Source organism: Pholis gunnellus, assembly GCF_910591455.1.
Source record: "Pholis gunnellus genome assembly, chromosome: 3".
NCBI lineage: Eukaryota > Metazoa > Chordata > Actinopteri > Perciformes > Pholidae > Pholis > Pholis gunnellus.
The window spans coordinates 26,867,644-26,936,268 of record NC_136529.1 but is presented as its reverse complement, the minus strand read 5'-3'; the positions used below and the strand labels follow the sequence as shown (position 1 = coordinate 26,936,268).

At 41.4% G+C, this 68,625-nt stretch overlaps 5 protein-coding genes across 13 annotated transcripts; 4 read left to right on the top strand and 1 right to left on the bottom strand.

Moving 5' to 3' along the window:
* Positions 1–8,877: 8,877 nt before the first annotated feature.
* On the top strand, positions 8,878–17,291 carry LOC306694260 (gamma-glutamyl hydrolase; the record flags this gene model as incomplete). Its single annotated transcript, XM_079157034.1, has 9 exons — positions 8,878–8,986; positions 9,890–10,004; positions 11,467–11,517; positions 12,038–12,122; positions 13,233–13,371; positions 14,748–14,854; positions 15,471–15,561; positions 15,803–15,940; positions 17,170–17,291. 9 exons carry the CDS (start codon positions 8,878–8,880, stop codon positions 17,289–17,291), a joined length of 957 nt encoding a protein of 318 aa, XP_079013160.1.
* A 3,725-nt stretch (positions 17,292–21,016) lies between these two features.
* khk (ketohexokinase) lies at positions 21,017–29,115 on the top strand. Of its 6 annotated transcripts, none has more exons than XM_079156845.1 (9): positions 21,017–21,194; positions 21,729–21,845; positions 22,509–22,643; positions 22,912–23,046; positions 25,304–25,376; positions 25,864–26,010; positions 26,329–26,417; positions 27,445–27,602; positions 28,087–29,115. In XM_079156845.1, exons 1-9 carry the CDS (start codon positions 21,094–21,096, stop codon positions 28,185–28,187), a joined length of 1,056 nt encoding a protein of 351 aa, XP_079012971.1. In that variant the 5' UTR covers positions 21,017–21,093; the 3' UTR covers positions 28,188–29,115. The 6 variants fall into 6 exon arrangements, with proteins under 6 accessions (XP_079012971.1, XP_079012970.1, XP_079012974.1 ...); XM_079156844.1 differs by having other exon boundaries at positions 25,864–26,113; positions 26,297–26,417; XM_079156848.1 differs by lacking the exon at positions 22,509–22,643.
* A 2,100-nt stretch (positions 29,116–31,215) lies between these two features.
* Positions 31,216–43,425, top strand: LOC306693835 (protein NLRC3-like). Its single transcript, XM_079156479.1, has 11 exons — positions 31,216–31,363; positions 33,683–33,738; positions 33,970–33,999; positions 35,307–35,507; positions 37,059–37,137; positions 37,293–37,524; positions 37,667–39,464; positions 39,562–39,735; positions 39,873–40,046; positions 41,304–41,350; positions 41,483–43,425. Exons 3-11 carry the CDS (start codon positions 33,992–33,994, stop codon positions 42,058–42,060), a joined length of 3,291 nt encoding a protein of 1,096 aa, XP_079012605.1. The 5' UTR covers positions 31,216–31,363; positions 33,683–33,738; positions 33,970–33,991; the 3' UTR covers positions 42,061–43,425.
* Positions 43,426–43,578: 153 nt separating this feature from the next.
* pltp (phospholipid transfer protein) lies at positions 43,579–53,801 on the bottom strand. Of its 3 annotated transcripts, none has more exons than XM_079156488.1 (15): positions 53,732–53,801; positions 49,904–50,033; positions 49,527–49,626; positions 49,315–49,443; positions 48,572–48,727; positions 48,273–48,336; positions 47,959–48,114; positions 47,697–47,873; positions 47,514–47,573; positions 46,827–46,991; positions 46,617–46,684; positions 45,939–45,981; positions 45,771–45,834; positions 45,596–45,672; positions 43,579–45,014 (listed from the first exon to the last, which is right to left on the bottom strand). In XM_079156488.1, exons 2-15 carry the CDS (start codon positions 50,025–50,027, stop codon positions 44,919–44,921), a joined length of 1,479 nt encoding a protein of 492 aa, XP_079012614.1. In that variant the 5' UTR covers positions 50,028–50,033; positions 53,732–53,801; the 3' UTR covers positions 43,579–44,918. The 3 variants fall into 3 exon arrangements, with proteins under 3 accessions (XP_079012614.1, XP_079012615.1, XP_079012616.1); XM_079156489.1 differs by lacking the exon at positions 53,732–53,801 and adding an exon at positions 53,451–53,538; XM_079156490.1 differs by lacking the exon at positions 53,732–53,801 and adding an exon at positions 50,882–50,922.
* A 1,954-nt stretch (positions 53,802–55,755) lies between these two features.
* On the top strand, positions 55,756–64,075 carry ddx27 (DEAD (Asp-Glu-Ala-Asp) box polypeptide 27). Of its 2 annotated transcripts, none has more exons than XM_079156481.1 (21): positions 55,756–55,967; positions 56,568–56,717; positions 56,817–56,876; positions 56,961–57,168; positions 57,417–57,472; positions 57,562–57,648; positions 58,054–58,159; positions 58,252–58,425; positions 58,693–58,843; positions 58,953–59,052; positions 59,435–59,576; positions 59,672–59,825; positions 59,947–60,028; positions 60,428–60,605; positions 60,740–60,846; positions 61,212–61,308; positions 61,410–61,501; positions 62,330–62,450; positions 62,540–62,642; positions 63,244–63,519; positions 63,936–64,075. In XM_079156481.1, the coding sequence occupies exons 1-21, from the start codon at positions 55,884–55,886 to the stop codon at positions 63,952–63,954; spliced, it is 2,547 nt and encodes an 848-aa protein (XP_079012607.1). In that variant the 5' UTR covers positions 55,756–55,883; the 3' UTR covers positions 63,955–64,075. The 2 variants fall into 2 exon arrangements, with proteins under 2 accessions (XP_079012607.1, XP_079012606.1); XM_079156480.1 differs by having other exon boundaries at positions 62,537–62,642.
* Positions 64,076–68,625: the final 4,550 nt, after the last annotated feature.

Sequence of the window (68,625 nt, the reverse complement as noted above, 5' to 3'; positions counted from 1 at the left end):
TCTCTCTCTCTCTCTCTCTCTCTCTCTCTCTCTCTCTCTCTCTCTCTCTCTCTCTCTCTCTCTCTCTCTCTCTCTTTCTCTCTCTCTCTCTCTCTCTCTCTCTCTCTCTCTCTCTCTCTCTCTCTCTCTCTCTCTCTCTCTCTCTCTCTCTCACAAACACACATCATGAACAAACATTCTTGCTCTGTCGCCCCGTCGATCTCTCTCCATTTCACACGTACTCATCTTGAGCAAACACCTTTTACTCTTTATGCTGAACACACACAAACTCATCTCGACATCTATTCTCTCTTCTCCCTTTCTCACATGCACACAGACGGACAAAGTAAACCTGTGGTGGATTTTCAATCATCCTCCCGGGGTCAGAGGGCACATGGTCTGCTAGTACACATGATGGAATGAATCTATTATTTGTTATCGGTGATACAGAATACATCGGGTAAACACTGACTGAGAACACAAAACAGAGCGTATATACGTCGACAGAAGAGATGCGTCACATCACTGAGAAACTACAATATGAGGTTGAGAGTAACGACAACAAACAGTAGACACGTGTTTGGAATTTTGGCCGTCGCCATCTTGTTATTTTGCAACCAGAAGTGACACGAGAGGGTGGAGCTAAGTGCAACTGAACGTTGCATACGACATTTTTTAGGCGACCAAAAATGTAACACTTTCATGAAGTAAAAAAAAGCACTAGACACTAAATGGACCATCATTTACTAAATGAACATCATGCTGTATTGAAGAAGACTTGAAACTAGAGATTGAGACCATAAACTCATGTTTACAATGTTTACTGAGCAGCAGCTTCTGTCATTCACACAACAATGAAACGTTTCCACCTCATTTAATGCCACAGTGCCATGAACACACTGTCAATGTGGCTTCAGTCGTCTGTTTTAGACCATTGAAGTGTTATACACACTGTGTGTACACAACCAATCAGTGCATCTGTATGCGATTGTTGTGCCTCTCATTCCAAAACGATTAATCTGCTGCTATAAGAGCCTCCCCTCCTCATCCTAAAGGTTTTGGACATGGGGTTGAGGTGGGAGCTCTTTGCAGGCCAGTCCTCCCACATTAAGCTCAGGAAGAAAAACATTTCTTTATGGGCTTGGCTTTGTGCCCGGAGGCATTATCACGTTGTAAGGGCAAAGGGCTTTCCACATACTGTTGTCACAAAGTTGCGACATTAAGAGTCCCCTTCATTGGAAACCTTGAAAAACAGTCGCAGATTAAAAGAACACAATGTGCAAAGTCGTGGTACACGTATGAACGCCCTGTTGTTATGTATACGTGTACATAGCAGGTAATAATGTACTTCTTTTGATTGCAAAGGGGTCCGTGGGTTTTAAGGAGGAAACCTCCGGTTCTGCCGAGTGAAGTCGATGCGGAAGTGTCTTAAAGCTGCATTCTCTCTAGTGTCCACCAGGGGGCGACTCCTCTGGTTGTATAGAAGTCTATGAGAAAATGACTCTACTTCTCTCTTGATTTATTACCTCAGTAAACACTGTAAACATGAGTTTATGGTCTCAATCTCTAGTTTCAAGTCTTCTTCAATACAGCATGATGTTCATTTAGTAAATGATGGTCCATTTAGAGTCAAACAGACCATAAAGCAGGGTAGGGCGGGGCTACTGTGATTGACAGGTCGCTGCCACTACCAGAGACTATATGGTGTCTCTACGTCTCTACTCCACAGTCCAAATATGGTCACTTCAGTTCATCCTTTGCGAAAAAAACAACATGTCAAAAGCCGTTATCCAAGATGTCGACCCATGTGTTTACAGTTATGCACACTTTTCTGGATTTTTATTTATAAATATTGAAAATAAAGATAATTTATGGATTATTTCTCACAAAACAGAAACTAGTAATAATTCAGACACAAAGTCAATTCATATGTTTTTTTGCTGTGATCTTCTGCTCACTTTCAACTTCACACGTGACCTTAACCTTCAGAAAGGAGTCCAGAATAAGGTTTTAATGTAGAGACATCTTTCTCTCTCTGTCTCATCCAAACCGTTGTCCCCACCGGTCTGTCTCTGTTTCACACGCCACACTTTCTCAGCGCTGCAAACATCCACATACGCGCACCGTCGCGCACGCACGTGCACAATGTAGCTGACCAACAGCATCACTGTCTGCCTCCTCCTGTGTTCATGCTGCAGGACCAACACGCAGTCTCCCAACCTCGTTCTCTTTCACTAACACACAAACACGCACGCACACACACACACACACACACACACACACACACACACACGTACCCTGACCTGCCAGCATCAGTAGCCTCGCGCAAATCTCTGCTGAAACGGCGGAACAAACCGGTGGTGACACGAGTGCGCACCACAGCGCGCGGCTCCAACAGACCAAGCGTGTCCACACACACACACACACACACGCGCACGCAAACACACGCACGCACTCACAATCAATTACCACAGCTGCAGGTGCTTCTCAATCAGCCCACAGAACACATGCGCAAAAGACGCGCGCGCTCACACACACACATCCAGTGATCCAGAAAACTCTCAACACATGAAGCAGAAACCGGAAAGATATAAAGTGTCTCCAGACAACAAACTGCACACATTTAAGCATCTACAAATCCACATCCGCGTGCGACACAGACACACGCACATGCGCGCGCGCACACGTGCCAGCGCCAAACACAAACGCACTTTCATTTGTTTTGCCTCCTTACCTTCCTCGTGCATCCGCTGCAGGCAGAAAGTGAGGTTCCTCCGCCAGCCCGGCATGTTCATGAGGAAGCGGAGGAAGAGGAGGAGAGGTCTAGGGAGATGAGGGTGATGAGGATGAGGGTGATGATGAGGAGTGGTGGTGGTGGTGATGATGATGAGGGCAGTAGATCCTGTCCGGGTTTAGGTGATGGCAGGCGACAGCAAATATAACGATCCCCCCTCCGGTTTGTTGTTCTTGTTCTGTTCTTCCTTCCTTCCTCCGGTGTTCCTCCCCCCGGTGCGTCTATCGATAAACGGCGAGCAGCGGCTTCTCTCTCCGGTGGCGACCCCGCTGACAGTCCGTGTGACAGTCGGTCCCGCTGCGGCACCAATGGTCTCTCTCCTTCTCTTACTCTCTTACTCTCTTACTCTCTCACTCTCTGCTAACAGAGTCCAGTCACCTCTCTCTCTCTCTCTCTCTCTCTCTCTCTTTCCCCCTCTCGCTCCGTGTCTCCCCCGCTGTCCCTCCATCCCTCTCTTCTGATTGTCTGCACTTTATTGTCCTTCATTTACTCCATGTTGTCCTATTTGCTCTACTCTCTGTATCCAACTGTCTCTCCCTCTCTTCAGTTCATGATCTGTTCAAAACGTTTTTAGTTTTTTTTTGCTTTTTAAGACAAAACATTTCATTTCCACCAATGTTCACATACTTTTGGATGCTTTGATCAATATTTAACGAGTGATTTCTGCATTTAATCAGAATCAGAAACTGTTTTATTGACAAGTTACACATACAAGGAATTTGGCTTGGAGATGAATGCGTGATGATAAACACAGTGCAATAGTAAAACACATCATTTAAAAATAGAACATGTGAAAATGTACAATCAAATATGACAAACAAACAAATTAAGAGTATGTTTAAAATAAGTATGTTAGTGTAAGAGACAAATTAGGCCTGCATGGAGCCAATATGTGCATGGATACATTAACGCTTTAACATCAGCTGATGGTGCATCCATGAACTCATTCTGTGCTGCAGTATATATACTGTATATATACATATACAGTATATATACACATATATATAGGTATATATACATATACCTATATATATATACATATATATACATATATATATGATAGATGTAAAAAGGATAAATATGCGATTTGCAATTTCTGGCAAGAATATTGATTTTGCATTCCTGAAAACAATATACATTTATTCAAAACATGTGGACCAGTTAAAAAATGAATTTAATTAAAGGGATTTTTACTATTAAGATTTCTAAACGTAGAAAACATACAATTGATCTCTCAGAGCCACCAGACTCCATTGAAAAACAGCAATTTTACCTCGGCGATTGTAAAACACCTGAACACCTGTGAGGGTCGACCATGACTGTGTTATTAGTTTGTTTTCATTACAGTGCCGGTGTATCAAATACTCTGGAAACTCTGTATATTTTTTGGCATTTAGACAGAAAGTGTAATTGACCCTTCGCTAAGTCCCGCCCCTCAAACGCAGACTGGCCAATCACAGCGTAGCATCAGACAGCTCTGACCAAGAGGTTAAAAGGAGACTAATGGCTTACATTTCTAACTACAGACCTGTTTAACATTAGCAGAGTACGTTAGCACATCATTAACTAGCGTTAGCACTTCTATGCTACGCTAGCTACTTAAGGTAAACTGAATGTAAACACTGCTTTTGCTTTTTAATGATTGTAGCAGTGAATAAAGCCAAGGGTCAGTTTGGTCTTACAGCCATACTCCCTTTCATAACTGCATGCTGTGAATATTTCTTCTGTTGTTATTCAAGAACTTAAAGTTGTTTAATGTATATGAAAACTATATACAAAGGTCATTAATGACAGGTCACCTGGTCCTTAGAGGCTCGCTTGTTTAGAATACGTATCAAATAAAACCAACAAATAAGTAAATGTTCTTCTGTCCAATTTATCATCTTTTTGTAAATATCTTTCTGTGGTTTTTCATACCTTTCCACAGCACAGACTGTCATTTAATCTTTAATTATTGACACTTTAACCTTTCCATCCCATTTAGTATTCAAAAGCAGAACTGTGTGCCCACGTCCTCAGTAATAAAATATCCTCCCCGAGCTCCACCGTCACACTCAGCTCCTGCATGTTCCCTCGTTCAGTCTCTGTGGAGCTTCAGCGGTGCGACGCCACAGACGAGGAGGTGGAACCCGCTCGTCTTCATTTGGTGACGACTGAGTGTTCACCGCCGGTACAAACTGAAGCGCCCTGAGGCGTAGGAAGAGCAAGTGGCTTCAGCTGTGGGCTCATAGACTGTGATCACAGATGGATGCAAACGCACACATTACCTCATATTGTAGTCGTCCTTGTAAATGTGTTCTCTCTCTTTCTCTGTAGCGCACACACTCAGGTTTTACACACATGATGAGCAGCGGGTTGGCTCAGAGTCGAGAGCTTCAGAGACGTCATCGTGTCATTTTTTTAAACAATAACTGTTATGTTAAGTGTAAAGGTGAACTCTTGACCTTGGAAACGGCGGATGACAGACTGCACTCCTCATCCCATGATTCACTTACTTTATGTTTCCAAGAAATAGGACTTCATGACATGAACACAAACACAGCAGGGACTTAAACTGCACACTTGAACTAGTTGTTTTAAGCTACAAACTGATAAAACCATAGACTGTATATGAGAGGTGGACGTAGTCATCATGACGTCAATCATTGGTTTGTGGACTGACATTTTTGAAGCCTCGAGTTTGGTGCCATCTTGGATTACGGCCGTCGCCATCTTGTTTTTTTCGCAACTAATGAACGGAACTTATATTTGGAATGTGGAGGAGTGACGTAGAGACGCCGTATACGTCTCTGGTATCGGCAGCGACCCGTCAATCACAGTAGCCCTGCCCTAAAGCATCCCCTGCTTTATGGTCTGTTTGACTCTAAATGGACCATCATTTACTAAATGAACATCATGCTGTATTGAAGAAGACTTGAAACTAGAGATTGAGACCATAAACTCATGTTTACAATGTTTACTGAGGTAATAAATCAAGAGAGAAGTAGAGTCATTTTCTCATAGACTTCTATACAACCAGAGGAGTCGCCCCCTGGTGGCCACTAGAGAGAATGCAGCTTTAAGACACTTCTACATTAGCCCGAATCTTTCAAGGCCAGTGTTGAGATAGAGTCAACTGTTTGGGACTAATCTATGTCAATAAGAGAATGATAATAATGGAGCCAAATCCATCACTTGAAAAAAAAATGTTGGACTTGAACTTTGGAAGATACAACACTGTATTCAAACTAAAAATAAGTCAAGGAAAAGTGTTTGGCGTTAAATATAACCCTTTGATTCAGTTCTGGAATTGTTTTGAATAAAATAGTTATTTTCATTTTTCACTTTCATATATATTTTTGATATTTGAGGTCTTATATTTTTCAGATTAATTTTTAGAATTTTTTGGTTTCAAATCTTTTTATCAGTTTCAAATCTTGTTTTCACTGTAACACTTTTGGCCTTGATCTGGGGGGGGCATCAACTGAGAGGGGCTTGTGATCATGAGTGACAGCATAACGAAGAAGGCTGAGGACCTTCCTCAACCAAGGTACTGCGAGAACTGTGACTCAACACTTTCTATGCACCGTATTCAGGTTATTGAATGTAAAAAGATTGACGCGAGTGACAAAGTTCTGTTTAGTTAGCTGTTTTAGACCCCACTTGGCACGAATCGCAGTGTAAGAGCAATAAACTATCAGATCTGATTAAACTACTTCTTAATAGTGACCGACTAATGGGGAAGTGGGGAGGAGGTCTAACGAGAAACAGGGGAAACCAATCAGAGCGAGGCAGACAATCAAATCTGGCAGGAAATGAAGTGATGAAACTTGGAGGGCTGTTTGGTGGAAGAGGGTGACGTCTTGTGGCTCTTCAGTGGAGGTGCAGCGCTGTTTGTCCCTCTGCAATGTGCTGCAACTAAAGTCACTGATCCGTGGGGCTACCTGCATTACAAACTGCTGACTCCATCAAATTTACACACATACACCTTATCCTTACTGCAGTGTTCACTCTAAAGACATCATGTCATACTCACTAATCTACTCTCTCTCTCTCTCTCTCTCTCTCTCTCTCTCTCTCTCTCTCTCTCTCTCTCTCTCTCTCTCTCTCTCTCTCTCTTACAAACCAAAATGGAAACATTGATCTGGGATGAGACGAGAGAAGAACATGTCACACCACACAACATGTAATTACAGTGAATGGACTCAATGCAACGCACACGGTAAACGAATGTGCAGCTCAGCAGAAACTCTGAAGTTTGCAGAGCCTGCAGCCGAGATGCAGTGTAGGCAAAAAAAAAAGAAAAAAAAGAAAAACCTCACATGGATGCATGCCACATTGTGAACCAAATAACTGAATAAATAAAAGAAAAAAAGCTTAGGATTGTTTCTACTCACAGCAGCTGCAGCTCGGTGATAAGCTGGAGTCCAATGACGCCAAATGAGAAGAGCGTGTTTGGCTGTTATTTAATATTTTACAACCGAGTGGCTTTATGAACCATGACGCTCAGATAAAGAGTACCTCAACATTCAGAGGGTTAGTAACGGTTCTATCATTCTATCATTCTATCTATCCATCTAAAGTTTAAGTTTTATCTATCTATCCGTCTGTCTTTCTGTCTGTCTAACGATTCAACTATCCATCTATTTGTCTGTCTGTCTATCTATTTATCTATTTATCTATACAATATGATAACGTAGGATAATAATCTATATATATTTCACATAAATGTGGAAATTTGTTGCAGTTTTTTGTTTTTAAATTAAATAAAATCTGTTGTTCGCCTCAGATCTCTCAAACGTTGATACATGGTTCCCATTTATGTCTACAACAAATGAAACTTACTTGGACGTCCACGACACAATCACAGATTATTTGAGTTGATTTCAAATGCAAAGAGTTACATTATAATGAGCTACTCCAGTACTGAGGTGAGTTGTATCCATAGTCTGTATATAAGAGGTGGCCTGGTCAGAAGTTACGATATTTGGAATGTGGAGGAATGACTTAGAGAAAGCAGCCCCGCCCTAAAGCATCCCCTGCTTTATGGTCTGTTTGACTCTAAATGGACCATCATTTACTAACTGAACATCATGCTGTATTGAAGAAGACTTGAAACTAGAGATTGAGACCATAAACTCATGTTTACAATGTTTACTGAAGTAATAAATCAAGAGAGAAGTAGAGTCATTTTCTCATAGACTTCTATACAACCAGAGGAGTCGCCCCCTGGTGGACATTAGAGAGAATGCAGGTTAAGACGCTTCTGCATCGGCTTCACTCAGCAGAACCCAGCCTCGTTGTATCACCAGCTAGTGACAGATGGAAATAGACTACCTACCTGTCTGTCAGTCTCCCTCAAGGTGTTAGCTTAGCAGCTTAAGGTACTAGTATTTGCCATGTTAGTTAATAACATTCATAATCATGTGACTACCAGCATAACCTGAAATACAGCTCTCGAAACAATAGATAATGCACAGAAAACATACAGATTGTCTACATACATGAGTCGTGTTATTACCCTAAATTGAACTATTTGATCAGGATAATTTTTCACCACTGCAGACATTATACAACACCTCTATGTCCCACAGCCATGCCTCAATCTATAATATGCATGTGACTCAGCAGTTTCAGTCACGGTGTTTAAAGTGGGCGGGGCCTATGCACGTCACTATATCAGTACCTAATAATACGATTCATAAAACAAGGAGTTCTATATCATCACCTCAGCCTTCTTCCCTCTTCGTTATTGTCATCATAAGGTGTATTGATAAGAGAAGGTACTACATTCTACCTGAGCTGCACCACGTGGACGAGTCTGTGTAGACTGGGGGGGGGATCTGGTAGATCTATTTCTACGAGGACGGAACAGGAGGTCCCACGTGTGACTGCCTTGATGCTCCTCTTCAGGAGGTAAAAGCAGGAGATCAGAGGAGAACATCCCCCGGAAGGAACCATCGTAGCTCGGATCATTTCACATTTTGTGCCTTTTATGTCATCTTTTTTTTAATAGACATAAAACATTTTTTTGCCAGGTTTCATCCTCACCGTGTAAACCCAGCCTCTGCATCCCCTCGTCTGCAGCGGTTTTGTTTTTTTGTATTCCCGCACCGGTGTTTTGGATGTGTCGGCCGACCGCAGCGCTGTGCGCGGTGCTGAGCGCCTGTCTCTGCGCGGCGCATCTGTGCGCGGCGGGGAGAAGCCAGCAGCTCAATCACCGACCGGTCATCGGTAAGATTCAGCCCCGTGAACGGGCTTCTGTGTGTCCGTCCGTCTACGTACAGAGATAGAGAGAGACTGTCGGATTCTGACAGCGGTTATGTAACTCTAACCGAGAACGTTCGAGAAAAGGTGTGCGTGTGTTGAAAGAGAGAGAGAGAGAGTTTGGGCAGGTTATTAGAATATCATAATATTTCAAAATCAGCCAATCCTGTCTGTCTTAGCTGCTTCTATGAATGCACAATTAAAAAAATACCGGCATCACAAACCAGCTCCCTCCGATGTTGTAGTTATTATCGCCATTAAATGAAATCACACACGCCAGGTGTCCACATCTGTATTTTCAATGTTGTGTTTCAACACGAAAAAAAATGAACAAAAAATATGTGACCTGCAAATACCGGAAGTATTTCTTACACTTTTTCATGTTAGAATTTTTTTTCTTTTTCATGCTTTATTTGTCTTAGTGTCTGTCTCATAATTGTTAGGGTGACGTGTGCAAATGTGTGCTATTACAAAGTGTGCATGGCAACATTCATCATCACACACAGTTAATAAACCGTTAACAGCTGTCGATGAGGTGACCTGTTCAGTCTCTGCAGAGGTTAAAAGAAAACTATCCTGAACCTTGTTTTTGATCTACGGAAGCAAGAAGCTGTGATCACCGATAATAATCTGTGTATTAACGTATTGAAGAATACACACACACTGAAGAAGTGATGGGTATTAAGGAGAGACACGAGGTGAATCGGGTAAAATAATGAAACTAATAGATAACGCCATGAAACTTCCAGTTGATGATCTACAATGAAACAATCATTTTTTTGTATTACAGGTTTTCTGAAATGACATGTTTGAGTATGAAAATGAGGCATTATTCAAATGTAACTTGTGTTGGTCTCTTTTCCTCTCTAGGTGTGTTGGCGCAGGAAAATCTTCCAGGAGACCAGTTTGCTCGTGGCTCGTCATACATTGCGGCGTCCTATGTGAAATACCTGGAGGGAGCCGGAGCGAGGGTTGTACCCATCAGGTACAACATTCAGATGTGAAATCTCTCTCATGGCTGTCTGGTGTAGCAGCCAGACTGCATTCAGCTGTAATATCGGGCTCTGGGGCCACTTTTAGCTGCAGGGTGTTAACCAATGTATCTTTAAAACACATGTGTGCCGTCATCTTTAAGATCCCATTAAGTCCAGTGCATGCAATCAGGTGCAACTAGTTTCAACATATAGTTAGGACCTGCTTCATGTCTTCAACTATAGTTATTTAAAGTTTGAATCCTTAAGATTTAGGGTCCATGATTGATGTGATTACTGTGGCACGTGTAATTCAATCCTCCAGGAAACACTCTTGTCCTGTAGACAACTTTAACTGATTACATCCAGCTTACCCCCAGAGACAAATACAACGCATTCCCTGTGGCTGCTTCACAATATCACTCACCTCGGTGGGGGGGGGGGGCTTCTCCTGGCTGGTTTCTGGGCTCAAACACTTTGCATTGTGATGTGACACTTTGTGTCTCCTTTAATGGGCCATTTCCTTCAACAAAACGTTACAAAACAAAGAAGAAACCCCCCGTGTGGTTCTCAGCGGGAATAGAAGGGCTCAGATTACAAAGTTGGTGAGTTCTCCGCGAATAAGAAGAAAGTCGGAATAACTCAATTTTAAGGCTTTTTTGATCTCATGCTTCAAAGAAATATATGGCATGATCATTTATTTGATATCAAGGGTATTGGTTCATTAGATAAATCATTAATAACATCCTTGTTGTATATTATGATACAATGACAAAACAAAGGCCACTTTAGCGACAGCAAACAGTCAAATCGTCGTTATTGTTGTTATCATATCTGTTATTATATCATATCTTGTTGAAATACTTTGTCATCAATATTACGTAGTCATATCTTATGTATATTAATGAAGTTTTCTCTATAATATTGGGACATTTTTATATTATTTTGGTGGAGCCTTCAAATAAGCCCAGTGGGTTTTCTGCCTCTTCCTGCTCTGTGATATTATTTATCTCTGTTATGTTTGTGTATTTTTTAAATAAACTCAACTAAAACTAAACTTGGGATGCAGATGATGAAATAGGAACCACTTCTGCTGATGCTGGAAGCGTGATGGCGAGATGAAGCTTCTGAAGTGGGTCCAAGATCGTCAAAAAATGTTTTAAAACGTGTCAAACTGTCCCATAATGTTGGCTGCTCATCGGTCATGTTATCGGTTATGTACAGTATATCTTCTCATGAGGAGAACCTGCCTTCTCCAGAGGGATTCATAATGTATTCGACTGTCTTGGACAGTTCGTGGATTTAACTATTTTTATGCCTCCGTCCCATTCCTGTGAACTCGATTTCTCAGGAAACACCTGAAAAACCAATAAAGGATGAAACGATGGACAGACGTGGACGCAAACTGCAACTGGATTTGTACTTCTACTTGTAATTCTAGTTTTAATCCATTTTTGTGCTTTTTTCGGTCACCAGAATCAATCGCACAGAAGAAGAATATGCGAACACCTTCAACTCGATAAACGGGTGAGTACACTGGAGTTCTCTTGTTGTCATCGCAACAGTTTGTATTGGTAAGTTTAGCAATTTCTTGGTCTATTACGGCACAGTCGTCGATCTTTAATCTGGTCAAAAGCTTCAAACAGCAGGTTTTGGAATACTGTGCAAAGTGTAAATTTAGATAAACAGCAGATTTCCAGCCACTATACCTCTCTGCTGAGAGAAGTTATGCATTTCACAACAGATTATTGTTCAAAGCTGTTAATGCACTTCAGTAAAGTCCCATTAGTTCAGCTAGTTGCTGTATAAGTCAACTGAGAGTTATTTGCGATACATAAATAAGGAATATCAATGGTCTATGGCTTCACTCTTTTAGTTACTTATGATTTCATCACGTTCTGTAAAATGTAAGCGCATATGTTGCACTCATCACGAGTCATGTTTCGACACATGAAAACTGTCTAAACGTGAAGTCAGTGATGCTTTAGGCAAGATTTCCAATCCTGTAGGCTACAGCCTAAACGTAAACAGTGTGTGTGTTCCTCAGGTTGCTGCTGCCGGGAGGAGACATAGATCTTCAAACGTCGCAGTTCAGTCGAGCAGCCAGGATCTTCTACAGACTGTCTCTGAAGGTAAGATAGAAAACATCTGACTCGTTCCACAGACTGCCGAGTAGGGACGTAGGGACGGGCATCGTTAGGATTTAATCGATACTGGTACTCTCGTTGATACTCTTATCGGTTCTTATTGATTATTTTGTGAGAAGAAAAACACTGTTAATAAAGAAAAGTTGTTTTTTTATTCTTGTATGTAAAGATGAAGTCAGCGTGATGACGTTTAGTCGTCTTATTTAGACACTTGTACCGCCTTTTTAAAGACATGAAGAAGCTTCAAAATTTACAAGAAGGGGAATTTATTGACGTGTTTATATCACAACAAGACATTATAGATATTATTTCAGGCAAAAAAAACAATTTGAAAAACCATTGACTTTGAGACATAGTTGAACAATTCTGTCTCATTTCTGGGTTCAGGACTCATTCCTGCAGCGTTCTATGCTGATGTAAGTGCTGGGGAAGAGAATCTGGCTTTAACAAATCAAGTGGAAATTTGATTTTTTTGCTTTAGTTTATTTTGTACTTTTTAGTAATTCTCTTTTTTGTGACATGATACTTGCTGAGCTGTAGTGGCCAGAAAATGGCGTAATCACGGCCGGCAGGTGGTGGTTTACTACATTTTAGTAAATATTTTGCAGCCAAATCAAATCGTTTTCAGAATATTTAACCTTTATTTCTTTATGCTGCTTTTAATACTTGACTTGTATAAAGGCACTAAAGTAGTCCACGAATACGATTTATGAGTTTACAGATAATTAAAATGCCTCCTCGTGGAGGTTAGTTTCTGGCTTTTACCGGTTACACTTACAGTCTATGGGCAGATCTATGAGTTACACTCGTCTTCTTCATTCTTCGCAGGCCTTTCGGAGAAAAATGCAACACATATAATAAATAAAATATAATCGCGTCCGTTCATACTCTGAGCTTGCGCGCCGTCTGCGGAGGCTCGCGCTGAGTATAAACTAAGCTTAACACCGGAAGATTTGTCTCATGCAGACTGTTGAAGCCACATTGAGCCTCAGCTGTACTTGGTGTGTATGAGATGGAAGCACTTGGATCGTAGGTGTAAGTAGAGCTCCTCCCTCGTTGATAGATTCTCATTCCTCACTCTCCTGTCCTCTGCAGGCCAACGATGCCAGGGACTACTTCCCTATCTGGGGAACTTGTCAGGGCTTTCAGCAGCTGACTGTCCTCACAGCAAACAAAAACCTGCTCACCCTCACCGACACCAAGGCTGTGGCTCTACCTCTCACTCTGACACCAGGTGTTCTTCTCTTCTTGTCCTCTGCTCCATTTCTTAGTTATTCTTCTTCAGTGAACCCCTTTCTTTCTGATGCTTACCTCTTTTTTTGAGAGACTAAATATATGCTTCACTTACATTTCATAATAGGCTGTTGATGGTAGACGATGTCTTTTTGAGGCGAATTTAATACATCAACTAGTTTGAGAATATATTCAGCAGAACCAGATAGTTGTCTGTTGCGGTTTGGAGCTGGCCGATGCTACGATATCATTGGCCAGTCTGCATTTGAGGGGCGGGACTCAGCAAAGGGTGACCTGAGACATTGTGGTACATTGTAGCTTCTTACTGAACTAAAGACTCTTTATGAAATCTTTGACTGAATCAAGGAAGTCTTTGTTAGTTTTTGAGATTGTATGAGATCTTAAGAAATGTTACTCCTCATTAGTTAGTCCAGCAACGCTTTACGCAGTCTTTTCAAAACAAACTTCCGTCTTCACAGGAACCTACTCAGTTAGGTTAAGGCAACAAAAATACTTAGTTAGGTTTAGGAAAAGATTGTAGTTTGGGTTAAAATAACTATGGAAGTGCCGTCACTGAAGTACGAAAGTTACGTGACAAAATACATCAACTTCTCTTTTTCCATGGGGAACAAACAGCGGCCTCCTGGCTGAAGGATCGCTGGTTGTTGCTCCCTGAATATATAGGAATCCTTTTATTTATGACATTTTAATGTTGGATTCTCTTTATAGGAATCCTCCATCTATAAGAAAGTATATCTGTAATATCACCTGTTGTGTTTAATGTGGGAGAATGTGACGCCTTTTTCTCTTTACTGAATTGATACAATAAGATTATTGTACACAGTCACTAGTTATCTCAAATATTTCTCACATAAATTAGCTATCTACTTAAAATACATAAATCGTAATATTATATGACTTATCTTTCAAGATGAACAAGATATTTTGATGCCCAAATTATTGCTTGTAGTATTTTAGATATTTTGATTTTCACATTAGAGGGGGGATTTCAATTACTGAAATCCTTCTAGAAAATAATAAAAGAGTAGGTAATCCTGTCAAAATGAAGTTATCAAACTGTATAGGTATTCGACCCACAGCGGTATCACTCATGGTGCTCAATGTGGTTAGTTGTGGGCGGATCCCATGCAAATGAGCCTGAGCATCGCTCTCCTCACCCTGATTCCACATGTGGCTGCATGGTCTTTATCTCTGACCCTGCTGACAGTCAAATGACTTATTCCAATTGTAAAGCTTTATTAAACAACCCTTTCTAATTATCATTAAATGTAACTTACCTTCTCCTGTGTTGTGTGAACTGCTTCTCCGGACCTCCTGCCTCCTGCCTCGCCACAATCCGGTGTCCGTCCTCTTTAGCGGCCCAGTCCAGCCGTCTCTTCCAAAGTTTCCCGAAGGACCTGCTGCAGTCTCTGGCCGAGGAAAACATCACCTCCAACTTCCACAGCTGGAGTCTGTCTATGCAGGTATTTTCTGCTCCCCTTCTCTCATTTCCCTTCTTGTTTCTGCCCACTTCTTCGGTTTCTTCTTCTTCTTCTTCTTTTAAAAGAAGAGGAGGTCTGAAGGCATGGTGGCCAAGTGGTAAGGCGTATTCCAAAGATCATAACCCCAAAATACTTTCTTGTTATCCACGTAATCATGAACGAGGAAGTAAAAGTGAGGCACAAGCACACACAGGGCCAGGTCACAACAAACAGTGATCCATCAGCCAGAGGACCGCTGTTCATTCTCTGATTGTTTTCAGAACGTCAAACAGCATGAAAAATCTGCTTTTACAGCACAGAGAGGAGGTGTGAGGGCGTGGTGGCCAAGTGGTAAGGCGTTGGTCTCGTAAACCAAAGATCATGGGTTCGACCCCCATCCACGCCTTTGTTGTTATAAGTAGCAAAGGACTACAACTAACTGCGATACATAAGTTGAATATTGTAAATGTCTCAAGTAGGAGTACTGTTTCATTGCACCACACACCACTGAATTTGACAATATTGATTTTCCATGCAGAAGGAGCAAAGTCACTTCAGGGCTTCAATAAACTATATTAATATAAGTCAAGACCTAAAATCTCTGCCTTTGAACCAACAGAACTACAGCCGAAATAACAAGCTGAAGAGGTTTTACAAGATCCTGTCCACTAACAATGATGGGAAGAAAGAATTCATCTCCACCATGGAAGGTACCATTACTCCCTGACTACTTTAAATGTTGTATTATTTCATGTTGTTCACTAGTGAACTGTGATTTCAGCTACATGGCACCATCACCTCATAACTGAGCTGGTGTTTTGAATAATAATAATAATGAGGGTGATGCTCATTATTCCGATTCAGACGACATCGGGAATTGTAGAGATGATGAAATAGAGGTATTGATTATTGTAATGATCATCTGCCGACAATGTTTCTGGTTCTCCTCAGCCTACCGCTACCCATTTTATGCAGTGCAGTGGCATCCAGAGAAAAGCTCCTTTGAGTGGGTAGATAAGCCGGGCATGATTCACTCCACCGCTGCTGTAGAAGCCTGCTTCTACACTGGCAGCTTCTTTGTCTCTGAAGGTAACGTGTGGTACCTCTACATGCTTTTATTACCCCAGCTTATCAGGTTGTTACTATTTATTTCATAGCAGAATATATCCAAAATACTAGGTCACTGATTTCACAGGAATTTGATGGAAATGAGGCCCCACAAAGACAAACAAAATAACTATTTACAAATCTAACTATGTGTTAAGACAAATCCATCATTGAATGATTTCTGCTTATACAGTTATTGTTGTTACACTGTCTGTTTTTACAACGTGAAGTGTCTTTTAGTACCTTTTAAAGTACAAATTTAATTTATTATTATTATCTTCATCAGCAGATGGAGTTTGACGAGTTCTATTTGAATTTCAGAAGGAAATTCTCGCCCATGTTGGCTTAAAATCAATCAGAGACATTAATAATATCATTGATGATTTGCCATTTTCTTGTGAAAAGTTAGTAAATTGTCGCAGATGTGCAGTCATTAGCATTTCCATTCAGTGTTGTTTTTCCCATTCATCCAAAGATGCATTTATGGTTTCCTCTATAGATCAGCATTTAATAAATATCTTTCAAACAAGCTTATTAATAGTGTTTGCTTTCAATTCAAACCAGATTTCCTTTTAGTTTAGATTGTAGGATTTACATTTTGTTTCATATTTAATCTCATTATCTATCCGAGATCGTCCTCATTTTGTCATTCTTTGGTTCATTTTGTAAAAAGAAAAAAGTAAGTTTAGTGAAATCTTAAGTAATGAGGTGAACATGAAACACCATGGGTTACATTTTGTCTACGTTGTTATTTTCAACTACCTTCATCATTTCAAGTGTTATTGTAAAAATAAGTGTTTCTGTGTTCTAAACCGCCATAACTCTTGAATTGTTCAAGCGCAACTGACACACAAATCAACTCAGAGTGACCCTGCAAAAGATAACTGTATTGTACCAATAAGCAATTTATCACCAACACGAAAGCAACACAGTGATACGAAATTGTTATGGAAAATCTTTATTAGGAATAACCACTTGAGGTGTACCATCTCGTTTTCAAGAACGTATCCTTGAACAAATCCAAAGCTATTCGCAGATAAGACGTATATATATTATCCACAAATAATTGCCAATCAGAAGGATTGTCTGGAAACAAGTGGAATGCTTAGAGCTCATTGAATTATCTTGCTATGAAGGAAATAGCAGCTGTACGTTTCTTAACGCTTCTTTTTTTTCTCCTCTCTTTCTTCTTTCCTCTTTCTCCCCTTCAGCCATGAAGAACCAGCACCACTTCTCCAGCCCCGAGGAGGAAGAGCGAGCTCTCATCTATAACTTCTCTCCCGTCTACAGAGGCGCTCACACCATCTTTGTGCAGAACTATTACTTTGATTGATTGACAGCAGCGAAGACGAAACACACTCGGTCAAGTCACAATTTCTCATTCGTAGAAGAACAAACATCAAGTCAGTAATTAGCAGCTAAGCGTAGCTGAATAGCACAGTTATATGAAATGTATAGGTGCCAACAGGACAGTGATGAATAACACAAGAAGTACAAAATATCCAATTGTTTAATACACCAAAAAAACACATCCCTGTGTTTTTAAAATGCTTTACTGGATGCCTCTACTGGTGTTTGACACTATTACATTTCATCCGTCTCCTAAAATCAACCACATGGGGATCAACATTCAAAACCACATGCAGTATGCAGTCATCCACTCCAATAATTTCCCAAATCACTGCCAGTTTGGTTTTGTTTGTTCCTTTGTTTTGTTTCTGTCCCTGTAAACATGTTTCTCTGGCTTCCTGGAGACAACGTAGTCAATAAAAATCGTCACCTCAGCACATAATGTCGGTTTTGTTTGATGAGAAACAAGTTCCCTACGTTGAGCACCAGGCTCCATGCTGTCTCCAGTTTTGTAATAAAACCAAAAAATTATACCTTTGACAAATGAGACACTAACTAGGCAGGCTGTGCTTTTACAGCATTCGTAGTAAAACCTAGGAAAAGTATGTGATCAACGTAATCATGAACCAGGAAGTATAAAGACTGCAAAAAGTCACACTGGGATGCAGGAGGGGAGGTGAAGGTGGAGGCGTTAAATAAACACTGGTCTTTCCTCCAGGAGGCTGTTGTGCGAGCAAAACGAGAAGTCAGCGTTCGTTTATTTGTCACATAACTTAAGTAAAACGTTAATTTAACCCACACCACAATCTATTCCTAAACCTAACCAAGCTGTTTTGTTGCCTTAAGCTAACTAGCTATTTCAAGAAGTATTCCTAAACCTAACCAAGTATTAGGTTTAGGAATGATGCAATGCATGGAAGCATGGAAGAGCATGAAAGTCAGTCCTGGAACTGGTTTAATTTTTTTTAAAGAAAGATTCTAAAGAGTAAATCCACATAGGTTCCTCTTAAGTGCTATGGCGTGGTGGCCAAGTGGTAAGGCGGTAGTCTCGTAAATTAAAGATCATGGGTTCAACCCCCATCCATGCCTGTCTTTTAAATACCTATATCAAAATCTGTGTGATGCTTAATGGGACATCAGGAACGTAGGTTATGGTCGCACTCCAGCACAAGCTGCTGTTTGTTGAATAAATCTCAGCTCAACACTTGAATAAAAGCAGCTGCTTCGCTCTCTGTGTTTGCTATAGATAAAAAGAATTTGCATCCACGTTATAACTCACCCCATCAAGTCACCATCTGTTAGTTTGTCCAGACAAGTACGCTTCAAATAAAGTGTTTGTTTGATCGTCAAACGGCTAAGAAAACCTGCTTTGCAAGAAAAGTAGCACTAAGTGGAACTAGACAAATCCCCAAACATCGTGGCATTGAGACACCCCTTTGAGTCTGGATGTGTGAGGGCGTTGTGGCCAAGTGTTAAGGCGTTGGTCTCGTAAACCAAAGATCATGGGTTCAATTCCAAACCATCCCTTCTAAGGTCCACAGGATATTCAAGTCTATGTCTTCTTAAAGGAACCACATCTATGTCTAGATGAAAATGAGCTTTCCACTTCAAGCTGTCATTGTGACATCAGAAATGTAATGTTTTTAGTGTGGCTGAGTTCAGGCTGGTCTCTTCCAGCTATAACTCATAAAATTGTGCATTATTATTAAAAAATATGTATTGGGACCATTGGAAACATAATTGTTTTAATGAAACAAGTATCCCTATGTCAATGAGACACCTCTTTGAAAGTGGTTGCGTGAGGGCGTGGTGGCCAAGTGGTAAGGCGTTGGTCTCGTAAACCAAAGATCATGGGTTCAATTCCCATCCATGCCTTATAACACCCACAGGATATTAAACTATATGTGGTTTAAATTGAAAGTGAACAATTGGTCTCTCATTTCTTAAATAAGTTGTATGGGAACCATTTGTGCGAATGAAACAACCATGATGTACAATTTTGTGGTGTGATGGCCAAGTGGTAAGGCGATGGTCTTGTAAACCAAAGATCATGGCCTGATAAGGTCCACAGGATATTGACATTGATCTGTCATGTGACAACAGAAACATAAGACTTTGAGTGTGGCTCAGTTCAGGCTGGTCTCTTCCAGCTATAACTCATACAGTTGTGCATTATTATTAAAAAATAGGTATTGGGACCATTGGAAACATACTTGTTTTACTGAAACAAGTATCCCTGTGTCAATGAGACACCTCTTTGAAAGTGGTTGCGTGAGGGCGTGGTGGCCAAGTGGTAAGGCGTTGGTCTCGTAAACCAAAGACCATGGGTTCAATTCCCATCCATGCCTTATAACGGCCACAGGATATTAAACTATAGGTGGTTTAAATGGAAAGTGGTCTTTCATTTCTTAAATAAGTTGTATGGGAACCATTTGTGCGACTAAAACAACCATGATGTACAATTTTGTGGTGTGATGGCCAAGTGGTAAGGCGATGGTCTTGTAAACCAAAGATCATGGCCTGATAAGGTCCACAGGATATTAAACTCTTTGTCTTCTAAAAGTAACCATATTATTACATCCATCCATGTCTAGAGCTTTCCAATTCCGCTGCCATTGATCTGTCATGTGACAACAGAAACATAAGGTTTTGAGTGTGGCTCAGTGCAGGCTGGTCTCTTCCAGCTATAACTCATACAGTTGTGCATTATTATTAAAAAATAGGTATTGGGACCATTGGAAACATACTTGTTTTACTGAAACAAGTATCCCCCGTGTCAATGAGACACCTCTTTGAAAGTGGTTGCGTGAGGGCGTGGTGGCCAAGTGGTAAGGCGTTGGTCTCGTAAACCAAAGATCATGGGTTCAATTCCCATCCATGCCTTATAACGGCCACAGGATATTAAACTATAGGTGGTTTAAGTGAATAATTGGTCTTTCATTTCTTAAATAAGTTGTATGGGAACCATTTGCGCGAATGAAACAACCATGATGTGCAACTTTGTGGTGTGATGGCCAAGTGGTAAGGCGATGGTCTCTTAAACCAAAGATCATGGGTTCAATTCCCATCCATTCCTTATAAGGTCCACAGGATATTAAACTCCTTGTCTTCTAAAAGGAACCACATCCTTACATCCATCCATGTCTAGAGCTTTCCAATTCAGCTGTCAAATATCATGGGTTCAACCCCCATCCATTCCTTGAAATCCTTTTGAAATTAGTAATGGGAGATCTTAACCATAACAAAGTGATTTGTTATGCAAATGCTTAATACAACAATTGTTGCATCTTGTTCTCCTCAACCTAAAGCGGTACCGTGGTATTAATTTGGCCATACATGGCTGCTGGTGAATTGTGTCATCTATAGAGAAAAGAGACAGAGTAGATCATTAGACAGATAGTAAACCCTGGTCACATCCTGGAGGAGAGACCATACAAATGACACACTGAGGAGGAGATGCTGGGACCATTGTTTTATTTCCTACCAACCCTAAAGTCTAACCGGAATTTAGGATGTTTTATACTCTAAAATAGCTCACAAACAATGACACAAGATCTGTACCAACTTAAACACAGAAGGTGACGGTAACGCAGGTTAACTAATAAGATGAAAGCTAAATATCAGCAAGTAAAACCAGTGAAGAGTAGCTACTGTCTGTGAGGCTCTTATTTTATCATCCCTGCTGACAGGAAGTGGTGAGTCGTATTGTTGTGAGCTGACTAGATAATGATAAAGTGTAAAGTCCAGCTCGCAGCTGTGTGAACAGTGACTTTGTGCGCATCGACATGGAGGAACAGAAGAAGAAGAAGATTCTGTGTGTGGGTCTGGTGTGTCTCGACATCATCAACGTGGTCGACAAATACCCAGAAGAAGACACAGACAGCAGGTTAGCACAAACAGCTGGTTAGCACACAGGCTAATGCTAGCACCAACAGTTGGTTAGCACACAGGTTAATGCTAGCACCAACTGTTGGTTAGCAATGCACTGCCCCGGAGCAGGTTATGTTCGAGATAACAGACTAACGCGTACAGACGCTCTGCCTACTGACCAATCAAAGCTCAGTGCGCGGTGTGACGAGTGGCTGTCGCGCGCTCACGGTCCCGCAGGTTGAAACGCCGTGTGATATTTTATTCTGAAGGGGAATCCACGACGTGTGATATTTTATTTTGAAGGAGCTTCTACATAGATGTGAGAGCAGATGTGTTATTCGGATTGACCATAAACGTGGCCACTTTAATAAATATCATTCAATCAATTATCAATGATGTCATATCCCAGCATGCACCTCTGCGTATTAATGCTCTTTGCTATTGATTCTCGATGTTGCCTTTAGGAAATGAAACGTGTTTTCATGTACAGTCTTCTTCAGTGATATTGACCGTTGATGCAGTGATGTCATCGCTCTCTGTACCTGTGCAGGTGTTTGTCGCAGCGCTGGCAGCGAGGAGGAAACGCTTCGAACTCCTGCACGGTGCTGTCGCTGCTCGGAGCGCCGAGCGCCTTCATGGGCTCTCTGTCTGCCGGACCTGTGGCCGAGTGAGTACCGATCAATGCATCCATCAGTACAACGAGGAGGTCTCAGAGATCAGGTCTAGTTCTAGAAACTACACAAGTCCCTGTTTCCTCGTCTCCTTTCTCTCCTCATTTCCACGTTTTATCTCTTTCTTCTTGTTTCCTCATCTCCTCTATCTCTTCTTGTTTCCTTATCCACTTAATCTCTCTTCCTTGTTTTCTCGTCTCCTTTCTCGTTTCTTCTTCTCCTCTCTCCCTCTCTCTCTCTCTCCTTGTTTCCTCACCCCTTCTCTCTCCTTGTTTCCTCATCTCTCCTCCCTCTCTTTGTCTCCTCTCTTGTTTTTTGTTTCATTGTATCCTTTTCTCTACATTTGTCCTTGTCTCATTCATCCTTTCCTTGTCTCCTTTCTCTCTCATTTCCTTCAATTTATCTCTCCTTGTTTCCTCATCTCCTTTCTCTTTCTTTGTGTTTCATTGCATCCTTTTCTTTAAATGTTTCCTTGTGTCCTTCCTCTTTCTTTGTCTTCTTTCTCTCCCCTTGTTTCCACGTCTCGTTTGTCCACAGAGATCCTCAGTGAGGAGGAACTTGATCAGTGTAAAGGTTTTAGACAGAGACATGAAACAGTTTCCTGTCTGCAGTTTTATTGTGAAGGACAGAGGAGATGTGAAAAAGTTTATTGTCTGTAGTTTTATTTTGGAGGATTTTCAGAAGTTCCATATCGATGTGTCTCTGGTGTCTGAGCACGCTCAGTGTGCCCTTCCAGCCTCTGTGGTCGTCAGCAACATCAGCACAGGAAGCCGCACCATCCTGCACATGAACAGGTGTGTGTGTGTGTGTGTGTGTGTGTGTGTGTGTGTGTGTGTGTGTGTGTGTGTGTGTGTGTGTGTGTGTGTGTGTGTGTGTGTGTGTGTGTGTGTGTGTGTGTGTCTTACTAACTGTATTTATTTCAGGAACATCATCATCATCGTCACAGCTCTGCTTCCCTTCCGTTCCACCAATGAGGAGACAGTTTTCTGTCCATCAGTGGTATTTATTTTTGGAGGGCAGAGTTGATACGAAGTAGTTTCCTGTCTTCTCTGTGTCCGTCAGTTTCATCATGGCCGACTTCTCGCGGCTTGCGGTCGATGTCTCCGCGGTGGTTTGGCAGATGGAAGGTCAAACTCCAACTGCGTGTTGTGTTGTTTGTCTATCCAGCGGATCTCGAACCGTCGTGCTCTACGACACGTAAGACCCCCGGACGACCGCCGGGCAACACGCAGCGTTCACTGAATACCTCTTTATCAACGCCATCTTGTTACCGTTGAGACACGTCGTCACTCCTATCAGATCAATATCAAATCAGATCAATCGATCAGCAGGAGCGCCACATTTACCTTCAGAACCTCAATGAAAAATATGCACATTTTAGAGAACAGATTACATTGTTTACTAACAGCAACAGCAGCTGGTTTATAGCTGAATATACTGTTCAACTGCAGGTTTATAGAAAAATTATCTAATTATGTAGTCATGTGACTAGCATTAATGTTACACATTATTGGTAGCTACAGCAATGTCGTTTTTGAGTTTCTACTCATTTTGTTGAAGTTGTACATTTTTAAATGAAGTTCTGCACCATTGACCAACAATCTACTCGTGTGCGTGAACATTTAAAAGCAGAGACATTAGCGATTCAGGTGAGTCTTGTTAGGCCACGCCCCCTCTAAATCAGAAGCTCCACCCATCTGGTGCTGCTTACAGATAAAAACAAACGTGTTGAGGTGTTTTGTGAACGCTGTTTGACCCGCCTGACAGAAGCATGACCCCCTGGTCCTGATTCTGGTCCTGGTCCTGATCCTGATCCTGGTCCTGATCCTGGTGTAATGGCCCACTGCAGAGCGAGAAGTTGAGGTCCAGCAATCATATTGAGCGGAGGTCAGCTGACCTTGTTTATTTTGTATTTATTGGTTGTTTGATAGAGACGGAGCACGTTAATGAACGTCAGTAAAACAGTACGAGATGTGAACATGCCGGGGTTAGCAAGAATGCTAGAGGAGGCGTTGCCAGGTCATGCAAAGCCTTAATTAAACATAAAACATGTTTTAAACTCTCAATGAATTATATATATTTTATATTATTTAATATCTTTTAAAACATCCATCGACGCCTCCTCTCCACTTTCTACATTTAATGGAACATCATTTTAGATGGGTCTCATGCCTATATGTTCAGTTCGGGCTGGCGTCAAGATGTGGTTAGCTTAGCTTAGCATAAAGACTGAAAAGAGGAGAAACAAGCTAGTCAAGCTCCGTCAAAAGTTAAAAAGTACACCTATCAACACCATTTTAAAGTACTTGGTTAATATGTATATATTGTGCTTTTTATCCACACTGTATCCATGCTAAGCTAGGCTAACAGTCCTGGACCTCTTTGTAGCTTAGCTTAGCATAAAGACTGGAAAGAGGAGAAACAGCTAGCCAGGTTCCGTCAAAAGTAAAAAAGTACACCTATCAACACCGTTTGAAGTTCATTGGTTAATATATTATATCTATTTTAATCAGCACTGTATCCATGCTAAGCTAGGATAACACTTAAATTTGCGTTCTTGTTTGTTCACTGAGCTTCATCACTAACTCGTCGGTTCAGTGTCGTCGGTTTGAGTCTCTGCAGTGGTTTTAATGGTGGTTTAATTCATCGTTGTTGATTCATTTTAATATCTCTGATGTTTAAAACGACCACGTTCACAATGAAATATGATGAAATATGTTCAGTAATTAAAACTGATTTTAATCTGCCGCCTGTGAGGAGTTTCCTTCCAAAATGATCAAATCAAATTGAATAAGTATACGTGTTGGATTAAAGGCAAAATAGAAATGAATAAAAAATGTTTTCAGCAAAATTCCCGTCTTTTGTAGATAATGAAAGTAATTTGTTTGTCTTTTGATGATTTTGGAAGTGAACTCTTCACACTTTAAGTCTGTAAATGTAAATATAATCTCACGATATTGTATTTCATGGTGACTGTTGGACTTTAGAGAGATAACTAATTTTTACATTTTCAGTCTGAACTGATGATCAGACGTATTTATACTATATTTTAATATCCATAAACATGACTCATAATTCAGTCAGATCTTTAATCAGCCTAACTGAAACATGACTGACAAATAAATTCATTCCAAACTGTTAAATGTCTTCACCCTCAAGTCCTGACAGACACATGAATCAATCAAGAGTAATATGAAATCTTTAAAAAAGTTGTAATTCCTGAAATTGTTGTTGTCATTGTTGTGAACAGGAAGTTCAGATGTATTTAAATGTACTTGTTAAAAAGAGTAATTCCAATGATTATTGTATAGAACATTTTACTGGTCCTGATTGATGATGTCATAGTGGCGTCATCATTCTGGGAGACATTTGTAACCTCTGAGTGATGAAGGTGTTTGTGGATTATCTTCATTCAGGAACATGAACTCTGACCTCTGACCTTTCTGTCCATCAGGAACCTTCCTGATGTCACAGCGGAGGAGTTCTCCAAAGTCGATCTGCGTCAGTTCAAGTGGATCCACTTGGAGGTAAGACACTGAAACTACCAGACTAACCAGACTAACCTGACTAACCTGACTAAACAGGCTAAATTGACTACTCAAAATCTGACTAAACAAGACTATCCTAACTAAACCACCCTAATCTGATTAAACCAGGCTGACCTGACTAAACCAGACCAACTAGACTAACCATACCTACCAGATTGAGTAACATGATTAACCCCATCAACTAACCCGACTATCGGACTAAAACCGACAAACTAAAAGTACCCGACAAACCAGACAAAATTGGCGAAACCCCACAAATCAGAATCAGAACCGTTTAAATTTGACCAAACCCGACTAATCTGACCACCCAGACTAGACGAACCCTTCTATCTCCTGAATTTAACCTTTTTGAAGTTCCAGTGTTTCAAAACGGTGTGAAATATAAATGCATCAAACTAACGTATCGTTACAGAATACGCAGAGAGTATTACAGTATACCAGTGTTTTCTTATTTTACCTCCTTCAGGGCCGTAATGCTGAGGATCAGGTGAAGATGATCCAGCAGGTCGTGATGTTTAACAGCACGTTGCCTCGGCAGCAGAGAATCACCGTCTCCGTGGAGATAGAGAAGACCAGAGAACCGCTGTATCAGCTGTTTCCTCACGGTGACGTGGTGCGAGTCTTTAAGAGACGACAGTCTTTATTAACGCTGGTTACCTCAACATGCCTTAGACACAACGAGTGTCTTCAGGTGTTCCGGTCTCTTCCAGGTGTTGGTCAGTTAAGCCTAAAACTGAGTTAAATTCTGTTCATGTCACGCTACTAGCGACTAGCAGGAAGCCAGTTGTTTAGGAAAAGAGACGTTAATACATTAATGTCTCTCTCTCTCTGTCTCTCTCTCTCTCTCTCTCTGTCTGTCTCTCTCTCTCTCTCTGTCTCTGTCTGTCTCTCTCTCTCAGGGCTGTCTCTCAGGTGTTCTTGTCTCTTTCAGGTGTTTGTCAGTAAAGACGTGGCCCGTCACTTCGGCTTCCTGTCAGCTGAAGCTGCTCTGAGAGGACTCTACAGTCGGGTCAAACAGGGGTGAGTGGAGGATCAGGACTTTCAGGATTGGACAAATAAAAATAATCAAAACGTGTTGCGCCCACAGATGTTCAATAAGTGCTGAATTAAAGCCAATATATCCATTATTACAGCTGCTTACAGCTAGAAAACAACAATTTATTCCACTTTTAGTGATTATTACAACTTCTAGGGCATCATCGTGTCTCTTTCCCAGTTCAAGGCAACAGGAAAAGTCTTTTTGGGCCCGATGACGTCTTGTGACACACCTGGAAGTTGTAATTACAGAATTTGACCACCACGTAAAGTTGTACATCCACGGTTAAGAGATGAGGAGGAGGTCAAAGGTCAGCAGCTGGAACAGATGAGAGGAGTGGGTTTAAACTGCTGATCCAGAAGGTCAGAGCTGTCTCTCTCTCTCTGTGAGCTGTCTGTCCCTCAGACCTGTCTCTCCCTGGCTGTCTCTCTTTCTCTGTCCTGTCTCTCGTTTAGAGCTCTGCCTCAGACCTCTCTCTCTCTCTGAACTGCCTGTCTCTCTCTTATGGCTGTCTTTCCCTCTCTGACCTGTCTCTCTCTCAGAGCTGTCTATCTGACCTGTCTCTCCCTCTCTGACCTGTCTCTCAACCACAGCTGTCTCTCAGACCTGTCTCTCTCTCTGTGACCATTCTCTCTCTCTCTCTCTGTGTGACCTTTCTCTCTCTCTCTCTGTGACCTGTCTCTCTCTCGTGGCTTTGTTTTCCTCTCTAAACTCTCTCTCAGAGCTGTCTATCTGAACTGTCTCTTTCTCACGCTGACCTGTCTGTTGCACCTGTCTCTCCCTCTCTGACCTGTCTCTCTCTCAGAGCTGTCTCTCAGACCTGTCTCTCTCTGTGACTGTTCTCTCTCTCTCTCTCTGTGACCTGTCTCTCTCTCATGGCTTTGTTTTCCTCTCTAAACTCTCTCTCAGAGCTGTCTATCTGAACTGTCTCTTTCTCACGCTGACCTGTCTGTTGCACCTTTCTCTCCCTCTCTGACCTGTCTCTCCCTCTCTGACCTGTCTCTCTCTCAGGGCTGTCCTGGTATGTGCCTGGGCAGAAAAAGGAGCGGATGCTTTGGGTCCAGACGGTTCGGTCGTTCATTCAGATGCCTTTCCTCCTGAAGCTCTCGTCGATACTCTCGGAGCCGGAGACACTTTCAACTCTGCCGTCATCTACACGCTGTCCAACGGTGAGACATTACACTGTCCAACACGGTGAGACGTTACACCGTCCAACGGTGAGACATTACACCGTCCAACACGGTGAGACGTTACACCGTCCAACTATGAGATGTTACACCGTCCAACGGTGAGACGTTACACTTTCCAACTATGAGACGTTACACCGTCCAACGGTGAGACATTACACCGTCCAACATGGTAAGACGTTACACCGTCCAACGGTGAGACGTTACACCGTCCAACTGTGAGACGTTACACTTTCCAACTATGAGACGTTACACCGTCCAACGGTGAGACATTACACCGTCCAACATGGTGAGACGTTACACCGTCCAACGGTGAGACGTTACGCCGTCCAACGGTGAGACGTTACGCCGTCCAACACGGTGAGACGTTACGCCGTCCAACGGTGAGACGTTACGCCGTCCAACGGTGAGACGTGACACATATATATATATTTATTAAATTAATAAATACATTCTCCAACCGCAGGTGGAAGTCTGCAGGACGCACTGACCTTCGGCTGCAGAGTCGCCGGCAGGAAGTGCGGTTTCCACGGTTACGACGGCATCGCCGAAAACTTTGCCGACTGACTGAAGATTTTAAAACGACGGATTCAAAGAACTGTGGTGAAGGTCTGAGGTCACTCACACTGTAAAAAAACATATTTTTTATTTTTAAGGAAATATTATTCAGCGCTCAAATTACAATAAATTCTATTTAACTATCAGTTTGAAAAGTGAAGCTTCGTAAAATCTGATTATCACATCAAGTGTCTGAGCTGCGTGTTTACAACTAATTAACTGTTTGTTAAAGAATTGGAAGTGGCAACAGACGGGTCTTTTGCTCGAACATTATGAAGTGAATGTTGATTGCACAATGTAACGGCTATGGAACAATGACACCATCTGCGTTTATTTTGGTTCCTTATAATTATCGCTTTTACTACGTAAGTCTGTCTGACGCGGGTCGCGACCTCCCGGAAAATGAAGGCTTGATTTGCGGCACAAAGAAAGAGGATAGCGCTTTAACTGTGTCCATACTTGTAAAGGCAATACAATAATAACTGATATTAGAGCTACACTTCTTCTGTCCTTACCTTTCAAAATAAAAGCCTTGTACAAATGTGCTGCATTACTCGTTTACCAGAGAGCATTTCGCTAAGAGAGAACTCAACAAATTAGCTTACTGCTATCCCCAGTTAGTGGAAATGGTGAAAGCTAGTTAAAGTTGAACTGCTTTAATACAGATTAATAAACTTGTAAAGAGAAAATAATGAATATAAGTAATAACAGATAAATGATATGTTACTAATTGATCTTTAGCTGATATTACAACTATTATAATAACTATTAACAAGCTGCTAATAATATAGTTAATTACAAGTGTTAATTAAATGTTAACTGTGTGATGCAGTGGCTTTAAATGAAGTAACATTCACTTAAAATGATTTCATTGCTGTATGTTTTAATTTGTTTTACCTGATGAGAATAAAATCTGTCACACAAATAAATAACGTTATTGATCTGACTGACTGTTCATTGATTAATTTAACGTTTAAATGTTTAAATTTGACTCTGCAGTGATTCAAAAAGCTGACTCTCTTCAGGAAATCCGAAAGTGAAAAGCTGCATTCTCTCTAATGTCCACCAGGGGGCGACTCCTCTGGTTGTATAGAAGTCTATGAGAAAATGACTCTACTTCTCTCTTGATTTATTACCTCAGTAAACATTGTAAACATGAGTTTATGGTCTCAATCTCTAGTTTCAAGTCTTCTTCAATACAGCATGATGTTCATTTAGTAATTTACTTATAAAAGCAAATTAGCAGTTCTTATTTGTTTTTATTTAGCTTTGTTGTTAATACACATCAGAGAGCGGCATTTCCACTGTGAGCTGTTATCTCAGAGAACCACAATATGGTTGTACTGATACTTTCTGACCTTTTATTGTGTTCAGTAGGCTACTGTGATATATTGTGTTTGCTCTGTGGCTCAGTGGTAGTTCAGATGTTACTTACACATAACGGGCGAGTCTTAGTCAGTGGCTCGAGTCCTGTAGGGTCCATATTGCTACTATTTGTATGTCACCAGACAACAAATGTTATTTTCGTAATGAAGATGGATAGTTGGTCGTGGTAATGCTGTCGAAATCCTAAATGAATGCTGCAACAAGCCTCTCTATCGTAATGTTTCAACAGACACACTAACCCCTGCGTGTAGTTATTCACGTTCGGTCCCTCTAGTAACAAAACGAGAGTTACAGTCATGTCTAATCTGGATGAATGTGTGCTGCACAGTGTAGAGTATCGTTAACATAACATGAATGTCCGTAGTCTTTAACATAAAACATACGCGATGTGAGATATTGAATCACAACTTAATCTGGGTGGATCACAGTTTCCCACAGCTGACGTGTAGGGCCGAGAGCCTCCTTGTGGCACTGGCACCCGAGTGGTAAGTCTGTGGCAGGTGTCGGCAGGTGTCGGAACTGTGTCAGTCAGGTGCCACAACTGTGGCAGGCGAGCGGCACTGTTCGGCACCTGAGCGGCACTCGTTCGGCAGCTGCCAAGCTGAGTGGGCGGAGTGGGCGGAGCCACATTTCCTGAGAACACCCATTGTTGTTACGAGAGGTCAGCTGCCATAAATCAGTTTTGTGATTTTAGTTGAGTCACGGGAGCCATCTGTTCTCTGTATAGCCTACATCCGGAGTAACCACGTTGTACTTTTTTGTTTCTCATTCATTTTATTTAAGATTTTGCTGGTTTTGCAACAAAAGGGAACATAACACTCTTTCCAAATTATTACTTTTATAGTCATTTACAACAATCGGCTAAAATAATGAAAATAAATCATCCGTTTTATTATCATTTAAAAGTATATATATAAAAACGTTTTAAAATTAAAACCCATAAAATCTCCAATCCAAAAATACATGTTTTTTTTTTTTTTACTCTTCCTCTGCTTATACAGTATGTAGGTGTCAGTAGTAGCCACAAGCTGCCAGTGCCAATAGTTGTCACAGGAGTGCCGCCAGCAGTCAGAGGGGTGTCAGAGGGTGCCGACACCCCTACAGACGGACCCCCCCCGCCGCATTTTAGGTAAGAAACTTTAATACACAGTGTACATAAAAATCCTTGTAAATGGATGTCTTTTAATAAAAAAACTGTTTCTGATATCTATGGTTACATTTCTTTCTTTCCATTTACACAAATAATGCATTCATGTTCTCCAGTGTAATTGTAGATTTTATGTCTTGAATCAATTCAAGATTTTATTAGAGTATTCACACTTTTATAGAGCAATCTAGATGTTGGTCAGCTTGGTTTTAGATATTTCTGTAGTTTTTGAGTAAGGGATCCGCTTCATGAACGGGTCCAAACCTGACCCGAATGAGCCGTTCATGAGCAGATACGGGCCGGATATGTGCCGGATCTGGTCTGGATCTTTGACGCGTATCCATTCCAGATCCGGCGCGCTGCGCAAGTAGACTCCGATCCAGACACGTTTTGCGGATCTGTTCCGGAGTTTATGATACCTCCAGGGCGGGGTCGCTACCTGCAGCACACTGGAGCGGATTTCAGCCTCCCTGAAGTCACGGTCAGCGCGGCATTAGGGAGGACGGACACAAAACGGAGGACTTTCCTTTTCTTATTATTGTTTATTTTCTTCTGTACAACTATGTACAACAAGTTAACACAGGTAAACTATAAAGGAACAAAACATGGATTGCTCAGTATGACAGAGACTTCAGCCACCAGCAAACTACAGGTGAGAACAGACAACAACGACACCGAGGGAACGAGAGAGACGTGTGTTGACCACATTTATAGACACATAATCTAGTAAACCTTTATGTGTAAATGTTGATTTTAAATTTGATGTGCGAGTGAGTGAGTGAGAGAGAGAGAGAGATAGAGAACAAGACCTGCAGCGCAACTAAGTGAAGAATAAAACTTCTAAAATGTTCCACGAACGGTGTCTGTTTGAGTTCATAGAGGAACATATTAGAGAAGATCTTAAGTCTCAAACACGACCTTTCATTATTAAAGCTTACTTTATTACTCTGTCGTATTTGTTTAAACTATAAGCAACCAATCCTGTTTACACCAGCATCACGCCCAGTGTACACAAATAGTCACGTAATATTTGTTACAGCTCCCCGCAGAGGTTATCTGTTCCCTCCTGATTCAAACAGGACTAAAGGTATATCCTGCTCTGTAGTGATAAACCAGGCTGTACGAACATGCTTAATGCTATTGAGCCCTGTGACACTGCTCCTTCACCAGACCATTTCTCCAGACCATAATTCCTGCTTTGTAAAAGAAAACAAAAGCCCAAACAGAGAATCAAATCAGACACAACCCCTTGAGTCTCACCAGCGAGGATTTGGCATTTCTGCTTTTTTGCTGTATTGAAAACGTACCGAACCGTGGCACCACTGTATCGTATTGAACCGAACCAAGAATTTTGTGAACCGTTACACCCCTAGTATATATGTATGTATATTAAATATATACATACATATATATACATGTCTTGTATATATTGACATATTCTTATATATGTTCACTAAGTATTATATATTCACATCGTGTGTGTGTGTGTGTGTGTGTGTGTGTGTGTGTATATTAGTGCTGGGCAAGTTAACGCGTTATCGAAGCGCGATAGCCTATCAGTGTTGAGATGCTCCTCCTGTCATCACTGGGTACATCTCAAGTCTCTTAATTGTCACTTCCTCGATCCTCGCTTGAGCCAAAAGTTGTTCTGCTCCGCCATATTGACGGCCGTCCCAAAGCTCTTATTTAGCTCGGAGGAGCGAGGAGCGAGGATCGAGGAGAGAGGAGGGATCTCCGAGGAGCCATGAGCGAGGACCCACGAGAACAGACTTCCAGGAAGTGTTTTAACGGCCGACACGCCCCCTCGTTGTTCATCAGTGATGTGATTGGACGCTGCAGCCGATCGGACTGATACGATTTTGTTCAACATGTAAACAGTGAAGACGGATCGCAGATTAAACTCAAGCTTTATGTGTGATTAGTTTTGTGATTCACCGTCTGGTTTAAATAGATGTTCATTGTAGACTGAACAACAAAAGGACCATAAACAACTTTCTAAATTTATCAGAAAGATTTGTCTTCTCATGATCTGATGTTTCCCTCAATAACTTTTATTATGGAAACAATTAAAGTCAGAGAGACGAAACACTTTTTACATCATTTATCATCATTTCATTCAGTCTCGTGAGGCGGATCATTCCTGAGTGTTTGATGAGTTATATCATTTAAGAGAAACAGTAATCATATGCTGGGTGATATTAATAATGACGTCCCAGTCACAATTTCAAAACGTACAGACGCAAATAACATTCCGCCGTAGAAATCGATCCTGCACTTATAAACAGAACACAGTTTGTTGACATGCTACAGAGAGACAACACCTCTACTCTGGCAGTGATGATCACTGTGTGTCTTTATTAGTTACTAGTATTATTAGTTACTATTATTAAGTACAGTGATCATGTGAACAGACACAAACTTCTCAAAGGTCTCTCCAGCTGTTAAAGCCGACTGACTGTGATCAGCTGTGATCAGCTGATCCTCCTTCATCAGAAACAGACGTCGCTTCACGTGACGCAACTGAGGAAAGGACATCTCATAGTCTCATATTAAAACATATTTCCTCGTTCCTCTCTCCTCGTATGGTTTCCTCCATGCATCCCTGGTGGGAGGGACTAAAGGTACATCCCAAGTCTCTTAATTGCATCCCTGTTTCCCCTCACTTGTGTCCTTTCCTTGCGTCTTAGTCCCTCCCACCAGGGATGCATGGTGAGACACAAGGAAACCATGCAAGGAGAGAGGTAACAAGGAAATATGATGACGCTGGCTGTGATCAGCTGTGATCATATAAAGTCATATAAACATGATACAGCTGATTTTTGAACTGAGTGCTGCAGGTTCACACTGGTTTATTAAAGAGTGTGACAGCAGCCTGAAGACACTGAGGACTGATGAAGAAGAAGAAGAGGATTTAATCCTGATGGAGCTCATCGTCCCACTCACATCAACAGAAAACTCTTTTTCCACACAGACCCGGTCCAGAAAGCCGAGAGCTGCAGCGTGTTGAAGTTCATGAGAAGAAACTGAGTAAGTGGAACTTGAATTGATGACAAACGAGCTGCTCTTTGTTGGTTCATGTGTTGACCTCCTGTCTTTGATAATGACTCCACAGCACAAAGTTGATCTGACAACAGATACTTCAAACTACAGCTGGCTGTCTTTAAAGTCTACATTCAGAAACAGATCAGATTTCCTGATGAGACACAAATCAAATGAGACTGAAGACTAATGCTGAACCCGTCTGTCTGTCTTCATCAGGTGGCTGCAGGTTATCAGCAACATGGAAAGGTATCACACTCAACACTTCTCATTACATTTGATTCTGTTTTACCCTTCAACGTATTCATTCTTACTAACTTGATGTTTACTGTGTCTCTGTTCTTTCACTTGAACATTGACTCATAATAAACCTATAAATCTATAAAACAGATACAGTCGTTAGATTGAGTTCTGATACTGGACTAAAGTCTGGACTTTGATACTTCAGGTGTTTTATGAAGCTCATATTTCATGTTTATTGAGGCATCTGTTGGTCAAAGTGCTCTCATAGGTCAAAGGACCATTTCTACTCTGTTAATAAATAACTTCATCTATGTAATCAATGTATGCAGAGAAGCAGAACGGTTCTCGGAGCTTTCAAATGAATGCCAAGTCGTTTGCTCTATGAAATCGATCCCATATTATCAGCAGCCAATATATGAGGACATGAATGATCCATCAAGTCCATCCTTCTTACTCTGAAAACCTTGCAGTCGTTTGCTGAATCAACAAAGAACGCTGCTACGCCCCACCCATCATGTTGTTCATGCGCTGCCTAATCTGGCACTCTATTACACACCAATATGTTCTCCACACAGTCCTCATGTCCGGGTCACTCCATCACTTGCTCGTTTAACGTTCCAGAAGTTCAGAAGCTCTTGAAGACACACATCCACCATCGGTTCCTCCATGTTCAACGCTGTCGGTCAACTTGTAATTCCCACCCTAATTCCGTTGATCATCAATTCCCAGATCTTCATCATGGATACCCTGGATCTCCCTCAACCCTTTCTTTTTACTGGTCAGCTTAGGAGAGTGTCCACTACTTCCACCACATGACCAGTACATCATAACCTTTCCACTGTTCAATCTTGTCACCATGACCTGTTTTCGTTACCTTCGCTCATTTCATGATGGCCATCTAAAAATTCATGCCATCAAAGTTCACCTTAGTGGAATAAGCTTCTTTTCTAAACTCTTAATCCTCAAAACAAACATGAGACTTTGGTCCTCCTCAGCGTATCTCCACTCCATTCACTCAACTCCGCTCAATCTAGTTTCAAGTAAATGTTGTTTTTATTACAGCGAATTCCCTACCAAAACTTCCCAACAACGACATTTGGCAGAGAGGATGAGCTACAAACAGTTCAAGCCTGGCATATAAATCATGTTTTCTTTCAAATGCTTCTATATCGGTTCCTCAAACTTCCTAAAACCACTCTGTGTGGGGAACATGACAGCCAGACCAAATCTCTCTCTCTCTGACATGACCATCTCTAACTGTCCATGACTCAAAGTCTTTGATTCACTGACTCTGTTTCTACATATGTGACCAGGATCCATCAGACACCAGACTGTCCTGGACCTGGGCCTGAACCTGAACCTGGACCTAAACCTGGACCTAGACCTGAACCTGGACCTGGACCTGAACCTGAACATGAACCTGGACCTGAACCCAGCTGTGTGTCCATGAAGAGTGACCGGTCTATGGAGCCTCCTATGTCCTTTAAAGATAAACGCCACTCTGTTGATCAAAGGTGAGGATTTCAAACTGATGATGAAAACAAAGTGACGATGATAATGATAATAATAACTTTATTGAAATAGCACCTTTCCAAAACAAAGTTACAAAGTGCTACACAATAAAACATGAAAGCAGATAAGAAACAATCAAACCGGTAAAATTGTATTTAGAATAAATAAACAAAATGAAATCCGTCAGATGTAAAAAATTAGCCAAACGGTAAAAGTGAGTCTTCAGAAGAGATTTAAAGAGGATACTGAATTTGCCGGCCTTAGATTACCAGGAAGAGAGTTCCACAGCTGAGGGGCCCGGACAGCAAAGGCCCGTTAGTAAGGTGTGGTGGAAAAATGATATAGTAGTACAGAGTGAGTGCTATTATACTGAAATATGGAAATGTGAGGAAAGAAAGTTTTGGTGGGCAGAAGGATTGGTGTGATGTGCTCACTTCTCTTCTCTGGTCTTTGACTGTTTCTCCTGCTGATACCGGATTAAAGACTAGCCGAGTCTGGAGGAGATAAAAGCATGAATGACTCTCTCAGGTCTGTGTCAAGGTCAAGGTCAAGTGGATGGTTTTAAGAGTTTAGGCCTGCCTGTGCATCATTTAAAATCAATAAAAGAAACGAACCTGAAAATTCTCAATTTCAGCTGTATGTAACATTCATTTCAGCATTTACCAGTAACATATACAATGATATGTACACATATTAACAAAGCTCACATTTATTTGTGTTATTTTGCCATTTAAATTATTCAAATATACCTTGTAGTTAGCGAGATAAGCCCCTTTGCGTAAGGGTAGGACATTTTAGAGCACAGGGCTAAAAATAGGCCTAGGGTTCAAGAGGTTAAAGGTGTTGGTAGATGTATCTATGAAGTACAGAGAGAGACAAGCTAGCTGTGTCTTCAAGTTGAGTCGATGATGGTGATGATGATGGTGACGATGATGGTGATGATGGTGATGATGGTGATGATGGTGATGGTGATGATGATGATGGTGATGATGATGATGATAGTGAGGGTGATGATGATGATGATGATGATGATAGTGAGGATGAGGATGAGGGTGATGATGATGATGATGATGATGATAGTGAGGATGAGGATGAGGGTGATGATGATGATGTGTTTCTATCAGACTCTCTGTTGTGAGATCTCCAGGTTTTAAACCTTTACTGACTCAGATGAAGTTATCTGAGCACCAACACTCTTCTTCATTGAAACACATTCACACTGGGAGCTGCCCAGTACAACCAGTCTGACACTGAGACGCTCCACTGGAGCAGCTGGAGGTTCTGGGTGCCTTGCTCCAGGGCACTTCAGCAGTGTACAGTGAGGGAGGGAGAGCTACATGGAGGGCTTGGTGAGAGCTGTTGGGACTAAACCAAACTGACTGGTGAAGAAAACAGTGAGCTGAAAGACTGAGCTGTTGATTCTCAGTGGGATCAGCAGGACTAGTAAACCTTTCCCAAGGCAGGAACTCATCTGATCCACACCACTTCATGGGCCTTTACCTTGTGTTTGTCTCTGTGTAGACAGACACTGATTCTTCATGATTCCTCCACAGAGAGGACCAGGAGACCTCAGAGGCTCCCAGACGTCAGTCTGCCCAGCAGCATCAAACACACCTGGACCCCATATTTATGGTCTGTACATGTACAACTACTTTTACATCTATTCTGTTCACAATCATCTCCATGCTGCACTTTGTAGACCAATGGATTGTCAGTCTGTCCAACATGGATCTGATGTTTGGTTCCATGGTTTTAGTTTGTATCATTCATAGAATGTTCTGTTCCAGCTGCTGGAGGAGAAGATCGTCACTTTTGTGAAGAACGAGCTGAAGCACATCCAGAAGGTACTGAGTTCAGATTCCCCAGAAACATTAGAGAGTCAGAGGGATGATGATGAGGTGCTGGACGGTGAGGATGAAAAGCAGAGGAGGAGCAGCAGCAGAGAGGCATTTGTGAAGATCACACAGCACTTCCTGAGGAGAATGAAGCAGGAGGAGCTGGCTGACCGTCTGCAGAGCAGTAAGAGGATTTCTCTAAAGATTTAACATGCTGGATAAATGGGACGTTTACTAAAGTCTCAAGAGATGGACCAAAATATATTTAGATATGTTGACATATTTGTCTAATAATTTATTTATTGATGTTCTTTGTTTTTATTCAGGAAGTCCTTCAGTTTGTCAGCGTGAACTCAAATCTAACCTGAAGGAGAAGTTCCAGAGTGTGTTTGAGGGGATCGCTAAAGCAGGAAACTCAACCCTTCTGAATCAGATCTACACAGAGCTCTACATCACAGAGGGTGAGACTGCAGAGGTCAATTATGAACATGAGGTCAGACAGATTGAAATAGCATCCAGGAAACCACACAGACCAAAAACAACCATCAGACAAGAAGACCTCTTTAAAGCCTCACCTGGAAGAGAGAAACCAATCAGAACAGTGATGACAAAGGGAGTGGCTGGCATTGGGAAAACAGTCTTAACACAGAAGTTCACTCTGGACTGGGCTGAAGACAAAGCCAACCAGGACACACTGTTCACATTTCCATTCACTTTCAGAGAGCTGAATGTGCTGAAAGAGAAAAAGTACAGCTTGGTGGAACTTGTTCATCACTTCTTCAGTGAAACCAAAGAAGCAGGAATCTGCAGGTTTGAAGAGTTCCTGGTTCTGTTCATCTTTGACGGTCTGGATGAGTTTCGACTTCCTCTGGACTTTGACAACTGTGAGATCTTGACTGATGTTACAGAGTCCACCTCAGTGGATGTGCTGCTGACAAACCTCATCAGGGGGAACCTGCTTCCCTCTGCTCGCCTCTGGATAACCACACGACCTGCAGCAGCCAATCAGATCCCGACTGAGTGTGTCGACATGGTGACAGAGGTCAGAGGGTTTACTGACCCACAGAAGGAAGAGTACTTCAGGAAGAGATACAGAGATGAGGAGCAGGCCAGCAGGATCATCTCCCACATCAAGACCTCACGAAGCCTCCACATCATGTGCCACATCCCAGTCTTCTGCTGGATCACTGCTACAGTTCTGGAGGAGGTGTTGAAGACCATACAGGGAGGAGAGCACCCCAAGACCCTGACTGAGATGTACATCCACTTCCTGGTGGTTCAGTCCAAAGTGAAGAAGGTCAAGTATGATGGAGGAGCTGTGACAGATCCACACTGGAGTCCAAAGTACAGGGAAATGACTGAGGCTCTGGGAAAACTGGCTTTTGATCAGCTGCAGAAAGGGAACCTGATCTTCTATGAATCCGACCTAAATGAGTGTGGCATCGATATCAGAGCAGCCTCAGTGTACTCAGGAGTGTTTACACAGATCTTTAGAGAGGAGATAGGACTGTATCAGGACAAGGTGTTCTGCTTCGTCCATCTGAGTGTTCAGGAGTTTCTGGCTGCTCTTCATGTCCATCTGACCTTCATCAAGTCTGGTGTCAACCTGCTGTTAGAAGAACAAACATCCTCCCGGCTGTCTGAAGTCTCTAGAGACAAACCTGAACTAACACATCTCTACCAGAGTGCTGTTGACAAGGCCTTACAGAGTCCAAACGGACACCTGGACTTGTTCCTCCGCTTTCTCCTGGGTCTTTCACTGGAGACCAATCAGACTCTCCTACGAGGTCTGCTGACACAAACAGGAAGTAGCTCACAGACCAATCAGGAAACAGTCCAGTACATCAAGAAGACAATCAGTGAGAATGTGTCTCCAGAGAAAAGCATCAATCTGTTCCACTGTCTGAATGAACTGAAGGATCGTTCTCTAGTGGAGGAGATCCAACAGTCCCTGAGTTCAGGACGTCTCTCCAGAGATAAACTGTCTCCTTCTCAGTGGTCAGCTCTGGTCTTCATCTTACTGTCAGAAAAAGATCTGGACGTGTTGGATCTGAAGAAATACTCTGCTTCAGAGGAGGCTCTTTTGGGGCTGCTGCCAGTGGTCAAAGCCTCCAAGAAAGCTCTGTAAGTACAGAGATAATTAGATTAATATATCATAATTTAAATACGCTGCTATCTTTTCTACTTATTGTTTATTTTTTCTTCATCATTGTCTCTTCAGACTGAGTGACTGTAAGCTCTCAGAGAGAAGCTGTGAAGCTTTGTCCTCAGTTCTCAGCTCCCAGTCCTCTAGTCTGAGAGAGCTGGACCTGAGTAACAACAACCTGCAGGATTCAGGAGTGAAGCGGCTGTCAGCTGGACTGGAGAGTCCACATTGTACACTGGAGACTCTCAGGTGACCCTGTGAATTTCTTTTCTTGGACTAAGTACTAAGTTTAAAGTTTACAAACTGGTATGTCACCAGATTAGTGATGACAGTAATGAACATAAACCTCACAGTTCCTTCAGATTGTGTGACATGTGTGTTTGCAGCCTGTCAGGCTGTCTGATCACAGAGGAAGGCTGTGCTTCTCTGGCCTCAGCTCTGAGCTCCAACCCCTCCCATCTGAGAGAGCTGGACCTGCGCTACAATCATCCAGGAGACTCAGGAGTGAAGCTGCTGTCTGCTGGACAGGAGGATCCATGCTGGAGACTGGAAACTCTCAGGTATGAAGAAGCCTGCTGCAGCCACGGAGCTGGAGACCTTTTCTCTGTCACACTGTCAGCCTGGTTAATATGACCCTGACACACCAAGCTGACCTCAAACTACCAGAGACTCATCAAACTGCTTGTGTCCCATATCAGACCATCAATACAAACAGAAGTAGTCAGGGAATAGTAGCCAGAATGAGCCAAAACAGGAGGGAAGGTGATGAATCTGATGTTTTTCTGGAGGGTTGTCTTCTTTCAACATTAGAAAATAGGACAGTGGTGTATCCTGACACGTTGACAGGCATCATGTTGGGTTGACATGCGTCAACGTCGTCACGCTGCAGGTTTGTGGGCTCATATCAAACAATAGTCCAGACGTCATTGTGAAAAGACGAACAGACAAAACAATCTGTTTAAACGTCTTGATGAATCATCACAATAGGAATGTTTTTCTGTTTTAAAGGAGTTCAGCTTTACCTGGTTTTGGTTTGTTTTCAAGTTCCCTGGCTGATAAGAGTCGACTTGTTGAAACTACAGGTGACAGTCGGCCACAGACGCTCAGTGAAGAACCAACAGCTGATTGTGGACATGGTGTGTCAGAGCCCAAAGAGGTTTATTTAGGACTGGACTAAAGTTATAGGGGGACACAGGCAGTGCTCTGTGGCTGCAGAAGGACTTGAACTGTAATATTTTCATCCCCAGATTACAGATAATAGAAACCAGTGTTGACTGTTGCTAGGAGACGGGATATGAACAGCTTTGTGGTGCTGTGGTGATTTCAGGATACTTTCTCCTTTACTTCTGAGAGACAACAGTCATTATTACACAAACACAAAGACTCCTGATGAGTCATCATGTTGATGTGTAACTGCTGGATGTGGAAGCAGCTGTTGATAGACACATGTTAGACACAACTACTTTATAAGCTGATAATATGATAGATGTTGTGTTTACAGCTTGTTTTCACTGAACCATAAGTGGACAAAGAAATCAATTGATGCAGATTTAAACACTTGATTTACTGACTGACTGGTAGAGGAAACTGAGTGTGAAATGGATGATTGTCAATATAATACTGATAATAATATATCATGACTAAGTGAACATAATGAGCTGTCGTCATGGGCCAATCGGAAGAAGCTCCAGTGAAGTAAAAGAATATGAGATGATGAATAATAAGTGCTCCATGTGAACATGAATAACAAAGCTCTGTGTGTGAGAGTGATGTAATGTCCATGTTTCATGCTGCTCTGACCCCCCTCCTCCTTTCAGGGTGGAGCCTGCTGGAGTCCGATGGTTCAGACCAGGTCTGAGGAAGTGTAAGTGTGCTTTGAATTTGATTCATGAAAACAAAGCATCTTCAAACTGTGACATCACTCATTCACATCTCTGATGTCATCATCAAATAGATGATAGATTAATAATGTGTTGTGTCTTGTTCTCTCCATCAGATTCCTGTGAACTCACACTCGACACAAACACAGTACACAGAAACCTCAAACTGTCTCACAACTACAGGGAGGTGACATATGCGGAGGAGGATCAGTCATACCCTGATCATCCAGACAGATTTGACCACTGGAAGCAGCTGCTGTGTGGAACTGGTCTGACTGGTCGCTGTTACTGGGAGGTCGAGTGGAGAGGAAGAGTTTTTATATCAGTGAGTTACAGAGGAATCAGAAGGAAAGGGGACAGTGAAGACTGTAGGTTTGGATTGAGTGATCAGTCCTGGAGACTGGATTGCTCTGATGGTGGTTACTATGTCTATCACAATAAGACAGGAACATACGACTCCTCCTCCTCCTCCTCCTCCTCCCCCTCCTCCTCCACCTCCTCCTCCTCCTCCTCCTCCCCCTCCTCCGGTAGAGTAGCAGTGTATGTGGACTGTCCTGCTGGCTCTCTGTCCTTCTACAGAGTCTCCACTGACACACTGATCCACCTCCACACCTTCAACACCACATTCACTGAACCTCTTTATCCTGGGTTTGGGTTCTGGCGTGGTTCCTCAGTGTCTCTGTGTTCTCTGTAGGAGGGAGAGTCTCCTCCTGCTAGAGAAACATTCTCTCTGCTGACCAGAAAGTTCAGTCTGTACAGGATCACACAGAGCTGATAGTTAGTTAGTACCAACCTGATCTCTCGGTGGTTGTAAATGCAGTTGGAGCAGGTGAGGGGTACCTGAGCTGGTCTGGACTCTGGGGGGTTGAGAGCTCACTGGGACTTGTGGTGTTGCAGATGGATGTCTGAAAGAGCTGAGCGAGGTCCATGTAATGACCTGAAATGATGTGTTGTCTGAGAGAAGCTGTGAAACATCTTTGACTTTGTGTAGAAAACTGAACTTTGTTGTCTTGAAACATTTGTTTGTGTGACGAAAAACCTCTGAATGTCGAACTAGAGTCTTTCTAGATCAAATTCAGCATCTGTGTAAAGAGAATCACAACTTGTAAAGAGTTGTTTTGATTTTAACAAACTAAATTCATCATCTTTGATCATCGTGGAACAAATGAACAAACTTTGAGAAGTGACGTTGAAATCAAAAGAAATCTAAGTTTTGGATGATTCTAGATAATAAAGCACATAAACATCATGTCAAAGCAAACATTTTCAAATCCATCACAACACTGTATAAAATGAAGGATTTGTTAAATCCAGCTTCATTCTTCACGTTGTATTGTTCACTTTTACTTCCATTCATCACTGACTGTGTGCTAGTTTGGGGAAACTCATAGAAACAAATCAAAAGAGACAAAAGAAGTTTGAACCAAACTACTGATCAACAACCAACTCAGCTGTTTATTCAATGAAAATATATTATAATTCAGAATGTGTCATGATCTAACTTTTCATTTTTTGATTTGTATTATTACTGATGCTTCCCATGCTTCACCTACATTCCCCTGGGTCCTAAGTCCCTCCATGTACAGCTTCTTATCACCCTCTATGTACCAACGTACATTTATAACAAATACCACACATATTACGGTAATCAGCGTTGCATATGTGTCTGAACAAAATACCAAAAAAGCAAAAAAGAAATGATTCATTTAAAAAAAATGTTCTGAGTTTTTAAAGTTTTTTGTTTGGAATATGTATAATAAGCATATCATTTAGTTATCGCTACTGAGAATTTAACAAACATAAAAAACATGACGGAGATAGGTTCGCAGTTTTCAAGGTGTATATTTGAAATTGCATCTCTTACACACATGAGAATAAAGTTGTGAACACCGGCTGAATATCTATTATCAGAATCTTTATAACTGTATTTTAACTGCTACTGTGTAAAGAGAATACTGCTGTTAAAAAGAACCTGATTTGTTTAAAGTGTTTGCAAATCAAATGTTATTGCACTTTTGTTCATATAGCAGTACTTATAATAAAAGTGCACAATACACTACTTTTGAATTCATTATTGAACTTTGCGCATAACAAGAAAATCATGCGATTAATCGCGATTAAAAATGTAATTCATCGTCGTTGATTCATTTAATATCTCTGATGTTTAAAACAACCACGTTCACGCTGAAATATGTTCAGTAATTAAAACTAATTTTAATCTGACGCCTGTGAGGAGTTTCCTTCCAAAATGATCAAATCAAATTGAATAAGTATACGTGTTGGATTAAAGGCAAAATAAAAATGTATAAAAAATGTTTTCAGCAAAATTCCCGTCTTTTGTAGATAATGAAAGTAATTTGTTTGTCTTTTGATGATTTTGGAAGTGAACTCTTCACACTTTAAGTCTGTAAATGTAAATATAATCTCACGTTATTGTATTTCATGGTGACTGTTGGACTTTAGAGAGATAACTCATTTTTACATTTTCAGTCTGAACTGATGATCAGACATATTTATACTATATTTTAATATCCATAAACATGACTCATAATTCAGTCTGATCTTTAATCAGGTATTAATATGGTTGTACTGATACTGTCTGACCTCTTATTGTGTTTGAGAAAATACTCTGTAGTCTGTTAGTCTAAACTTTATTTGGGGACGACTCTCAGACCTTTAGGTCCTCATCACTTTCTAAATGAAACCTTTGCCTTTACTCACAGGACAACAACTACACAAACATATGATCTTATAGAATATGATGCATTGCTGCAGATTAAACTACCCAACAGTGTATAAAGGAGTTAAAAACATCCACAGCAGTACACATGTACATTAATGCAGCAGTACTATTAATCCCGAAACATCATATATATATATAATAGAAAAACACAGACCGGTAACATGTTACCACATCATGAATACTTTTGTTACAAGTACATTTTGCTGACAATACTTTTACTAGTACAGTTTTGAATACAGGACTTTAACGTGTAGTGGAGTATTTTCACAATGTGGTATTAGTACTTTTACTTCAGAAAAGGATCTGAGTACTTCTGTTTCACTGATGTACAGGTGGTTAAAGATAACGCAGTGATGCACAAGAGGCAGAGGAAGACTATATATATATATATATGTATATATATATATATATATACATGTATGTATGTATATATATATACATACACTGTATGTATATATATACATGTATGTATATATATACATATATATATATATATGTGTATATATATATATATATATATATATATATATATACACACGTCTCGTATATATCCACATATTGTTATATATGTTCACTAAGTATTATGTGTGTGTATATGTGTATATATATATATGTATGTATATATATACATACATATATATACATATATATGTATGTATATATATACATATATATATATATATATATATATATATATATATATATATACACACACGTCTCGTATATATCCACATATTGTTATATATGTTCACTAAGTATTATGTGTGTGTATGTGTGTATATATATATATATTCTATATATATATATATTTAGATAGAGGTTTCTGGTTCTGTTCGATTGCTCCCTGCGATCATTTCTCTCAGGCCTTTGCTGAAGTGAAGATTCGCTCCGATCAAGATGAAACCCTGCAGAGATCAACACAACTGCTGTCAACACCAGTGAGGAAATACAACATCAGGTGGTACAGTAGAGGGTCAAAATAATAAAGAGCAATCCATTGCAAGTCGAAGGTTGACAATTCCAAGTCGGTATTCCCGATTTACGATCTTAATGCGTCCCGGTGCATCTGCTCGGGAAAACATGGCCGCCGCCAGCCATCTAATGTTTGTATCTCTGGATGGTTGTTTTTTTCAGAGTTCGGAGTACAATGGATTACAGCATAATGACCAGAACATCACATGGTACAATCATGACGTTACACCCAACAAATAACTCATTAAAATCAAACTAATCAAAAAAACGCATTCATCAATAACTACTTCTGTTCACTGGTTGCAAAAACCAACATGGCGACCGCCCAAATCCAAGATGGGGATGGGGACTGCCAAAATGGTGAACTAGAGGCTTTCAAAACCCACGGTCCCATTTGTTAACATGGGAGGGGCGGCGTTTATGACCTATACTGCAGCCAGCCACCAGGGGGCGATCAAGATGTCTTCACTTTTGGGGTTTATCATATAAAGGTTAAATGTTTAAACAGACTTACGTTGTGATATTCAACTACTTCCTCAATGAAATCCATCCCATCAGCCAGAGGGATGCGAACCCCTCTCTTTGTCCAGTCTGAACACACACACACACACACACAGTCAGTGTCACAGTGTGTTACAGTTAAACATGCAATCACTGTTTGTTTCACAGTTGATGAATCAGATTCTTACTGTTGATTAAAGGAACCACAGACATCTGCAACATGGTCTTCAGAGGAGCCTGCAGAGGAATCAACTGACAGACAGACGGGCGACTGTTACGTATTTTACTTTCTGTTGTGAGTCAGATTTAACACAAATGTTGTAACTCAGCAGTAAAAGATTAAAAACAGCACTTACTGCCAGAGATTCCAGAGCCGATTGATTGGAGAATATTTTAAATCTGAAAGAAGACAACTCTGTTTCAGTCTGTGCTCATTTATTCTGCCACAGAGACGCTGTGACTTTAAATGGGGTTCAACACAAAAGGTAAATCATTTCAACGTTAGCTCAGGAAAAATTAAACCTGAGGGACCACTGTGTTCTTCTCTTGCGGCACGTTTTTTCTTATAGACGTGTACAAAAGTTAAAATATTCTCAACTTTTTTTGCGGAGTCGCACCGATCGTCAGTGACACATTTGAACAAGGGAGCCAATCAAATCAAGCAAGAGGCGGCCTTTACTACACTGCAACTGACTTCCTGTTTCGATGTCAGTAGTGCGATCTGATTGGCTGCCTCGGTCAAGCGTGACATCGACTCCGCGCCTGGCGCTTAAAAGTTGAGAATATTCTAGCGACGCGTCTCGGTGTGATCGGCCCCTCAAGTGTCACACTTAAGTAGAAAACTTAGAACTTTACAGAACTTCAAAGGACTGTTCCTTCATACGGTTCTCGCCATGTTGTGGCGTCAAAAATGTAGACCCTGTACAAAAACAACACAGACAGTGTTCCTGGTCCCGGGATCCTGTCCCCGAACTGACCAATGAAGTTCGTGTGTGTGTGTGTGTGTGTGTGTGTGTGTGTGTGTGTGTGTGTACCTGCGGAGGTCAGCATGAACGGCCAGGCGTTTTTCCTTCATGGAAACTTTAGCGTTAAACTTTGCTTCCTGCAGGACGACAGAAACATGAAACAATAGAAATGATAAAACAGCTGTTGGACGTTTTGATCAGCAGGTTAAATCTTTGTGTGTGTGTAGATGTGTGTGTCTGTGTGTGTGTGTAGATGTGTGTGTCTGTGTGTGTGTGTACCATCGTCATGCTGCTGAGCTGGACCGGAGGCTGACCTGGAGGCAGCACTATCACCTTGACGATGGCTGTCATGACGACCGTTGCGCCGGACGTCTTGATGGTGGTTTTTGGAGGAGAGTTGACGGCGAACTGAAGAGACATCGGAGCGTCCACCAGAGCCGGGTTCTACGAGAACACAGGAGAACATGGAGTGAAGCAGTACTACGCAGTATTGCATGTTTTTACAGGTGACAGGTGTGGACTAAATAATGTGAACACCTGCACTGAACTGAACCTGTCAAGTCAACTTTATTCATAAAGGCCAACGTAACAAATAACAAATTAGCATCAAGTGGTTTTACATTCCTCCATCCTGCTAACACGTCTCTACTGTGTCTTTACTGTATTTCTACTGTTTATTTACTGTATTTCTACTGTGTCTCCACTGTCTCTTTATTGAGTCTTTACTGCATTTCTACTGCATCTCTTCTGTCTCTTTATTGTGTCTTCACTGTGTCTTTACTGCATTTCAAATGTGTCCCCATTGTGTCGCTACAGTGTCTCCATTGTGTCTTTATAGTGTATTTACTGCATTCCTACAGTGTCTCCACTGTGTCTCTACTCTGTCTTTATTTAGGCTTTACTGTGTCTGCACTTTATCTTGTCTTTAGTGTGTCCCCACTGTGTCTCTATTGTAACTTTACTCACCAGCATCATGATGGCTCCAAAGTAGGTGGTTCTCAACAGCATCTCCAGGTCTTTGGGCATCTGAAGGACGACACAAACAGAACAATGGAGGTTAGACTGGATCAGCTCGGTTCTCAGGATTTGCTTTTCGGTCTTTCAGGGTTACAGGGGGGTCGGGGTCTGGGGGTCTATGGTGGGTTTGACCTTCTCGTTGACGATGTGCATCTGGAAGATTCCTGCTTTGAAGTAAGAATACATCCCGCTGTCGAAGAAGTACTCGGACAGAGCGAGGTAAACCATCCGGTCGTACTCTCTGATGACCGGGTCGATGGCGTAGTTCACCAACGTGTTATTTGGATCGGACAGGTCATAGAACATCCCCTAAACACACGACACACACGTTAATGTTCCCGTCGTATTACACCGTAGACGATAACATATCATATCAGAGCAGGAGGAGTCTGACCCTGAAGTGCATGTCGAGGCTCCTGGACGTCACCACGGGATCTTCGATCAGAGAATAATCAATACCAATATAGTGATCGACCTCCGACCTCACAGGGATCGACTCCAACATCGAGTTCACGTGAACCAGAGCAGCGTGATTCAGAGCGGGACAGATCTGAGGGACAGACAGGTCAGAGATGGACAGACAGGTCAGAGAGAGAGACAGGTCAGAGATGGACAGACAGGTGAAACAGACAGGTCAGAGAGAGAGAGACAGGTCAGAGATGGACAGACAGGTGAAACAGACAGGTGAGAGACAGACAGGTGACACACCTGTTGGTTTAGGAGGAAGCGCATGCCCGTTGTCAGAAAGCTGGCCAGGAAGTCGTAAACTTTCCTGAAAGACAAAACGAGTTGACAGACAGCTGCTGATTGGCCGATACCGTGGTCACATGACGGCACGGTGAAACATTGATCAGCAATGATTGATCGTGATTAGACTTTATTGGTAATTGATCAATAATTGTTATTGATCACTGTATCAGTCTTATTAACAGTGATCATTATTGATTGTTGATCACTACATTAGTCTTATTATCATTAATCATTATTACTGTATCAGTGTGTTTTACCCGAGCGTTCCGCTGAACTTTGCCCTCATTTTGGCGATCCTGGCATCACAGGTGATGTTATTGATCTTCAGTCGTCCTTCCTCGTCCCGGATCAGGTTCAGAGCCGTGTTGATGTTCACGCCTTCGGCCGACGCGTTGATGTTTCCCGTGTCGTAGCTGACGCACAGAAACACGTCATCACCGACACAATACGACCACGTAAACAACTACATGACAACGCCGATCCACACAAAAGCTTCAGAATTTGGCATCGTGAAGGTCTCGAGATTCTGCTGAGCAAAATTTTGAGATGTTTCTGTTGAATCATCTGTTGCATTTTTGAAAAGATTCGTACATGCAAAGTGACAAAAAATGTCGTATTTTCACGTGACCTATGACATCGTCGTTCGAGGTATTAACTGTTCCAATTTACTGTCACATCAGTCGGACAAATATTTGGTAGTGTCCAAAAACAGTTAGCATAAAATGTATGTAAAATCTTTGTTTTTTTAATTGTCTAATGACACTTTAATGTTCCATAGAACACATAACTATTAGAGTTGTATTAAAGTTCTCTAGAATAACCATTGGAGTTATACTAACAGTAATATATAGTGTATTATATTTATGTTCTGTGGAAGAACTAATGAAGTTCTAAAAGTCTTCTGTAGACGGGTTATCAGACTCTAATCAGTGTTCTGTTTGAGAACCATTAGAGTCGTAGGAATGTTGGTGTTGAGTCAGTTTTCTGCGGCAGAACTCACAAGAACCAGTAGAGGATCCGTCGGTGGAAACTCAGCGAGATCGATGAGTTCTGGACGTCGAACAGCAAACCGACTTCAGGGATGAACTGCAGTTCAGCGTGAGTCAGATTCAACTCGGTTATCTTCACGCTGACGACGGACGGGAGAAAGAGAAGATATTAATACATGTTGAGTATTCAGAAACAAAGTATTACTTTAAATACAACTTGTACTTAGTGATGGTGTATTGGAAGCGTCCTTCTTTGCCCTTCATCTCTGGCATCGAGATGTTAGTGAGCTCTTCTTCAACAAATTTCTGAGTCTCATACTTCACTGAAAACACAAATAAATATCGGTTATACATTTTTTCAATTTCAAGGTTTTATTTGTCACATATTCAACATATTTCAGTTGTTGCCCCCTCCAGGACTGTGCTCTAAGTACAAATATAATATGTATAAAAAATACAATACAACAAGAAAATATATTTTAAAAAAACACATACGACAATATGTGCAAATGTTAAATATAGTACAGATGTTGAATACGGTCCACAGTATTATAGTTGAGATTTTACTTCTGGATAATAATGACATTTCCAGTAACTTACACATATCGAGTCCTTTGTCGGTGATTCGGATTTTGCAGCCGGCGGGTTGAGCGGCGGCCATGATGGAGAACATCAAAGGGAAGAGGAGGGACAACAGACAGGAAGTCATCCTGAGCTGGAACATCTCAACCTGAAACACAAGAAGAAGATTAAAATCATGGATCACAGAATGGATTCAGCAGTTGTGGTTGTGTTGTCAGGCTGGAGCAGAAGTTCTGGTTCTAAGTTCTAGGTCCAGCTGCCCACAGACAAACAGACAAACATGTCCACGGACAAACTGTCCACAGACAAACAGACAAACTGTCTACGGACAATCTGTCCTCCACTGTACAGGATAAGCTGCAACAGTGAAATGAGGTCAGAGGTCACGATGAACAGACATCTGAGGCGTTTGTCCCTCCCGTTGCTCCATAACTCACAGCTGAACACATTCTGAGACTGTGTTGTCCATATAAACACTGCTCAACTTGAACTGGAGTTACCTCTGTTTCACAACACGCCCCCCCCCCCTCTTCTCTTTCTCTTTTCTCCCAGCAGCCTCCCTCTCAACTGAACTGATGAAGTAAAAACAGTCAAACAGGAAGAGAACTCTGTTTACTCTCTATTTAAACTCATCTGTGAATCTCTCACTGTGATTTTAATAGTCATTGTAGTGAATAGTGATTTTTAATTTATTCATTCATTTTAATGTTTTCAGGAAGAAGATAAGGAGCCCTTTGAACAAAGTTATTGTAATAACTTGTGTTTGATGTTTGTCTTTGCTATTTTCTTTAAAAGTTTGATCTTTGACAGAGTAATGTGGGTTTCTTAACCCTAAATTAAAAGGATTTAAGTTATAATAACAGAAATGTGCTTAAATATATTTTTACATTTATATAACTGCATGTGCAATATTTTTACACTTGCATAAACAATAATCAAATGCAGAGACAGTTATTTACCAATATGTTAGGAGTAGTTACGTTTACACAGTCTTACATTTACAACCGGCCCTTTGAGGGCGACCGTGATGCTGATGTGGCCCAGAGTGAAGATGAGTTTGACACCCCTGTCTTAGAACAACATAAAAAAGGACAAGCACACAGTGAACGAAACAAGCGTCCAGTTTGCTTTTCTTCTATCATGCACCGTCGGTGCATTTGTAGTGCGAACAGTCAGCTGAACACCTGCACAGGTGACAGCAGAGCATTGATCACAACCGATCATTTTAAATGTCAATATAGCAGAATATGGATTTATGTTGTTAATGTCTGACGTGTAGTGATCATAAAAAAATGTCTTCACCCAGACGTCTCTACTGAAACCAGGCAGAAACCACCAGGTCTGAAAAGTTAAGCCAATACTGAAGTGTCTTATGTCTGCATTGTCTCTACTGTCCACCAGGGGGCGACTCCTCTGGTTGTATAGAAGTCTATGAGAAAATGACTCTACTTCTCTCTTGATTTATTACCTCAGTAAACATTGTAAACATGAGTTTATGGTCTCAATCTCTAGTTTCAAGTCTTCTTCAATACAGCATGATGTTCATTTAGTAAATTAGTCAAATAGACCATAAAGCAGGGGATGCTTTAGGGGCGGGGCTACACAGTGATTGACAGGTCTCTACCAGAGACGTATACGGTTTCTCTACGTCACTCTGTCGCAGTTCAAATTTGGTCACTTTGGTTCACTGGTTGCAAAAAAACAAACTGGCAATCATCAAAATGAGACTCAAGGCTTCAAAAAGGCAGAAAGGCACAAACCAATTATTAAAGTGACAACGTCCCATTCCTTCATGCAGTTTAAGTAACAGAACCATGAGTTTGATTGACACCAAAGCTTTGTATTACATAATACGTTGAGACTCTGGAGAGTAATCACACAGAAATACAGCGTTTATGTTTCAAAGTAAATTTTCCAGGAATGAGAGCTTGCATGTACATGATTGGCCAATTTAGTGTCTTGCCGGATCATTGCAGCAGAAGTTAAGCCTGGGTCAACTTTTTTGCTGAAGGACCCTTAGTTTTTATTTAACTGGAATGCTGCTGCGGTTTCTGGGAGCCGTCAGTGAGATGTTGATGTGATGCCGGACAACTTAACGTCCTGTCATTAATGTGTTGGATGTTTATAAAACAGGAAGAGGCTGAATGATTAAATTAACGTCATGAATTAAAGCTTCAACTGTAAAGTATGTTTTGAAAATCCACATCTTCCTTCATGTCACAACATGTTGATTAATGTGATGTGAATGTCTGAACGAAGCTGTGAGGAACATTCATGTAAAAGTCTGTTTGAATGACACAAAGAAGAAGATGGAAATATTACAGATGACATGTCTGAAAAGGGAACACACACACACACACACACACACACACACACACACACACACACACACATTAATTATCTGGTTTTAAGCTTCAAACAGCCTTTGAAGAGCAGAAAGTCCTCACAAATATAGACATACAGGACCACACACACACACTCAGTCTGTAATCTGTGTGTTTAATTACAGCTCAGTGCCGACAGCCAATCACCATCCAGCTACTCCATTATCCACATCTGGACATCTGGCCAACCGCTAACTGCTAACAGCTAACAGCTAACCTTTAATTAAAAAGCTTCATTTCAAAGACTCACACAGCCTGACCTCTGACCTCGTACTTTAAACTGCTGAGGGTTTCAATAGAGAGAGATATACAGTATATATATATATATATAATAGAAAGAGCAATCCAACTTAGTAACTTTATGAATGGTCAAATCGACCATGAAGCAGGGTATGCTTTAGGGCGGAGCTTACTGTGATTGACAGGTCGCTGAGACGTATCTATGTAACTCCTCCGCATTCCAAATATGGTAACTTCCCTTCATCGGTTGCAAAAAATTACAATATGGGGACGGTCGTAATCCAAGATGGCGACGGCAAAATCGCCGAACATGCGGCTTCAAAATCACAGTCCACAAACCAATGAGTGACGTCACGATGACTGCGTCCACTTCTTCCTTACACACTGTGGGTGAGTGAAATCAAACTGGGGAGGACGAACATAGTGGCTGAAAGTTGTCAGTGTTATCGATAGCAGCTTTAAGTCAAACATTAACAATGTGTTGACAATACACACACGATAACACAACATTTCCTCTTAACATATACAGCATTTAAACTTACAAATAAAATACCATTACATAATAAAAGTACAAAACAAGCAGCCATACCTATTCAGTGAACAAAGAAATAAGAATGTAACCTGTGGCCTATTCTTTCTGTCGCCCCCCAAACTGGTGTTAGCACGTTAGCATCTATCAGATTGGCAAACCACATTTTTGACCGCCTCCATTTTTTTGCGATAAAAAGTCAAATTCCACACTGAGCTGATAAAATGCAGCAGAGGGACGAGATACAAGCCGGTTTCTACAGAAACACAGGAGGTCATTGTACGGCTGCAATTATTACCGGGGAAAGAGGATTATATATCCAGAATGTACCGATACAACCAGGTCATCCAAAACTGAGTTTCAGCATCTTAAAGTACATAAACTGAGCTCTACAGTTTACTTTAGTACTCACCTGTCCATGATGAGAGGCTAATGTCTGTCTGTCTGTCTGTCTGCCTGTCTGTCTGTCTGTCTGTCTGTCTGTCTGTCTGCCTGTCTGTCTGTCTGCCTGTCTGTCTGTCTGTCTGTCTGTCTGTCTGCCTGTCTGTCTGTCTCTGTCTGCCTGTCTGTCTGTCTCTGTCTGTCTGCCTGCCTGTCTGTCTGCCTGTCTGTCTGCCTGTCTGTCTGTCTGTCTGTCTGTCTGTCTGGTTTCAGTAACAGCTGAACTCTGAATGTGTGAATGATGAAACTCACAGGTCGGCAGACTGAAGGAGGAGCTTCTGTTGGTTCTGTAGTTGATGCGTTCTTGTTCTTCCGTCTGTGTTCACACTGACTGTCTCTCTTTCTCTCTGTGTGGAGAGTTTTATCCCAAGGGACTGACTCCTCCTCCCCCTCCTCCTCCTCCCCCTCCTCCCCCTCATCCTCCTCCTCCTCTTCCTCCTCTTCCTCCTCTTCCTCGTCCTCCTCCTCCTCTGTGGGAGACAGAGTGTATTTGAGTTTCAAAGAACAAGTGTGTAAAAAAGGGAAAAATACAGCCTTCATGGTGACATTTAGTCTTTAATTCTTCACAAATTTGATTTAAAATGATCTGAGGGGTCATCATTTTAATTTTAGGGGTAACCATAATAATGTGAGGGGTCATCACTTTAATCAATAATGTGAGGGGTCATCATATTAATATAAGGTTTTGTTTTCACTCTCTATTTGTTTCCTGTTTGATGACATCACTTCAATGTGAAAGAGAATCCACTTTCCAGGAAAGCTTGTGTTTAAGGGTCAGTGTCACAGAGTCCTCACTTACTCTGTGTGTGTGTCTTTGTTTGTGTGTGAGTGTGTGTGTGTGTTTGTGTGTGTGTGTGTGTGTGTGTGTGTGTGTGTGTGTGTGTGTGTGTGTGTGTGTGTGTGTGTGTGTGTGTGTGTGTGTGTGTATGTGTGTTTGAACCAGCTGTTTGCTCTCAGACTAAATTGGTTGTAGGAACATCCTCCTCAAAGCGTGACTGTGTTTTATGTCCCCACAAGATGAGTGACACACGCCCACACACACACACACACACACACACACACACACACACAAGCTTAACGGTTTACGTATTTGCAGAATAACTCTTGTAGGTGGAAGACTCAAAGTGCAGAGGGATAACTCACAATGTTGATGTTCAATTCACAAATACTAACATGACCAAGAAGAAGAACTCTTCAATGTAACACGTTTTAAATTAAACTGTAATAAACTCAATAATGTTCCTTTAATTGTTGATGTTTGCATCGCAGTTCAAAAAAGGAGGAGCGGTCCTCAAAGTGTAAAACTACAAGTCTGATTGATGCAACATTCAGTGGGAGTGAAGCAAACATCCAGACCACACAGAGAAGGTGCAAGGTACAAAAAACAAGACGAAACAAAACACATACAAACACGTAGTACAACACGCACGTCAAGACTGTGTATAAATACAAATGGGAGTATCAGAAAAGTAATATATAACAATGTATAAATAGTGCAGTAACAGCATATTTATGTACACAGAATAAGTCAGGGAGGTGAGTCCGGTCGGTCTTAGTGTAAATGTAGTGGATGGAGGGGATAGAGGTCCTAATGATGTATGTATCAGTAAATAAAACACAAACAAACTAGGTTTACAATAATATGTTGGTCCTATTTCAAAGACATTTTTGTTTCTTTAATTTCCCCGATAAATTTCCTTTAAGGAAAAGTTGGTTTGGGTTATTATGGGATAAGTCTCTTTCTTTCTGCTGATGGAGCACTGTGGAAAAATTGTGTTGAAAAAACCTTGTTAGGAAAATTTGACGTAATAAAAGCACTGTGGCGTGTGTGTGTGTGTGTGTGTGTGTGTGTGTGTGTGTGTGTGTGTGTGTGTGTGTGTGTGTGTGTGTGTGTGTGTGTGTGTGTGTGTGATTTTAAAACAACGTCTGTGCCAGCTTTGAGGGTAGAAATGGAGAAATGCCATCGGAGTATATTGGGTTGTTTTACAAAGACGTACCATCCTACAATACTATTTAAGCCATGCAGGAACATGAAAAAAAAGTTAGCATTTAGGATCAATAAGACGAGATGAGCAGACTATTATTTATTTACTCGTTTTATTTTATTTTATTTATGTATTTCTTTCTTGTTATTTCGTTTTGTTTGTCGACATATTAGAGTGTAGGTCACACTCCAGGTCATTGGGTGGCGGTAATGAGCCTGAAAGCTGTTTATCAACCGCCAATGAAAACCGAGAAGAAGAACGTGAACCGGAAACACGCCGCTCTCACGTCCTGTTTCCGTCAACACACGTGTGTACGTGTGTGGAGAGAAAACGACAGGACAACCTTTAGAGAATCTGTCTAGAACCGGTCCACAGTACGTCCACAGTCAGGTGTGCAGGTACCGAAAGCGGAGTCCGCCATGTTGGAGCAGCTGGGTCTGATCGGGACGCTCCGGGACGAGGACGAGAGTCCAGAAGAACCCGATACCGAGTCCGACCAGGAGGTGAGTAGGGCCGGACCACACAGCTGGATCTCTACCCGGAGACACGACACGACCAGGCGGCTTGAGGGCGAACCAGAGCACGGCTGCAAAACAGTAGATTAACCGCTGTTTGATCCAGGAGGGTTCTGATTAAATGATTATATTTACTCTTCTCTAAACGATCAAAATGACAACAACAGTTGTTACAGAAATACAAACGAGTCACAAAGTTATAAAGTGAACAGAAGTCAGGTTCCATATAAATAATATATATATATATATATAATTGTACCTGTACATTTAGGAATTAAAGGATTCTAAACATACAGATGTTTATGATATTGAGTCAGTAATTTATTAAAGTATAAAATAACATAATGATCAGCACAGCAGTCTGAGGGATCAATAACAAAGTAATTTATTTAAGGTTTAGTATTTTATACTATGATGAAATACATGCTGTCACATGGTTTAAATAGTTATATTTGACACAAATTTTATAAACAATTCCTTTGTATTTATAATTACTATTGTATACGTATGTTTGGGGGTTGGTACATTTTTAGTGTGTTAAAATGCTGCATGTGTATTAATGTACACGTGTGTGTGTGTGTGTTTCAGGACCAGCCGATCGTCCTGAACAGGAAGAAGAAGTTCGGGACTCGCGGTGCGACAGACTTCAATGGTGACTTTGAGTTTGGAGAGCGGGACGCACCGGCCCGTGGAGAAGAGTGGGCGATGGAAGACGTCATGAAACAGATCAAGATCAAGGTAGAACCCAGCAGAACAGATCTTATATGTTCTCCGGTGGTATTTTTGGTCCTCTGATGTTCTCCAACACTGTTTTGTAATTGTGTTCTTTGTTTGCAGAGAACCGCGACCACTCTGGACCAGAAAATAGAGAAAATCAGGAAGAAGAGGAAATCTGAGGTGAGTCCGCTGTCACGTTCTACTTCCTGTCTGTCCGGGTTCCACTTCATGCGTTAAAGAGTAACGTTTTCTTTTCATCTGCAGGAGAAAACGACTGAGATCGACCCTGCTGAAGGTTCTTCCGGGAAGAACCAGGAAGAGGAAGAGGATGAGGATGATGATGATGATGATGATGAAGAGCAGGATGTGAAGCCTGCTGCAGGAGAGACTGAAGGAGAGGAGGAGGAGGAGGAAGATGTTGAAGACGTAGATGAGTTTGATTCGGGTGATGAGGAGATTCTCACCAAATCAGGTGAGTCCAGCAGAGGCTTTTATTTTGATTCCCGACAGGAAGCAGAAACATTTTAATCGTTTTGATTCCGTTGTTTTACCGATAAATCCAAATATCAAATCAGTTTTAATAACCAGATAAATCTAAAAATCATTATGACTGAACTCAGTCAAACAAAGCAAACAGAAAACTTTAATGAAGACTGAACTTTATGTTTGTTAAAAAAGTTAAAATTACTAATTGTTGACCAACTTCCTGTTTTCTCTCAGACACCCTGAGAGACAAAGAACGTCGAGGGAAGAGGAGGAAGATGATGGGAGACGGGGTGAGGAAGAGGAGGAGGAGCTTATGATGACGTCAGGTTGTTGAACAGTCATTTTTTACCATGATAACCGCTGCGTGTTGCGTTCTCAGGCTCCGGAGTCGTACTACGAAGATGCGTCTCACTACGATGATGAGCTGACCTTTGATGGCATGAACCTGTCCCGACCGATCCTGAAGGTAAGTGTAGGTGTGTGTGTGTGTGTGTGTGTGTGTGTGTGTGTGTGTGTGTGTGTGTGTGTGTGGGTGTGTGTGTGTGTGTGTGTGTGTGTGTGTGTGTGTGTGTGTGTGTGTGTGTGTGTGTGTGTGTGTGTGTGTGTGTGTGTGTGTGTGTGTGTGTGTGTGTGTGTGTGTGTGTGTGTCATGCTACTCGCCTGAGGCGTTGAGAAGCCTTAAATTAGCAGAGAGGAACCATTTTGGATGTTTACAATGTTTACTGAGGTAATAAATCAAGAGAGAAGTAGAGTCATTTTCTCATAAGCTTCTATACAACCAGAGGAGTCGCCCCCTGGTGGACACTAGAGAGAATGCAAGAAGCGTGGTCGTTTTTGGTGTTGTTTCTGACGACCTGTTGTGTCCCTGCAGGCCATCACAGCTCTGGGCTTCAAGGTGCCGACTCCCATCCAGAAGGCCTGTGTTCCCATCGGCCTGCTGGGCAAAGACCTGTGCGCCTGCGCTGCTACTGGGACAGGTATCGCTGATATACTGGGACCACTGCGTCATACTGGCACCAATAACCAACACTGGAGCAAGGTAGATTAATGAAATAATTTCTCTCTTCAGGGAAGACGGCAGCCTTCATGCTGCCAGTGTTGGAGCGTTTGGTTTATAAGCCCAAGACGTCCCAAGTGACCCGGGTCTTGATTCTAGTTCCAACCAGAGAGCTGGGGATCCAGGTTCACTCTGTGGCCCGTCAGCTCGCCCAGTTCACCTCCATCACCACCTGCCTGGCTGTCGGTAATGACTGTTAACTGACAATTCTTAATTTATCTGGTCTCTGTTTGTAAAAAATAAATGCTGGACTCAGTCTGACCCTGGTCTCAGTCTGACCCTGGTCCTCAGTCTGACTCTGGACTCAGTCTGACCCTGGTCCTCAGTCTGACTCGACTCAGTCTGACCCTGGACTCAGTCTGACCCTGGTCCTCAGTCTGACTCTGGACTCAGTCTGACCCTGGTCTCAGTCTGACCCTGGTCCTCAGGTAACCTGTCTCGTTGTGTGTGCAGGTGGGTTGGACCTGAAGTCTCAGGAGGCTGCGTTGAGGGCAGGCCCAGACGTCCTGATAGCTACACCCGGTCGACTGATCGATCATCTTCACAACACGCCGACCTTTGAGCTGACTCACATTGAGATCCTGATCCTGGACGAGGCCGACAGGTAAACGCAGAGGCGTCACAAAAAAGCTACGTACCTCCCAATAAACGCAGTCGTGAATCAAAGACTCACCTGTTTGGTTCCGCTTTGTGTCTCTGTGTTCCTCTCTCAGGATGCTGGACGAGTACTTTGAGGAACAGATGAAGGAGGTCATCAGATTGTGTTCCTACACCAGACAGACCATGTTGTTCTCCGCCACGATGACTGAGGAGGTGCGTGTCATGTGACCTGTCTCCCATTGTTTCTGTGTCATGTGACCTGTGTCTCCAGATGTTTCCGTGTGTCATGTGACTTCTGTCTCCAGATGTTTCTGCGTGTCATGTGACCTGTCTCCCATTGTTTCTGTCATGTGACCTGTGTCCAGATGTTTCTGCGTGTCATGTGACCTGTCTCCCATTGTTTCTGTCATGTGACCTGTGTCCAGATGTTTCTGTGTGTCATGTGACTTCTGTCTCCAGCTGTTTCAGTGTGTCATGTGACTTCTGTCTCCAGCTGTTTCTGTGTGTCATGTGACCTGTGTCTCCAGGTGTTTCAGTGTGTCATGTGACTTCTGTCTCCAGCTGTTTCAGTGTGTCATGTGACTTCTGTCTCCAGGTGAAGGACCTGGCCGCGGTCTCGTTGAAGCAGCCAATCAGGATCTTCGTGAACAGTAACACTGACGTTGCTCCATTTCTGCGACAAGAGTTTGTCAGAATCCGACAAAACAGAGAAGGAGACAGAGAGGCCGTGGTGGCTGGTAAGTACCGATAACCCTGCAGCACTACTGCATTACCAGTACTAACAATGTAGTACTACGTGTACTTCTGTACTAACTATCGTTTGTTTTGTTAGCTCTGCTGACTCGGACGTTCCAGGATCACGTGATGTGTTTCACTCAGACGAGGAAACAAGCTCACAGATTGCACATCCTGCTGGGACTGATGGGACTGAAGGTCGGAGAACTGCACGGAGAACTGAGCCAGAACCAGAGACTGGAGAACCTCAGGTACACACACAGAACCAGAGACTGGAGAAATACGGTTGCGCACTCTCACAGAACCCAACCTAAGAACCTCGGGCGCACACACCTAAAACTGTAATCCACCCGTTTGTTGTCCTCGTTCCAGGCGTTTTAAAGATGACCAGATCGATATCTTGGTGGCGACAGACGTTGCAGCCAGAGGTTTGGACATCGGTGGAGTCAAAACGGTGAGTCCGCACCTTTCAATAGTCAGGGTGGAATGAATTCTCACCACTGTACTTTTATGGTACAGCTGGGTAAACAAAAATAATAATGAGGGTTTGTGTGGAGTTATTAACCTCTTCACACACACACAGACCCACCAAATATTCAAATATTATAAGTGTAGTGTATAAGGGCTAGTAGTGGAGTTTATGATGTCTCAATTATGTCTCATAAGTTGTTTTGATGCCATTTGTTACACAGATTTGTTACTTGTTCTTGAATACTTAAGAATTGATCAGAAATGATCAAAAATTAAAACCAAGTCAGATTTACTCTTTTGTGACGGATCCACACGAACACATCTGAAGACATGTCTCTCTCTGTCTCTGTCCTCATTCTTCTGTCCCCCGTCTGTCTCTCAGGTGATAAACTTCACCATGCCGTCCACAGTGAAGCACTACGTTCACCGCGTCGGCAGGACGGCCAGAGCCGGTCGCTCGGGACGTTCGGTGTCTCTGGTCGGAGAGTCTGAGAGAAGGACTCTGAAGGAGGTGGTGAAGTCGGCCAAGAACAGCGTGAAGGCTCGAGTCCTGCCGCCAGGTATCTACACCTTTTTAGCCAATGAGTAGTTCAGGGAACCTGGGAGAGTTGGACCCTTGAGTGTTGGTGATTTAAAAAGTGACCCGTTTACAGGTGAGTCGTGGTGAAACTTGTCTCTGTGTCTTTCGCCGCAGACGTCATCTTGAAGTTCAGAGATCTGATCTCTAAACTGGAGAAAGACGTGGAAGCTGTGATGAGGCTGGAGAGAGAGGAGAGAGAGATGGCTGCGTCTGAGGCCAAGGTACACCTGCACACCTGTACTCTGCTCGAGGCTGTCACAATCATGGAACCTTAATTGACGATTTCATTGTCAAACAATACCCATGTGATTGTCTTTTCTGGTTCATTTTATTCCACACAGTGGTGCTCCTCGACCCACATCCATGTTGTTAATTGACTCTGGGGCCTTTGACTCTGGGCCCTTTGACTCTGGGCCCTTTGACTCTGGGGCCTATGACTCCTGGAAGCTTCATAATAATATTTTGTGTGTGTGTGTGTGTGTGTGTGTGTGTGTGTGTGTGTGTGTGTGTGTGTGTGTGTGTGTGTGTGTGTGTGTGTGTGTGTGTGTGTGTGTGTGTGTGTGTGTGTGTGTGTGTGTGTGTGTAGTTGAGTGTGGCTAAGAAGCGCCTCGAAGGGTCCACCGACTCCATTGAATCACAGCGAGTTTGGTTTCAAACTCAACAGGAGAGGAAACAGAGCCGTGGTGAGTACTAACACACTGCAGTTAACTGATCTAGTACTCATCGTCTGTAGTACTCCTCAGTACCTCCACAGACTGTTTTAACTTGTCCTTCTCTATGTCAGTGTCGAAGGCTCTGCAGGAGTTCGATCTTGCTCTGAGAGGGAAGAAGAAGAGAGAAAAGTTTGTGAACGCCGGCAAGAAGAAAGAGCTAACGGTAATATAAACTACGAATATTGGTCACTATCACAGGGTTTGTAAGCTGGTCCACCTTAAAGCTACTAGAAGGAACGTTTAACTGGTGATGAAACGGTCTCAAAGTTCCTCGTAGTCGCTTTAGTGGTCAGTCCCCCGTAAGGCCGACTGTGTCGCTGGCTGCAGGGCTAACCCCCTTCGCTTTAATCAACAGCTGGCAAGCAAGTCCACTACCTGTTAAACAGATTTAAAAATCTCTCACGTGTGATCAGTTTGGTTTGTAGCTAATTAACTGTGTTTACTAACGGCTCTAACGGTTTCAGCTCATACATTTGTTGTAGTTCGTATGAAGTTTGGTGGAGAAGTTAGTTCAGCATGTAAATAAATAGTGTTGATTATATGAGAGCATCAACAAACAGGCAGAATGTTTCAGTGGTTTTATTTAAAGTTAACGGGATGTTGTCAGAATAGAGTTGAGTCTTTCACAGTTTAATTTTAAGTCTGTCTTAAAGTGAGGTGTCAATAGAAACACTGAAACAGGTTTTTCTTCCTGTAATCATTCAACTTTTTAAAACATCTTTCTAATGCATGTGATGTTGGACAAAATCCAAATATATTCTAAACTTTAACTCCTAGTTCCCGCTTAGTGTTTGCCCGTTAAGTCATAACAAACACGCTGGAACTCAAAGTCACCACATGCTGTGTTTGACGGTGAATGTTATACTAAGATGAATACACAGGCAGTAGTTAATGCAGCGCTGAACTTTGGATCAAACTAATGTTCAGCTGCTGGAGGTTGTTGCAGAGTGAGAGCTCAGCTTTTAAATTGATGATCTTTGTTGTCCGTCAGTCTGAGGAGCACGCTCAGTTTGAGATCTTGAAGGCTCAGATGTTCGCCGAGAGAGCGGCGAAGAGAGAGCGACGCCCGAAGAGAGCGAGAGCGATGCTAGAGGAAGAGATGCCAACTAAAGGTCAGATATACTACATCAGTACCATAAAATACACAGAGATACTACCTCAGTACTGTCACATGTACTAAACTGAACTGTCTCTGCAGCAGTCAATCATAAAGCAGGAAAAGGAGGAAAAGGAGGAAAGCAGTCTGTGTTTGACAAAGAGCTGACCAACACCAGCAGCAAGGCTCTGAAGCACTACAGAGCTGGGTGAGTCTGTCTGTATACCTGTCTGTACGTCTGTACACCTGTCTGTCTGTCTGTACATCTGTAACGTAACCTATTGGTTTGTGGACTGTTGTTTTGAAGCCATGAATTAAGTCATTTTGGCCGTCGCCATCTTGGTTTTTGGCAACCAGAAGTGAGGTGAGAGGGTGGAGCTAAGTACAACGGAAACCTGAATAATGTTGCAATTAACTGTCATGAACTAAAGACACACTGTGAAAGAGCTAACGGTCTAAAATGAAAACACGTACAAACGTTACATTTGAACACATCAGGATAACGTTATAATTTCCTTTTGCCCAGTACTCATTTTCACTGAACAGAGCCTGAACGCATCATAATGTACCTCAACAGAACCTTCGTTTGTTAGCTGTTTTTTTACAATGTAACATTTTCAGAAATCAGTGAACAGAAAGCATAAATGTCGCGATTGCAGATTTTGCTGAATATTGGTGGATAACAATCGTCAGTGAAACTTTACTTCACACTGTGATGGTTTATGTTAAACTGTGTCATTTCCGATGTCTGTATAGCTGTCTGTCTACATAACTGTACACCTGTCTCACCTGTCTCTTTCTGCTTACAGACCGTCCTTCGAAGACAGGAAGCGTCTCGGTATAGAGAGGAAGCGTCCTGGCGGCTCAGACCGGAAGCGTCCTGGCGGCTCGGACCGGAAGTTTCCTGGCGGCTCGGACCGGAAGCGTCCTGGCGGCTCAGACCGGAAGTTTCCTGGCGGCTCAGACCGGAAGTTTCCTGGCGGCTCAGACCGGAAGTTTCCTGGCGGTTCAGACCGGAAGTTTCCTGGCGGCTCAGACAGGAAGCGTCCTGGCGGTTCAGACAGGAAGCCTCCTGGCGGCTCCAGGTGAGTTTTACCTGCTCTCTCTTCATTTCTGTATAATAAGAACTGGATATGGCGTCGCTGCTCAGCCTTGCTTCCAATTTTGCTCAGCAGCTACTTCCCGTTATTGCAGCAAAACAGCAAAAAGCATTTTCCCCATAGAGCGCTATGGTAAAAGAGAATTTTTTTTATATATATATGAAATTTGAGAATGAAATTTTTATCCAAAAGCAATTTAAAAACCTGTGACGTCATCACAATGTTAGGTCTATGGGCCAAGACCCAGAAGCTAGTAACCATTTTAGGAAAATGGGCCTGGCGAGCAATTGGACTGAAAAGGCGACATTTTGGGGTTCAGTTTGCGGTTCTTATTATACATCTATGGTCCCACATCGATTGAAACAGATTAAAAATGGTGTACTCTTTGTTATGTCTGTCAGGTTCAAGAAGAAGAAGTGAAAGCCAAGATTGCCGCCTTGAGAAGCAGTTTTCTCCTCGTCGTCTTTGTGTTCACCATGTAAATCTTTTCCAGTTGTTTTGTTCATTTTATGAAGTTTTAAATAAAGTGTCAAGATCTATAAAAACAAGTCTGTAGTTTCTTCTAAAGGGTCCTAACAAACCAGAGCGACGTCCTAACAAACCATGCAGATGTCGGTATAATGTCAAAAAGATGTCATGAAATATTCAGTGTAGCATGTCATAGAAATGTTGAAAAAGCCTAGTATAGCATGTCGAAAACTTCATAGTATAGCATGTCGAAAACTTCATAAAAAAGTAATAGTATAGTATATTAAAAAAAGTCATAGTATGTCCTAAAATATGTGGTCAAACTTACTTTGTCGAAAAAATCGTACGTAATTTGATAAAGTCAGTCAAAATTGAAAAAGTTATAAAGACATAGTATGTTGAAAAAGTCAGAATAGTATTTCACTAAATGTATAATAAAGTCGAAAGTATGGCATTTAAAAAAAAAGGTTTTGGTATAGTATGAAATAAGTCATTAAGAAAGGCCTAGCATGTCGAAAAAGTGATAATAAAGCCATAGTATAGTATGTCAGTTATTGTGTTGTATTATGTAAAAAGTCCTTCAAAAAGTCAGTGTATTGTGGAAAAAAGTCCAAATAAAGTATGTTAAAAAAGTTGAAGTATAACATGTTAAAAAGCAATAGTTTTTTGAAAAAGTAATAAAAGTCGTAGTATAGTATGTAAAAAAAGAAGTTTAATGAAGTCACAGTATCATTTTGTATGATATAATAGTATTATTATATCATAGTCATCATATAGGATTTCAGAAATGTCATTAAAAAATCATAAAATGTCGGGGAAAAAATCATAGTATGTCGAAATAAGTTTTAAGAAATTTACTTTATAGCATGTCGAAAAAGGTAATAATACTCATATTATATTATATATTTTAGGATATAAAAAAATCACAGTATAGTATGTTGAAAAACGTTTTTTAAAAAGTCACAATACAGTATGTCAAAAAAATTCAAAAAAATCATATCGCCCCAAAAAAGGAAACAAAAAGGTTCAAGTTTTTTATTATTATATTCACAACTATTGGAGAGAATCAGTTGTCAGCAATTGAACTGTTAGTGCACTAACTCTCACTAAAATAGTAAATGAATATGTATAAAAAGAAAATAATTCTAGTTAACAATAAAATGAGAATCAAAAACAAAACAATGCAAGTTTAAATTAAGGGATAAAAAACTTAAATGTAACATAAAATTAAGTCGTATACATTTTTGGTAGACAGGATGACAAAAGAATAAACTTAAAGTTAACAGGAATGTATGTCAATGTATAATACGTAGTATACATGTATGTACTGTATATACAATGGTGTAAACCATTAACAGTAAGTTATGATTACTTATATAAAAAGTGATGAGATCAGAAGTCACCCTTAGCGTGGTCGTGTCTTCCTGTGCTGAGCAGTTTCCACCTTCTGTTGAGCTTTACGGTTGAGGGCACTGTCGTTTGTATAATGAATGACCGGATGCATCAGCGCCTATAATGGCAAAGTGTTAAAAACAGAACTGTCAAATAAAAGGCGTAGATGTCGTAAAAAAAAAATCATGAAAAAATCATAGTATTTAGTAATGTTGAAAAAAAGACAAATAGTATGACAAAAAGTGATATGTTGAAAAAAGTTATAACATCCTATTGAACGTTGAAAATAGTATATTAAAAGTCAGGGTTAATTATGTCGGTAGAAGGTATAAAATAGTACAGTATAGTACATTGTAAAAAATGTCATAAAGCGTATATGTCGAGAAAAGTAAAAAAAAAAAGTCACAAATATTGAGAAACGTTTTAAAAATGTTTAAAATGTCATAATGTAGTAAAAAAATGTATAAAGTCATATTATACTATGCGTAGAAAAGTCATATTCAGTATGTCTGAAGAGTAATTACAAAGTCATAGTATAGCACGTCGAAAAAAGTGATAAAGCCATAGTATTGTATATTTTTTTTTAAAAAGTCATAGTATATGTTGAAAAAAGTCATTTGTATGTCTAAAAGTCATCGTCATTAGTCAGTGAGACTGATTAACTCTGTTGAAGGGTAACAATAGACTAAAGACAGTTCATCAGATTTGTTGTGGTTAAATGTTTTTAATTAATATTGAAATACGATCAAACAGGCAACGTTCTGTACAAAGATACAGTTCGTGTGAAACAAGATCTGGTCGAACCTCTTTTTCTCCAAAACAAAAATTCATCTGAACTGACCGCCGACGACCATGGAAACAAATATTATCAGGTGTTTGAACAGGTCCTCGGTGGTTGAACACTACGATGTAGCCTGTACAGTTGTGTAAACGCTTGGACACACAATGGAAACGGCAAATAAAATGTGCTGACATTCAAATGAAGCGAGTCAACAGACGGCTGCTCGGTGTCTCTTTGAGGCGAGATGATCGATCAGCCGACCGCACATTAATACTTAGCTGATTGATGTTGATACAGTTAATAAACAGAATGTTTACAGGCTATTCCAAGTTAGATGCTACAATGTTGCCACCAAACGTTGGTTGTGTTCAACGTCTCTCGTGAGACGGTTGAGGGTTAGAAAAGGTCTCCTGAGAGTCGCCTACGCTCGGTGGATACACTCCAGCATCAACATCTGTCCATCCTCCTCCTGATGGACACCTTCTAACAACAAACTGACTGGGGGGCGTGGCTTAACAATGATTCTCGTGCCACCCCTCTGGACAAACTTTTTAGGTTTTTTAGATCTACTGCTGGTCAGAAATGTTTAGCTCGTTGTCTCCCTCTGGAAAAAGAGTTCAAGCAGTAAAAGAGACTCTTATTTTGGTTTCCTCAAGTGAGACGGATGTGTTCGTCTCGGTGATCAAAAACTCTTCAGTATTTAATCATTTACATTCCTGTCGCTGGGTTAATTATCTGTTGGGATTTATTAATGAATATGAATCAGAATATAATTACCAGTCGAGGATGATTAGATTACAAATGCATACGAATGATTTTATGACATCATGTGGGACTAATTATCAGTTTCTGATTCGTCAACATCGAGCTAACTCACTTTTGCAATGTTAAACAGTTATTTACTGTGAGCAAAAGGAAATATAATACATCATGCAAATAGAAGCCAATCTGCTTTCATCCGTCCGCACAATAATAAGGAGACAGGAAGTATATACCACAACTATAACTGGGCAGCAGGTCCTTCGATCGTTGTGTGCTTTTATCAGCTTTCTAAAAACACAACAGCAAAAGTGTCAAGAATAGTATGCTAATGTATGCTACCAATGCTAGCATGTCAGGCTAACTAATTTACTACTGATCAAATCTGACGCTCTCCACTAAAATCTGAGCGCTGTTCAGAGAAACAGCGTTCTGATGAAAGGGTAACGTTATACATGTATAATTCAAAATAGTGCCTCTTGTGCAAGAGCAAGACACTCCCTTAGTAACCGAGTGTTACTTCCAAGGCTGAGAGCTGATAGATAACTACTTTATTTTGTAGGGTCCAGACTGATACATCTGCTTTTTTTGGCATATTAAAAAATATTCTGTGGTTCCCATATTTTGGCTACGATTGGCCAGCAATAGCGTGTTGATAAGAGTTTGCTTGGTTTGCTCAGTAAGCACTCTTTGTAATTGTAAATGTATGTATGTGTGTATATGTTATATATTTTATTTATTCTACAAAAAAATATATATTTTGTCTTTCATTCTTTTTGTCTTTGTCAAATATATATTTGTTTACGTTGGGACAACATTCCAAGAAAATTAAAAACAAAAAAAAGGTTATTCTGTAACAGAACGTCTTGCATACAAAGTCAGTGGAGACTCGAGAGGGCAGGCGGTGGAGGTGGAAATGTTTTAACTCGTAACTGGCTCGGCAGAACTGTAGTAAACATCTCAGCTTATGACTTCAGTGAAATTCATGACATTTGATGTAACCTTTGAATCAATGTATTAAATATTAGATTAATTTGAAGTTGATGTCAGCATTGTGTAAATATTGACAGTACACAGACAGATAAACTGTAAATAATCAAAATAAATTAACTATAAATGGACTGAAGGTCTTCACCTGAGTCTGTGTTTGAGCTCTGGACAGGAAATGGAGATAAAATAAATGTAACAGTGGATATGTGACGCTGATAGTAGTGTTTACAGGTGTGTTAAATATGGAAACAAGCAATCAATCAGGAGTGAGCGTGTCCACGCAGTGAACCAATCAGGAGTGAGCGTGTCCACGCAGTGAACCAATCAGGAGTGAGCGTGTCCACGCAGTGAACCAATCAGGAGTGAGCATGTCCACGCAGTGAACCAATCAGGAGTGAGCGTGTCCAAGCAGTGAACCAATCAGGCGTGAGCGTGTCCACACAGTGAACCAATCAGGTGCGAGCGTGTCCACGCAGTGAACCAATCAGGTGCGAGCGTGTCCAAGCAGTGAACCAATCAGGTGCGAGCATATCCCAGCAGTGAACCAATCAGTGATGAGAACAAACATTTGCTGTACGGGTTAAAACATTCACATGACTAAAACCAGCGTGACACCCGGTGATTTGGGCTGTTCACAGTTCCCATGATGCTTCACTCTGAGACTCCAGCTGGTGTTTTTAAAGTTAACTTGTACAAGTTTC

Excerpts from the sequence above, each read along its gene's own strand:
- khk (XM_079156844.1), top strand. The coding sequence starts at position 21,094 with ATGGAGGAACAGAAGAAGAAGAAGATTCTGTGTGTGGGTCTGGTGTGT. Across the intron at positions 22,644-22,911 it reads ACCATCCTGCACATGAACAG|TTTCATCATGGCCGACTTCT; the intron begins GTGTGTGTGTGT and ends TGTGTCCGTCAG. Across the intron at positions 27,603-28,086 it reads CATCTACACGCTGTCCAACG|GTGGAAGTCTGCAGGACGCA; the intron begins GTGAGACATTAC and ends CTCCAACCGCAG.
- LOC306693835 (XM_079156479.1), top strand. Across the intron at positions 35,508-37,058 it reads CGCCACTCTGTTGATCAAAG|AGAGGACCAGGAGACCTCAG; the intron begins GTGAGGATTTCA and ends ATTCCTCCACAG. Across the intron at positions 39,465-39,561 it reads AAAGCCTCCAAGAAAGCTCT|ACTGAGTGACTGTAAGCTCT; the intron begins GTAAGTACAGAG and ends TTGTCTCTTCAG.
- pltp (XM_079156488.1), bottom strand. The coding sequence starts at position 50,027 with ATGTTCCAGCTCAGGATGACTTCCTGTCTGTTGTCCCTCCTCTTCCCT. Across the intron at positions 46,685-46,826 it reads AGCTCAGCAGCATGACGATG|GAAGCAAAGTTTAACGCTAA; the intron begins GTACACACACAC and ends GTCGTCCTGCAG. Across the intron at positions 45,982-46,616 it reads GTTCATGCTGACCTCCGCAG|ATTTAAAATATTCTCCAATC; the intron begins GTACACACACAC and ends GTCTTCTTTCAG.
- ddx27 (XM_079156480.1), top strand. The coding sequence starts at position 55,884 with ATGTTGGAGCAGCTGGGTCTGATCGGGACGCTCCGGGACGAGGACGAG. Across the intron at positions 57,473-57,561 it reads GGAAGATGATGGGAGACGGG|GCTCCGGAGTCGTACTACGA; the intron begins GTGAGGAAGAGG and ends TTGCGTTCTCAG. Across the intron at positions 62,643-63,243 it reads CTGAAGCACTACAGAGCTGG|ACCGTCCTTCGAAGACAGGA; the intron begins GTGAGTCTGTCT and ends TTCTGCTTACAG.